General features: G+C 46.5%; 1 protein-coding gene across 1 annotated transcript; it reads right to left on the bottom strand.

The window, feature by feature from the left end:
* Positions 1–4,506: 4,506 nt before the first annotated feature.
* On the bottom strand, positions 4,507–48,508 carry LOC138249030 (pepsin A-like). Its single transcript, XM_069203089.1, has 9 exons — positions 48,434–48,508; positions 40,315–40,471; positions 29,323–29,440; positions 26,391–26,509; positions 20,602–20,798; positions 18,751–18,867; positions 14,259–14,403; positions 5,699–5,797; positions 4,507–4,808 (listed from the first exon to the last, which is right to left on the bottom strand). Exons 1-9 carry the CDS (start codon positions 48,484–48,486, stop codon positions 4,680–4,682), a joined length of 1,134 nt encoding a protein of 377 aa, XP_069059190.1. The 5' UTR covers positions 48,487–48,508; the 3' UTR covers positions 4,507–4,679.
* Positions 48,509–58,343: the final 9,835 nt, after the last annotated feature.

Genomic DNA, 58,343 nt, shown 5'->3' with positions numbered 1-58,343 from the left:
CTAGTTTCAGAGTCAAAGAGCTTGGGAAAGTGTAATATTCTGCTGAAAGGCCATCAGTTCCAGGGATATCCCCAGCGGCCAGCCCAGAAATAACTTCTGTGACATTTTGGACAGTGATAAGCGCATAATCTTCCCCATGTTCCAATGAGTTTAATTTAGCTAGAAGGATGATGTCCAGGAAAGCCTGGATATCAACTTGTGGGATCTCCAGTTGGGGAAGAAACAAGATATTATTTAAGGACATAGAAGCATCCGGGGGGTGAAGTGATAGAACTGGGGCCTATGAGACTCCTTGCTGACCAACCAGGCCAGGTGGTTGCCAGATTTATTACCCCCCGACTGCGCTCAGACAGCATAGGCTGATTAAACTTGGAAAATGTTGTTGTTCCATCAGCCAGGCCACCTCTATGAGTAACTGAGATAAGTAGGGTGGTAATGTTTGGTTACCAACAGTTTGTCTTTCAGTGTCTAAATAGGCCTCTTCTTCCCTGTCTAGCTCCTGGGGTAGGGCCTTCCACTCCTGAATACGTGACTCTCTGATGACCACTTTGAAGGCTTCTATTTCTGTATCTGGGGTAGTGGCAGATCCCTCATTGTGCTAAAAACAAAGTGGAAATATAGTAGACCCATGTGTCCTGAAAGACTGAGTCCTCCAAAACTAAGGGTTGTGGGCGCCAGGTAGGAGATGGGGGTGTGTGGCCTGGGAGACCTACCCCATGACAGATCCATCAGTATGGGGTTGTGGCCCCACAGTTTCCTACCCAGGTAGCCCGGGTAGGAAATTGGGGACATAGCGCATTTGAGCATACCCTCTATCTAACTGGGCATACAAATTGGGGACTGGGGAGTAAAAGGAGTAGAGTTTAACTCAGGGATTATGGTATCTCCAAGCATCTTGTAGGGGCAGTTGATGAAGCCACAAGATGAGGCTGCAGGCATTAAGCATGGGAGAGAACTGGAACGAGGGGTGTGTGAGAGGTCAGAGAGGCATCCATAACACAATTGAAATCACACCCAATAATCCAGTGAATACGCACCCATTTGGCCATGATATGTGATGTAGGAAGTGCGGCTGGTCCAAGTTAGGGGCATATATACTGTCTATGATAAGAGGAGAGCTGTCCAACCGAGTCTCAAGGAAAACAAACTAACCTTCAGGGTTGACCTAATGTGATAGGACACTGAGAGGACTTCTCGTCCTCACCAACATCAAGGTCCAAGTAGCATAATCCCAGTCATTGGTGGTATTACCCTGACCTAAACATGACCTCACCACCTCTTCTAGAGTCTATCTCCTTTAGGCTTCTTGATGTGAAATTCTTTCAGTCCCAATATGAACCTGTTTGAGAACACAGTGGATTTGATAAAGTTTGGATGGTATCTGCATTGCTCTAATATTCCAGACCTCTGGGAGATCCACAACCTCTATTTTGCTGCGTTGGGAAGAACCCTCTACCTCCACTGCTTTTCCCTTTAAGAAACCTAGCGGCTGATTTAAGAGCCCTAGCACCTCCTTGCGCCATATTAGCATCATTTTTTTACACTAATGTGGTCCAACGAGGCCAAGATCGCTTTGCCAAATTTACAAAGTGGAGCAATGCATGCATTGCACCACTTTGTAAGCCTTTGCGCTAAATTATTCCTGCGCCAGGCATAATATATGCAAATGGGGCATTCCCTTCTTAGGTGGGCTGAAAAATGGTGGAAAGAAGTCTAAAAGATTTCCTTAAGTCATTTATTTCAGCACTTTTAACACCTGCTCAGACAGGTGTTAAAAGGAGGCATGCCATTGTTTTCAAAGGGCCTCAAATGGGCTTTGCAGGATTAGCTTAAACATTTTTGACACTAATCATGCAAAGCTCCGAACTACCATCAAAAATCTTGATGCTAGTTCCCCTAACTACTGCCATGGTGCACCATATCTTAGATACGGTGCGCACATGGTGGCATTTGGGGGGCGCTAAGGGGTGCAAGAAAGTGGTTCTGCACTGGGTGCAGAGCCACTTTTCCCAAAGCAGGGCCAGACTCTTTCATTAAGGTCTCCAAGGTGCCTCTAGAGGTCAGCCATTTTGGGTCTAAGCCTCCAAGGTCTTTCCTCAAAGGACGTTTGTACAGGGGATCTTAGAAAGCGAAAGGTCGGGAGACACAAGTCTGGTGTCTCCCTGAGGGCAAAGGCCCATGTAAAACAGGCAGCCAGGAGCCCAGCGGCAGATGCAGTGAGTTCAGGTGAGTTATGGGGGGCGCCGACTATCTCTGCTAGGCTCTCCTGGGGGCCCGAGTAAGGCATGAACACAGGCCACAACTGTGAGCCGAGTGTCAGCCGAGCTGCTATCCAACAGTCACAAACCAGCAACAGTAAGGCAGGGCCATGGGACCATTGCTGTGAGGGAGAGGAGGGCGAGACCCCCGGCTGATATCAGGCGGCAGTATCAGGGAGCAGGACCCCAGGCCAACAGCAGGTCCCACCGCTCACCTATCCAGCTGCCAATGCTGTCCTGGTCTGATCTCAGGCCCACAGTGGCCAGGAAAGTGTCCAGCCTGCATCTGGGCCCACCCACATGGCCTGCAGGCCCTGCTCCTAAGGGAACACTACACAAGCTGGGAGACAGCCCACGCGGAGCAGCCTCCTGCTGTCAAACAACAGTTTTCCCCCTCCACTGAGTGACGATTATGTGACAAGCTCCCAATGCAGGAAGATAGAGGCAGATTTGAGAACAGCAGGCCAGAAGAGCTCAGCTCACACGTCTGCCATTGTGGCTATCCAAGCCATGCCCCACTTTCATTCAGTCTTCCTAACATCAGTGTGATTGGTGCTTACGGATCAGTCCTTAAGTAATGAGGCTTGCAGAGGCTGCTTGCCTGTAGTTCTGTTTAGGAAACTTACTTCTAGTTTTAATGATGCTCACCAGCTGCATTGTCTTGGTCCATTACACCAGACTCTAACACATCTCAGCAGTCACACACAGTGCATTCTTCAGATCCCTAGTACATAGTCAAAAGACTGACAACAGAACTCTGCAGACGCAACAGAAACCACACCCTAAGGAATCCTTTGTTGACCCCACCAACCTGAAAAGTGATAGACCTTCTTCCTGATCCCCTGCCCGGTACAAGTACTAGAGAAAGCCATAAACCATCAGCTTGCCTCATGCCTCAAAATTAAATACCTCCTTGACTCCACACAATCAGGATTTTGGGCCAACCACAGTAAAGAAACCACTCTGATTGCTGCCACGGACGACATCAGGATCCTTCTAGACCAGTGAGAAATAGTACCTCTCACCCTCCTAGACATCTTCACAGCATTCGACACAGTCTTCCACCACACTCTCCTCAACAGACTCCACAAAATAGGCATTCAACAGAACAACCTCAAACAGATCTTCTCATTCCTCACCGCAGAACCTGGAGCACCCGCCTCCTCCCTTTCACCCCTGTACCCAAGAGCACCACCTGCAGCGTACCCCAAGGATCTTCCCTCAGCCTCACCCTCTTTAACATCTACATGACCCCCTTGCGGACATTGTCAGATCCCAGGTACTCAACATAGTCTCCTATGCAGATGACACCCAACTCATCATCCCGCTCTCCAAAGACCCCCACAATGCAACTTCCGCAACGCCATGACCAACATAGCAACATGGATAAAACACAGCTGCCTCAAACTAAACACAGACAATATGGAAGACCTGATCTTTGGGACAAATGCCTCAGTATGGAATCATAGCTGGTGGCCAACTGAACTCGGACCTACTCCTACCTCATCAGACCATGCACGAAACCCCTGCATCAATCTCAACAGTGAACTGGCCATGAACCAACAAGTTAACTAAATCACCTAATCCTGCTTCCACATTCTCAGAATGCTCCACAGAATTTTCAAATGGATTCCTTCTGACACCAGGAAAATCGGCACACACACACACACACTGATCACCAGCCACCTAGTATACTCAAAAGACTCCAAACACTATAGAACACCAGAGCCAATCTAATAGTAAACCTCCCCAAAAGCTCCAGCATCACCACACACCTCAAAAGCCTCCACTGGCTCCCGATCCAGAAAAGAGGCCAGTTTAAGATCCTCTAACTTGCATGCGAAGCCCTCCACAATCTAGGACCATCCTACATCAACCACTGTCTCAGATTCCATGTCCCCTCAAGACTCCTGTGCTCCTGCACTCTCAACCTCACCCTCACCCCCACATCCACTGCACCAGCAGCAGGGGCCGCTCCTTTGCTCTTTTCCCTACGCTGCTGCCAAGTCCTGGAACGCACTGCCCCTTCATCTCCGAAAATATCCGTCCCTGGCAGATTTCAGAAGCAAACTCAAGACACAACTGTTTGACGGAGACACAGCACAAGGCAGCACCCAAATACCTTTAGGAGTGATAGTGTTGTGCTTTACAAATAACATGATTGATTGATTGATTGAACGCTCTTCTCCCACTGGTTATCCTTGGTACAGATGCCTCCCTCCCCACAAATGAAGAGAATGGACAGGTCTGGTTTCACAAAGATTCTTTATTCACCATACATTGCTACATTTACCATGCCCCCTAAGAATGCTGCACAGAGCCCTAAGAAGGTACACCTCAGCATTGGCATATTCCATTTATTTCTAAAAATGTTGCAAAATCATGTGTTGATTAGAGGTAAACATTGTGAACTGGTCATCTTCACGCAATGGGAGCAAGGCCGAGCTGATTGTTTGCTCTGTCGAACACGACGTAATATTCCCGGATGAAGACGTCACCCAGGATCCAGAGACCAGGGGAGGACGCCTGTAGGTTGCTGGTGCAGGAGGCCTAATGAAAGGTAAAAATAAAAGAAGGACTCAGCATGGCTCCAGGTGCATCTTTCACTGACCTTTTATTTACCCATATTTAAAGGCTTTCAAGGTGGACTTTCCCAGAAATCAAATGCCAAGTGTGCAAACCCCAGTGCTGCTCAGGCACGTTTCCCTCATCTCTGTAATATAAGTGAAGATTAGCACTAGGTCAAGAAGGACTGTATTTAGAGTTTGGGAGACTGGTTACTCCTTCTTTACTTGACAGATATCACATCTGCCTTATTACACGTGGATTATATTCTAATCCACTTCTAAAAGGGTGGGTAGAGAATCCACCACCAGGGTGGTAGCTAGCACTGGTGAAGCGGGTGCAGTGGCACAGAGGCTCAGAGCTCTGAGGGGCCCATTGAACCCTGACAATGCTCTATTTTACTGCCCCAACGGTAACCAAAGAGGCAGTTTTCCTTGCTTGTACAAGGGCCCATGGCATCCTGACTATGCTGCTGACATTCACTTTGTGACGGTGTACCTTTCTGCCAAACTATAAATCAGGCGCTCAGATCCTGATTCCCATACCCTCTTGTACAAAACCCTGAGCACTACTTCTGCCCTATGAATGAATTAAACTTGATCTGCAAGTGAGGAGTTGTGTCATACTACAGCTCATCCGAGACCTACACATGAAGCAGTTGGCAATGCCAGAACCTTGAGAGCCTCACAGGTGATTTGCGGTGCTTATCTACCAGAGTAAGGCTGACCGCTTGAGTACAGTGTACCTCCTCATAGGAGATAACTCACAGCAGAAGAATCAGGCCCACTACCCTTTCTGGTTGGCACCCTGGGTCCATCAGCATGGACTGTGGGTGACTCTGTACATACTACTAAAGTGTAGAAGGTATATATCACCTGGGCGATGTAGGCCTTTTCAGAGAGTGGGTACTGCACCCCGTTGATGGTGAAGATGATCTCTGGTAGGGAACCCATCGTTTTACAGTTCACAGCGTACTAGGAGGACAACAAGGGAGGGTTATTAGAGCCGGCAAAAACCTTTGGCAACCAAGAGGCTATCCCAAAGCAGCTATTCAACATTGTGTATCATTTATCATGATATACATTACAAATAATTGTATCTACAAAACTGTATATATGGTCAACAAGTAGCAGGCTCATGCCCTGTGGGAGTGTAGATCTTGAGATCAAGAGAGCAGAATTTACATCAGGGTAACCTAGTTTCTGAAAATAAAATGGATGCAAGGAGGCTGAAGACGAGCAGTATGTAGCACATCTGGAAGTTATGGTTGCCAGTGAGCCAATCAATTTAATAAGAGGTCCTTTTCCTTATCATACAGAAGGATCTGGTATGGTGTAGTCAATCATCCATCACCAAAGTAAGCAGATAGTGGGGACCCCATCTACGTGCTCTGCTAACGGCGACTTACCTCGCTGTCGCACCTCTGCCATGATCCGGCTCCTGTCCATGAAGGCAGATGCTGCTGTGATCCATGGGAAGCTGGGTGAATAGTCACATTCTCCATCTGATGGGTGACATTAGGCAAAGAAGCAGAAACGGCACCTGTCTCACTGCCTAGTGTCGCACATTCAAGTTCAACACAAGTCTGGAGAGCACTGCAGCCTGCTGGCTCACTACAACCCCTTTTCAGCCACCCCTTATGGGAAGGGATTACTAGCTGAGGTTGGGGGTGTGAAGCACATATGGGTCCCTCCTCGTGTAAATGTTACAAGCTGATACCTTGCAATGGCCCTTAGTACCCCACCCTCATCTTCGCACTGTTCCTAAGTGGCTGTTTGTACCTAGGTGTGTTTTTTATCTCTTGAGTCAACCTCCTGATCCTCACTTGCAATGGTGGAAGACACTGGTAAACTGTTTTGTTGGTTTGGCCCCTGGCATGTTGCCTGAACTCTCTGGTGCCCTCTTATGGCAATGCTTGACTGATGTTTGCTTGTTGTGACGCCTGTCCTTTCTGCACTGCTCTTGTAGAAATGTTGTGTCCATAAGTACCCCTCCCAGAGCTCCACTACTGAAGCCTCTGCCACTTCAAACTCTGCTTACCAGTAAACCACCAGACCAATGCTTTGATGCGGCCTACACTGGTCATGTTGTTTCAGGTACCTGACCATGTCAGGTATTGCCATCACTCTCCATCCGCTCCCCTGCAGCAACCTCTCTCATTGCAACCATATATCTTAGCCTGCAGTGGTCCTCTGCACCACACATTATGACTATCAACCCAATGTTCATTATAATTTGTCTGGTGAGTGACAATATATGATCCAAGGGCAGATGTACTAAGCATTTTAATGGTCACAAATGATCTGATTCTGCATTTGCAAACATCAAAACGCTTTTTCTTATTTACTACCCTACAATTAATTTACCAACACCTCAGAGGAGGTGGTAATGTACTGTAAACAGAAGAGAACACATCAGGCCCCCTTTCCCTTTGTGAATGGAAAAAAAGTTCATTCAAGAGTTGTAAATAGTCCTGGTGACCAGTGACAACTCTTAAACTCCAAAGAAAGAACAACACTGCTTCCTTTATGAAAATCTGGCTGCATTAGAAAATAACCTTCTTGTAAAAGAATCACAGACATGGTGCCCTCCTGACCCCTGCAGACCTCAATCGCAGTGATTGTTGCCAATCCGATTGAGTCACAATTTGTAACTTACCTAATGAATTTTAGTTAGGTAGGTCAGATTACGACTCAATCCAATTCAGTTTTTTACAAAAGAACCTAATGTTCCATAGGTCAGTTCATAAAAAAATGCTTACTGGTTGCAAAATACTCAGCATAAATGGTAACCAGTATTTTCTGACAACTAAATATTCATTTTTGGCACCGTCCACAACTTTGTTGCGCACTTAAGTGGGGCAATTCCAACGTCATATGGTGCATATGGAAGATATGCAATATTTGCAAGTCTACTATCAACGGTGGATGGTGAGTGTGATGTGAGAGCGGCACTGGTGAACTTCCAAAAACTCAGAACATTTAGGGTTTGACTTCGAAAGTAGGCACTTTGGAGGTGGGAAAATGGAACATCTCCTCCCACCAGTGGGCAGTGGCATTGCAGCAAAAGAAGTTTCTCCAGAGGGATAATATCCCACCTGCCAATAACCAGATTATTTATCAGAAATCACTGAGGTTTCTCCAATTCTTTGTTCCCTTACTCAGCTTGAAGTGATTTGTCCTCTTAAAAACTTCATGCATCATCAGCCATCCTCTGCAGGCCCCAGGTTTGAGTTCAGCAAGGCAGACTCTGCCTTCATCACTTCGAGGTCAAGAAACAGAGTACCATTAATTTAAGCAATAGTGAGATATATTACTTCCAGTGCCTGGAAAAAGCAGAAGTGTGATATAAAATATAGCATACGAGAACAAATGTTACTGAGCTTCACAGTTACCTAGTTTCTCTTTTGGTCAGGCCTTTGTATGTCTGGGCTCTATATGGCGCGCATGTACTGTCTGGAACTGAGACATGCAGTACCTACTTTGTGGGCTTACAGCACACCCATAGGCTTCCCATTTGCTGACACCATTGCTGCACCATTTTTCATTCTCCTCATTTAACAAGGACATGCATAAGTCATGCCTCTTCTGCTATGTAGCACTCCTCAAGAGTACTTTTGAGCAGGCATTTTAATCCGTTGTTTCTGGACTACTTTTTTCTTTTTCTTAAATGGGTGACTATGGGCCTCATTATGACCCTGGCGGGCGGCGGAGGCCGCCCGCCAGGATGCCGCCCTCCATTATACCGCTCCGCGGTCAGAAGACCGCGGAGGGTATTATGAGTTTTTCCCTGGGCTGGCGGGCGGTCTCCAAAAGACCGCCCGCCAGCCCAGGGAAAAACTCCCTTCCCACGAGGATGCCGGCTCGTAATCGAGCCGGCGGAGTGGGAAGGTGCGACGGGTGCTACTGCACCCGTCGCGTATTTCACTGTCTGCTATGCAGACAGTGAAATACTAGCGGGGCCCTCTTACGGGGGCCCCTGCAGTGCCCATGCCATTGGCATGGGCACTGCAGGGGCCCCCAGGGGCCCCACGACAATCCATACCGCCATCCTGTTCCTGGCGGGCGAGCCGCCAGGAACAGGATGGCGGTAGGGATTGTCAGAATCCCCTCGGCGGCGCAGCGAGCTGCGCCGCCTTGGAGGATTCTTACGGGCAGGGGAAAACCGGCGGGAGACCGCCGGTTTTCCCGTTCTGACCGCGGCCAAAGCGCCGCGGTCAGAATGCCCAAGGGAGCACCGCCGGCCTGTCGGCGGTGCTCCCGCCCCCGTTGGCCCTGGCGGTTCTCTACCGCCAGGGTCAGAATGAGGGCCTATGTGTGCATCTTGAAGCTCGTGCCGTGGACGCAGGACTCGCTAGCTTTATCTTGACTTTAAATATTGAGGTTTATTTGAGTAATGCAGTGACAGGTGAAATGAGCTTATCCTTGCAAACAGTCGTGTTATGGAAGTGTTAATACAGTGCAGCATTGCCACGTATTGGAATTTGTGGTGCTGATTAGTCTTAATTTCAAGCCTCTAACTGTTCATGCGAAGAGTGTGCCCTGTTTGGTATGTGGTGGTATTTGAGGGTCTGATTCATTACTCCCTCGCTCTTGCGCCCAGGGTCAGGGCGTGTGCTAGCTCTAGGAGTTCCACCCCTGGTCCTCCCCTCCTAAGATGGTAGGCCCCATCGTCTCAAGTACCTTTTGCTTCCTTACTTGGTGCAGAAGGACGCGGCCCTGGTGGGGTTTGAGCATTCCTTTCTGGGAGAGAGGGCCCACACAGCTGGGGGTGCTCCTCCTGCACAGGCCTGTTCCCGCCCTTCCTGCCTGTCATTAGCACTGACAATGCCTTTAGCTCTCTGATTGCTAAGACCTATTTGTTTCGCCAATGTTAGTCTTCTACTGTTTTTACAACTGGGAAACTTTTGGGGTGATGGGAATAAAATGGGAGGGAAGAAGGCTGCGCTCCCGCAAGACACAAAGTTGAGACTGATTTCAGATCATGTGACACTTACTCCTACACAGGCTTTTGTGGACAACTTCAATGCCAGGGGAGATGCCTATCCATACACTACCTAAAGCAGTCACATAGAGGGGCAGGTTCACAAAGGTAATCTTAGACCTGTGGAGGATGTTTGACTCTTCCCCCAGAGCATTCTCTTTCTCTGACAGCTGTATTCATGAACTTGTTCCATGTTACGTGAGGCCTTCTTCAGGGCAGTGGTCAGTGCTATACGAGTTATGGTAAAAGAATGTCGCCTCTCACCAGTCAGAACTAACACCTCTTAGTTCACTTGTTAGCTACCCTAAAAAGACTGCATTCTGTGATTAAGGGTTCTTTTAGTTCATGTGTGTCAGTCCAGCACGGCTCTTTATATGTATGACGAATGTTATTGTGTGGTTTTGACTAACAAAACAATAAAGATTGTTTTTAATTTCTAATAGCCCATCTTGGTTTTATCAAAAGCACATTGAGCCTGATGTATCATGGCCAGATCGAAAACTAGGACATGCAAACTGCACACCTGTTGGTTGCCACATGTGACTGATGTGCTAAACTGGATATTCACAGGATGCTGCAGAAGCTGCTGTCTCATGAATTATAGTGAGGCAGTAGGTAATGTTCAAGCAGCAGCACACCTCCAGCCCTGCATGTGTGTTATGTCAATGTGAATCCTTCACACTGAAGGAGAGACATTGGGGGGGCACACATGGGAACACCTTAGATATTATTGATGAATTGTTTTCAACCACCACTGCCATCAAGAACCATTATTAAAACACATTCTGAGTAAAAATAGAAGGGGGTTGCCCCTTTCAGTTGTGATCTGCATTGGTCACAGAACACTTTTACAAACTAGAAGATATTGTTTATTCACAAAATAGCTTTTGTACATCACACAGACTTGTTTGGAAGTAAAATGTCCTCTATTTCCTTCAAATTGCAGGCTTTCGTACAACAAAACACCTTTCTAAATTGGCCCCTTGTTCCTAACTGACAACACATGCATGTAATAGTAACTCAGGCATTGTTTGAACTTAAGGTTCTCCCTTTTCAACCTTCTTGGGGACAGCACTTTATTTCAGAGACCTGTAGTCTTCAAAGATAAAAGTACAACTACCCAACTGTGCCCTCCTCTGCCATGACACAAACAGCACACCTGCATCAGATGTTTGATGGGCTGCGTGGGGAGAAGAAGGTCCAAACTCTCCCGTCCCATCCTGCCAGTGATGACCCATCCAGGTAGACCTAATCCCTCTACTGGATACAGCATACAGTCTCAGCTCCATGCAATTTGACATTCTCTTCTAATGGCAGGCAATGACGATTCTTTATTTGACCCTTTCATGCAGGATCAGTTAGAAGCTACAGATTACATACGAGAAAGATCAAAGAACATGTGGGATGAAATAGCTTCTTCCATATACTATAAAGATATTGTAAGTCTCAGAGGAGTTGTGTGACCATATACAGGAATGTGGCTCAAGGCAGAGGTATTTTAAAAGATTATGACAATCCGAGCCAGTTTGCAATAAGCTTTTAAATATACAGCAGAGGGTATTTTGGGCTTCATGTATAAAGCTATTAGGCGATTGCAAACCGTGCAATTTCCAAAATCTTAAGGTTTATAACCCCATCGCTCTGATACTGACACCTCAAATGGGGTGGTATCTGATTCATAAAGGGGGAGGCGTCCCTTTTCGGAGATCTTTCTCTAAATGGACCACTTCCCCTTTGTCCTGAAAAACTTTCAGAGATGATGACCAACTCTCAGTGAAGCTTCTCAAAAAAATATAACTTTTTTTTTCAATGCAATCCTCTTTTCTTTCAGTTTTCTTTATTAAACACAATCACAGACATGGTGGTCTGCTGAGCCTTGATGCCACCATCCATGTGATTGGGGCCGCAAATCAAAAACATCCATTTTGATATTAGTTAAGCATGCTTCTCTGCAAACCTCCTGCGATCTAGCATTCTGTGACCTGATCTATTTGTGCACAGGCCAATTAGCGAATACTCTTTTTGAAAATGGAATGATAGCACATGAGGCCCTTTATTTCTTAAAATTCTCAGATCATCAAAACTCCACCAACCAATTTAAATCCTAAATTGCTTGCTCCTCATGGGGGAAAATATAGGGCCTGATCACGACTTCGGGGGAGGGGATTACTCCATCCCAAGTGTGACGGATATACCGCCCATTGAATTACGAGTCCATTATATCCTATGGAACTTGTAATGTGGCGGGCGGGATATCCGTCACATTTGGGACGGAGTGATCCCCTCCGTAGAACTCCTAGTCAGGCCCATAATAATAATGTAACTGTGCAGAATGCACGATTTATGTGCAGAGAAGCAACTTGTTGCAATATTATGTAAAACATTGTCATGTTATCTCTTTAAAGACTGTAAATCAGGGTAAGTGGCAACCTGTAAGTAGAAACAAAGCAATAGAAATAAAAGCTCTGCTATAAATCTCTCTGAGTCTACCAAGGTCTACTCACTTTCATGGAGAATCATTCAGAAGAGTCTGAAAACTAGTTTCATTGTGTTAGCAGCAGTTGTTATTCAGCTTTGTGACCTACATTTCACACTGTCACACTAGGATGTCATAAACCAATAGTAATACATTATTACAGTTGAGAAGTTTCTTCATTTCATATTACAGGTGACTAGTGAAACCATATCTGCATGAAAATCAGAAAGGTAGAGATAGGTTTATGTATTTGTACTGCAGATGTAGTTGTATGTCAGAAGATCATTGGTACGAACATAGGCCCTCAGTTTAACCCTGCCTGTCTTTTGACCGCCAGGGTTAATGTGGCAGTATCACCGCCAACAGGCTGACAGTGTATACCACCACATTATGAGTGTGTCGGGTTGGTGTTGCCAACCCGCCACATTACCACTCATACCACCATGGCGGTATGAACCGCTGTGCCAGAGATGTTCAGCTCCGACCTGGCGGCCCAGAGAGTACCGCCAGCGGTATTATGAGCCTGCCTACCACCATGGTTTCTGCGGCAGTAGCAATGCCACGAAAACCATGGTGGTAGGGCCTACCGGTGACAGGGAATTCCTTCCCTGTCACTGGTAGACAGCTCCCCCCCCAGCAAGCACCTAACACCCCCACCTACCCCTTTGCAAACTCACCCTTCCCCGATCAATTCACACCCACTCCCTTCAATCCATCTCACCCCCTCCGATCCATTCACATACCCCCTGACCCATTCTCACACACCCCCATTCACGCAAACACTCGTAGACACGCATACACTCACTCTCATCCATACACGCATTCACTCATACATACTCACATGTATTCAGGCATGCATACACACAGACATCCAAACATGCATACTCACAGGCATACATACGGACATGCAGACACGCACTCACTTCACATTCAGACATGCATTGACACACACATACAACCACGCATAGACCTCAACACTCACATTCAAACACGCACACACACACATTCATACACACACGCAGACACCACACACTCACAAAGAACACCTTCCCACCCCCTCCCCTGTCAGACGATCACTTTACCTGTTCCAGGGAGAAGGTCGTCCAGCAGGGAACGGGAAGTGGCGCTGCTACCGCCAGCAGCGTCCCACCAGCAGGACAATGCCAGGCTGAATTAAAGGTCTTAATACTGCTGGCGGCGTCCTACTGATGGGGCGGTGCAGGTGGTAGCACCGCCAGGACACCACCTCTGCCAGTATGGCTACTGCCAGATTTCCGTCCTAAGTGTGGCAGAAGTCCGGCAGCATCCATAATCCTGCAAACGGATGGCCGCGGTAGTATGTTGGCACCCGTGGCATCCCAATGTCATAATGAGGACCGTTGTGTCCTAAATATTTGGTGTAGATTTTCCATTACTAAGTGCAATGGGGTGGTATATTTAGGACATGATATTTATGCCAGGCGACATCCTGACAATGTTATTCTAGTGCCATACCAATGCAGTAATCTTGATGTGTTTGGGAATATCTTTTCACTGGGGATTATTCATGTACTAACTAAGGTTATGGTGAAAAGCAGTGTCTTCCTGGATGACTATTGTCAATACTTGAGAAGATATTAGTCACATTCTTTGGGTGGGCCTCTTTGACCCTTGTAGTGGGGATTAGATGAGGTTATATGTGGGAAATATTGTATCCTAACTATGGTTTACAAATGTATTACCCCATTGACAGTGCATTTTATATTATTAACTCATACAGGGCAATCTTTTTGTAAACAATATGTGAGATAGAACATTCTATCAGTCATTATTTTGGTACAATGTTCTGGTTAAATCTCTATGGGGGATTATACAGATGAAGTATGAGACAGAGTTAACGAGGCCTCTGTTGAGTCATAGAATATTATTCACAACCTACAGTCACCCACTCTCTGCTGTAATTTACAATATCACACAGAGAAGCTTAAAACACATACCTCTCCATCAGCATTCAGGGTTGCTCCAATATCTTTCTGGATGTTTGCAATGTCCGTGTCGGGTCCAGCAATCAGAGATGTCCCTGTGTCCACTATGGCCTGGCAGCCCCCACTGCAGGCAACAACATTTCCATTCATGGTGATACTGAGGAAGAGAGTGAGAGATAAAGAGAGAGAGGAGGGAGATGTCAGCCTCTACCTTCAGTGATACAAGCATCCTGTAGGACTTGAAATCAAGGCATCTCTTACTGTCACTGATTCAGGCATCCTGTGTGAGCTGTGATGCAAGCATCTCTCAGCTTCAGAGATACAAGCATCATTCAGGACCAGTGATGCAAGCATCTCTCACCTTCAGTAATACAAACATTCTACAGGGCCTACGGGACAAGCATCTCTCAGCTTCAGCGATACAAGCATCCTGTAGAACCTGTGATGCAAGCATCTCTCAGCTTCAGCGATGCAAGCTAGGACCTGACAAGCAATCATCTTTCAGTTTCAACGATACAAGAATCTGGCAGGACCTATGATGCAAGCATCTCTCAACATCAGTGAAACAAGTCGGGACCTGTGATGCAAGCATCTCTCAGCTTCAGTAATACAAACATCCTGCAGGGCCTGCGATATAAGCATCTCTCAGCTTCAGTGATACAAGCCAGGACCTGCGATGCAATTATCTTTCAGCTTCAGTAATACAAACATCCTGCAGGGCCTGCTATGTAAGCATCTCTCAGCTTCAGTGACACTGCCAAGACCTGTGAAACAAGTATTTCTCAACTTCAGTGACAGCCAAGACCTGCGATGCGAGCATCTCTCAGCTTCAGTGATACAAGCATCATGCAGGACCTGCGATGCAAACTTCGCTCAGCTTCAGTAATACAAGCGTTCTACAGGACCTGTGATGCAAGCATCTCTATGCTTCAGTGATACAGGCAAGGACCTGCAATGCAAGTATCTCAAAGCCTCAGTAATACAAGCATCCTATAGGACCTGTGATGCAAGCATCTCTTACCGTCAGAGATAAAAGCATCCTGATGGACCTGTGATGCAATCATCTCTAAACGTCAGTAATACAAGCATCCTACAAGACCTGTGATGCAAGCATCTCTAAAATACAGTAATTCTAGCATCCTGTGGAACCTGTGATGCAAGCATCTCTCAGCTTCAGTGCTACAAGCATCCGCCAGAACCTGTGATTCAAACATCTCTCCGCTTCAACGACACAAGCATCCTGTAGAACCTGTGATGCAAGCATCTCTCAGCTTCAGCGATGCAAGAATACGGCAGGACCTGTGATGTAGGCATCTCTCAACATTTTTCATCTTCAGTGACACCAGCCAGGCCCTGCGATCCAAGCATCTCTAAGCTTCAGTAAAACAAGCATTCTGCAGGACCTGTGATGCAAGCATCTCTCAGCTTTAGTGATACCAGCCAGGACCTGTGATACAAGCATCTCTAAGCTTTAGTAATATAAGTATCCTGCAGGACCTGTGATGCAAGCATCTTTCAGCTTCAGCGATACAAGCCAGGACCTGCGGTGCAAGCATCTCTCAGCTTCTGCAGTAACAGTCAGGACCTGTGATGCACACATCTCTGAGCTTCATCGGCACAGCCAGGATCTGCGATGCAAGCATCTGTCAGCTTCAGTAATACAAGTATCCTGAGAGAACTGTAATGCAAGCATCTCTCAGCTTCTGCTGTAACAGTCAGGACCTGTGATGCATGTATCTCCCAGCTTCAGCGACACAGCCAAGACGTGTGAAACAAGCATCTCTCAACTTCAGTGACAGCCAGGACCTGTGATGTGAGCATCTCTCAGCTTCAGTGATACAAGCATCATGCAGGACCTGTGATGCAAGCATCTCTCAGCTTCAGTGATACAAGCATCATGCAGGACCTGTGATGCAAGCATCTCTCAGCTTCAGCGACACAGCCAGGATCTGCGATGCAAGCATCTGTCAGCTTCAGTAATACAAGTATCCTGAGGGGACTGTAATGCAAGCATCTCTCAGCTCCAGTGACACAGCCAACACCTGAGATGCAGGAATCTCTCAGGTTCAGTGTTACAAGCGTCAGGAACATTTCACAAAGGTGATGAGACTTAGTGGTCTGTATGGAAACACAATATCTGTCCAGGTGTATCTACCAGTATGGGCTGGATGTAAGCACATCACCTGACTAGGCTGCCCTGCCAATATGGGATGGGTGGGAACACAATATCTGGTCTGTCGGTATGAGCTGGATGGAAACACAATACTTGTCCAGGCAGCTTTGTCAGTATGGTCGATAGAAACACAATGCTGTTCTAGGTTGATTTCTCAGTATGGGATGATAAAGACACAATACCTGTTCAGGTTGATTTGTCAGTGTGAGATGATAGAAACCGAGCACTTGTCCAGGTTGTTCTGTTAGTATGGGAATGATAGAAACACAACACCTGCCCAGGTTGATTTGTCAGTGTGGGATGATAGAAACACAATACATGTCTAGGTTGATTTGTCAGTGTGGGATAACAGAAACACACCTGCCCAGGTTGAATTGCCGGTATGGAATGATAGACACACAATTCCTGTCCAGGTTGAATTGCCGGTATGGAATGATAGACACACAATTCCTGTCCAGGTTGATTTTTCAGTGTGGGATGATAGAAACACAATACCTGTCCAGGCAGCTTTGTCAGTATGGTCGACAGAAACACAATGCTGTTATAGGTTGATGTCTCAGTATGGGATGATAAAGACACAATACCTGTTCAGGTTGATTTGTCAGTGTGAGATGACAGAAATCGAGCACTTGTCCAGGTTGTTCTGTTAGTATGGAATGATAGAAACACAACACCTGCCCAGGTTGATTTGTCAGTGTGGGATGATAAAAACACAATACCTGTCCAGGGTGATTGTCATTGTGGGATGATAGAAACACAATACCTGTCTAGGTTGAATTGGCGGTATGGGATGATAGAAATACAACACCTGTCCAGATTAGTTTGTCAGTATGGAATGATAGAAACACAACACCTGTCCAGGTTCATTTGTCACTGAGGAACAATAGAAACATACCACCTGTCCAGGTTCATTTGTCAACATGGAATGATAAAAACCCAACACCTGTCCAGGTTGATTTGTCAGTGAGAAATAATAAAAACACATCACCTGTCTAGGTATATTTATCAGTATGGTACAATAGAAACACAATACCTGTCCTGATTGATCTGTCAGTACCAGCTAGATAGAAACACAACACCTGTCCAAGCTGATTTGTCAGTATGGGGTGATGGAAACACAATAACTGTTCAGGTTGTTCTGTCAGTACTGGCTATATGCAAACACACTACTTGTCCTGAATGGTCAGTCACCAGCGATTCAATAGAAACACCTGTCCAGGTTCATTTGTCAGTGTGGGATGATAGAAACACAATACCTGTCTAGGTTGATTTGTCAGTGTGGGATAACAGAAACACACCTGCCCAGGTTGAATTGCCGGTATGGAATGATAGACACACAATACCTGTCCAGGTTGATTTTTCAGTGTGGGATGCTAGAAACACAATACCTGTCCAGGTTGATTTGTCATTGTGGGATGATAGAAACGCAATACCTGTCCAGGTTGATTTGTCATTGTGGGATGATAGAAACACAATACCTGTCTAGGTTGAATTGGCGGTATGGGATGATAGAAATACAACACCTGTCCAGATTAGTTTGACAGTATGGAATGATAGAAACACAACACCTGTCCAGGTTCATTTGTGACTGAGGAGCAATAGAAACATACCACCTGTCCAGGTTCATTTGTCAACATGGAATGATAAAAACCCAACACCTGTCCAGGTTGATTTGTCAGTGAGAAATAATAAAAACGCATCAACTGTCTAGGTATATTTATCAGTATGGTACAATAGAAACACAATACCTGTCCTGATTGATCTGTCAGTACCAGCTAGATAGAAACACAACACCTGTCCAAGCTGATTTGTCAGTATGGGGTGATAGAAACACAGCACCTGTTCAGGTTGTTCTGTCAGTACTGGCTATGTGCAAACACACTCCTTGTCCTGAATGGTCAGTCACCAGGGATTGGATAGAAACACCTGTCCAGGTTCATTTGTCAGTATAAGATGCATGGAAACACAATACCTGTCCAGGTTGATTTGTTAGTATGGCTGAATAGAAACAAAATACCTGTCCAGGTTGATTCGTCAGTATGGCTGAATGGGAAAACAACACCTGTCCAGGTTGATTTGTCAGTATGGCTGAATGGGACACAATACCTGTCCAGGTCGATTTGTCGGTATAGCTGAATGGGAACACAATAACTGTCCAGGTTGATTTGTTAGTATGGCTGAATGGAAACACAACAACTGTCCAGGTTGATTTGTTAGTATGGCTGAATGGGAACACAACACCTGTCCAGGGTGATTCGTCAGTATGGCTGAATGGGAACACAATACCTGTCCAGGTTGATTTGTCAGTATGGCTGAATGGGAACACAATACCTGTCCAGGTTGATCTGCCAGTATCCTTCGTCAGAGACCGGAACCCAGTTCAGGCTTCCAGAGTAGTATGAAGATTCATATCCTCCAAATGTCACCACACTTCCAACAGCTGAATTCCTGAGTAAGTAAAAGAGGGAGTATTACTTGGGTATCCCAAGCCCAGTGGATAGCCGGGGGTGGACGGACATGCAAAGGGGCAGAAGAAAACAATTGGTTTCCAGGGAGCACTTACTTCTGTGCAGGTCATAGATCGAGTCAATGATTCAGCCAAAGTCATCCAGTTTCTGATTGTGAGCTGACCTTTGAGGGTCAGATATATGACTGTGGTCACCATCTTTTCTGTTCATCTATCCTTAGAATAACACTGTGGAGTATCTCAGTTGGTTATTATCTGGGAACCTCCTGCCACTGCTTACACTGTCACTAGACACTGATTCAGTTTAACTATCTTTTCCAAGGTGACTGTTCAGACTCTGATGCGAGGGGTGTAAGCAGCAGGATAGTGAATATTAGGCTCCCTTCAGAGGTGCCTTACACTAAATTGGGAATTATTTTAACTTACAACCCCAAAATCAGATTTGGAAAAACATTAGTTGAGAATTGAAGTAACGTAACTCTCGGTGGAAGCCAAGAAGGTTCTATATATTTCTCTAATAATTATGATAAACGCTGCAGATGCTGGGGCCTTGCGAAGAACTAGGAGCCTGACTTAGATTTCGGTGGGCAGGTTACTCCATCACCACAGTGATGGATATCTCTTCTGCTGAAATATAAATCCGATAGGAAACAATGGGATTTATATTTCGGTGGTCGGGATATCCATCATTGTTGTGACAGAATAACCCGTCCGCCAAAATCTAAATCAGGCCCTGGGGCTTTGAGATTCATAGTCAGGGCCAGGATCTCTAGAAGGTCCCAGCCTCCTAGAGTGCCAGAGAAAGTAGCCTTCCTTCATGCTCGAGACGTAGAAGGTCTGGCACAATGGCATGAGAGCTTGACCAACACTCTCCAGAACTATATCCACTCTCTAGGCCACCCTGAACTGAATATCGAACCAATCACGTTAGTAAGATGGGCCCACACTATGAGTTACATTAGTGGTGGTCCAAACCTCTGCTAACTGATACATGAGAAGCTAGTGATCGATAGTGGTGAACACTGTCTGCATTTGTCTACTCAATGTAGGAACGAAGCAATCACTGCAAGCCTCCGGAAGAGACAATACAAAACTCAGCTACAAGACTCATCCTTGTGTTCCCCGGATGGACTCTCATCACCCACCACACCTCAAGAAGCTACACTGGCTCCAGATCCAGAGGAGATGCCAGTTCAAGACATTGACACAAGCATACAAAGTCCTACACAAAAAAGGGCCAATCTGCCTTCTTCCTCGCAGACACCTGCTGGACCCACCAATCCAACAGCAGAGGATGCTCCTTCCCTCATCTAGCGGCCAACACCTGTAACAACCTTCTCCTGCACCCCAGGAATGCTGCATCGCTCTGCAAATTCAGGAAAGGACTCAAGACATGACTGTTTGAATGAACAGAGCACAGCGAAGAAGCAAGCAACTCCAGTGCCTTGAGACCCTAATAGGTGATTTGCCATGCTTTATAAATCCTGATTGATTGACAAAAGAAAACAAACTCCTGGAGACTGTAATTTTCACCTGTGGTTTCTGACGTAGCTCTGCCCTCCTGCCTGTGGAACAGGAATCTCAGTTCCATACATTAATTTACAAGTGGTGAGATGTCATTATGGGTACAATGAATCTGTTATCCAACGATCACTTCATTCTCTCTCAATAACATACCAATTTGCTGATATCACAGGAGAATTAAGGTGACTTACGAACTGAGAAAGACAGAGAAGAGGTTCTGGGGGATCAGCTGCTCGTTCCACATGTTGTCAAAGACTGGGGTAACTCCATCTGATGAAATGCTGGGGTACCCCAGACCCAAGATCCCATCAAACTGCATGTAGTAGAAGAAGTCGGCTTCTGTCTCACTGAGGCCGAAGACCTGGTTAGTAACTGTAATGCCCTCAACCTGCAGGAAGGAGAGAGATGAGAAGTGGGCACAGTCCAGGCAATGCCACAGGGCTTGAGTCATGAACAAGGGAACTGGTTCAAATGTGATGTTAACAGGGAGAGAAAGAACAGAGTTTTGAGAAGGGCTTAAAGTTTAATGTTGCCTTTAAGTTGGCTGCAGATGACTGTCTGTGCACGCACAGCACGGGCCGCTTCATAAAGGTAAACTTTAGTTTTGTGTAACCTTACAATTGTTTGCTGTTCACAAAAGCACTTTACTAGAAGTATCTTTATGAGTGTGGAGTCTCTGAACATAAAAATGTAGGACTATCCTATCTTTCTATGTGTGGAGAGTCCGCCCTCATAAAAATACTACTCATAAATCCCTTTGTGAATTTACGAAAAGGCTTACGAAAACTATCTTAATTTTAGCTAAAAGGGTGAGTTTACCTTTGTGAATCAGGTCCTACGAGTGCCACCTTCCCCAACAATCACAGAAATGTGGTTAAATGTGGAGGTAGTAGTAGCAGCTGACTTTAATACAAAAAAATTCTTAAACTAAATATATTATCACAAATTTCTACCAGCATGGAGATCAGTATTCTCTTCAATCAATCCATCAATTTGTAAAGTGCTTATCATCCCGGGGGATATCCAAGTGCTAAGGGATGTCCCTGTGATTAGGTTGCTAAACTCGACGAGGTATAGCTTAAATTTCCACCTGAAGTCGAGGAGGGTGTGCGAGGTGCGTAGGTGGAGAGGGGGGTCATTCCAGATCTTGGCCATGAGGTAGGAAAACGAGCAACCTCTGACACGGCTGCGTCAAATTCTCGCAACTCTGTGCGAGGGAGCGGGTAGTTGAGCAGAGCTCCCTGGTAGGCTGGTGGAAGGTGAGTTTCTGGTTGATTAGATTGGGTCTGATGTTGTTTGGCGCCTTGTATGCAATAGTGAGGGCCTTGAATTTGCACCTCTTGTGCACCGGTGACCAGTGGAGATCTCTGAGATGGGGGATGGTGTGGGACTGTCTTGGGAGCTCTAGGATGAGTCTTGCTGCACCATTCTGAATAATATGGAGGCGGTGTAGTAGCTGAAAGGTGAGTCCGATGTAGAGGGCATTTCCATAGTCAATTCTGCTGGTGATGATGTCTTGGGTGACCGTCTTTCTGGTTTCAATGAGGAACCATCAGAAGATCTTCCGTAGTAGGTGAAGGTTTTGCAAGCAGGAGGAGGCTACCGCATTTATCTGCTGTTTGAAAGTGAGTTTGCTGTCGATGATGATACAGAGATTGCGGGTGTGGTCAACTGGTGTCGGGAGTTGTCTGAGAGTGGAGGGGCCAGGGGGAGGGGTTGACTCCGAAGATGATCACCTCAGTCTTGCCCTTGTTTAGTTTCAAGCAGTTAGATTTCATCCATTCGGCAACGTGTCATGGCACTGCTGAAGTTTTCTCTGGGGGTGGTGTTGTCTTCTGAGAGGAAGAGTATGAGTTGGGTGTTGTCAGCGAATGAGATGATGTTGAGTCCATGGGAATGAATGATCTCTGCCAGCGGTGTAACATAGATGTTGAAAAGGGAGGGGCTGACAGAGGATACCTGGGGGATGCCCCATATGATGCTCTTAGCTTCTGAGGTGAAGAGAGGGAGGTGGATCCTCTAGGTGCGGCCTGTGATGAAGGTGTGGATCCATTTGAGGGCATTGCTTTGAATCCCGATGTGGCGGAGCCTGGAGGTAAGGGTGTATTGGGAGATTGTGTGAAAGGTCATGGAGGATCAAGGCCGCTTTCTTACTGTGGTCGAGAAGGGATCTGATGTCATCATTTTCTGTGATAAGGGCTGTCTCTGTGCTGTGTTTAGCGCAGAAACCACATTTGGAGGAGTCAAGTTGGTTGTCTTTCCAGGTGTTCAAAGAGTTGCTTGTTGATGACATTTTTCAGGACTTTGGCAGGGAATGGGAGTAGAGAGATGGGGTGGTAATTTTTTAGTTGGCTGAGGTTGGCAGAAGGTTTCTTCAGGAGTGGCTTGATCTCTGCTTGTTTCCATGTTTCGGGGTTGGTGGCAGTCGTGATGAAGGTGTTGAGGATGGGAGAGAGGATATTGCTGATTTTCATCTGGCCCAAGTTGAAGATGTGATGTGGGCATGGGTCGTTGGGTGAGCCAGAGTAGGTCGTATTCATGAGGGTGGCTGTTTCCTGGATGGATAGTGGTTTCCAGTCGGTGATGAAGTGGCTGGGGGAGTCCTCAGAAGGAGTCAGTAGGTGCACGCTGCTGGCGGGTTGGGGGTGGAAGTTCCTGTAGATGGCTGTGATTTTGTTGTGGAAGTAGTCAGCTATTTAGTCTCCAAGGCTCTGGGTGGGTTGGAGTCTGGGGGAGGGGGAGTGTTGGACAACTCCGGTTTGCTGGTTATGGTGAAGTGTACCAGGTGCTTCTTTTAGGTCGAGATGGTATTTGTTCAGTGCAACTTTGAAGGTGGTTCGGTCTGCCGGGTTCCTGCTACCTTGCTACTTCCATTTTAGCCTTTTGCATTCTCTCTTGAGTGTGTGTAGTTAGGGGATGAACCACATGCAGGCTTCCTGGCTCTTCTGGGGGCTGAGCTTCTTGCTGGGGCCACTTTGTTGGCACTGTTGATGGTCCACTCAGAGAGGTTGCAGGCGTCTTGCACAAGGTTGCAGGAAAGGATGGGTTTGCTGGCCTGGAGGGCGGTGGTCCATTGGGTTTCTGTGACTTTTCACCAGTCTGCTGGACATTTTCGCTGGCTGTGAAGATGGGGTCCAGGGTGTGGCCCACAGGGTGTGTGGGGCTGGTGACTAGTTGTTGGGTTTATCTAAATGGAAATTCAGGTCTCCTAAGAATAGGTAGTCTGGTGAGTCAATGGCTAGGGGGCGATGAGGTTGGGGATGGCCGTCTTGCGGAACATGGAGCAGGGGGCCAGGGGTCTGTACTGGAAGATTCCTCTAATAGTTGTTTTGGCATCAGTTTGGATTCTGATGTTTAAGTGTTCCAGGAGGTGGGACACCTCTTCTTCGAAGGTGGTGCACAGGAGGTTGTACTAATGCATGATGGCAATGCCTCATCCATGCTTTTGTGGCTGTCTTTGTGGAGCAGTTTGTATCCTTGCAGGGTGGTGCAGGTAATGTCAGGAGCCGAGGCGGGCATGAGCCACGTCTAGGTGATGAACATCCGGTCTGAGTGTGGGTATTGTGTCCCAGATTTCCATGGAGTGTATGCAGAGGGATCATGCATTGAGCAGCAGGCATTGGAGTTGGTGCATAAGCCAGAGAAACCAAAAAGAAAGGCTGCAACTCTTCTGGGGCAGAGAGCAGTAACAGGCAGCAAAAATACCCTGCACCTACTCAGAGGAGTGGACAGAGGCTGGCAGAGGCTACGGGCAGCAGGGGAGCTGGTGCAGGACCTGCTCTGTGAGGTTGCGCAGGGGCTCAGAGGAAGGAGCACAGTGCACAGGCTAGAGAGGCCAAAAAGATAGGCAGCTACTCTTGTGGGGTCACGCTGCTACTGCTGTCAAGTAGGTCCTGAGGTGGGAGAGGGCAGTGGGAGGTGAGCAGGCAGGGAAATCGTTGGGAGAGAAACGGCGGAAAAGGCAGCAGGGGTGGGGGAGCAAGAGAACGGTGCACAGGACAGAGAGGCCAAAAAGAAAGGCAGCAAGTCTTCTGGGGCAGACAGCAGCAACAGGCAGGCAGCAAAAATGCCCTGCAGCATCCCTGCACCTACTCAGAGGAGTGGGCAGAGGCTCTGGGCTGTGGGGGGGAGCTGGCGCAGAACTTGCTCAGTGGGGTCACGCAGGAGCGCAGAGGCAGGACCACAATGCGCAGGCTAGATAGACCAAAAAGAAAGGCAGCTACTCTTCTGGGGCAGAGAGCAGCAACAGGCAGGCAGCAAAAAGGCCCTGCAGCGCCCTGCACCTTCTCAGAAGAGTTGGCAGAGGCTGGCAGAGACTACAGGAAGTGGGGGAATCTGGCGAAGGATCTGCTCAGTGGGGTCACGCTGCTATTGCTATTAAGTAGGTCCTGAGGTGGTAGAGGGCAGTGGGAGGTGAGAGGGCAGGGAAATCACTGTAAGAGGACAAGCAGAAAAGCAGCAGGGGTGGGGGAGCAAGAGCAAGGTGCACAGGCCAGAGAGGCCAAAAAGAAAGGCAGCATGTCTTCTGGGACAGACAGCAGCAACAGGCAAGCAGAAAAAATGCCCTGCAGCATCCCTTCACCTATTCAGAGGAGGGTGGCAGAGGGTGTCAGAGGCTCCGGGCAGCGGGGGAGAGCTGGCAGAGGACCTGCTCAGTGGAGTTGCGCTGCAACCACCATTAAGTAGGTCCTGGGGTGGGATGGGGCAGTGGGAGGTGGGTGGGGGGGTCAGGTGCATGGTGCACAGGCCAGAGGGGCCAAAAAGAAGGGGAGCAGCTCTTCTGGGGAAGAGAGCATCAAGAGACAGGCAACATAAATGCCCTGCACCTACTCAGAAGTGTGGGCAGAGGCTGGCAGAGGCTGTGGGCAGCAAGAGGAGCCCATAGCTGATGTATGATTGATCTCTACGCTACAAATATTTTACTTGTCCAGGAAACAGATCTTTAGAATGGAAGGCACTAATACGTAAACACATCTCTGCTTAGGCTCCTGGAACCAACCAAGCCACATATAAATCCCTGTGTCTGGTCTTTAAGACACAAATACTAAGCACGTCTCTGCTTAGGGCTTCTGGGACCAATGAAGCCACATAAAAATCCCTGTGTCTGTTTTTTTGATACCACAAAGTCATTGGGCAGATTCTTTACACTCCAAACACCAGACATTTGAGATTAGCTTCTCCAGCTCTCTTTCAAATTTGCAGAATCCCCCTTAGCCAACGCAGAGGAGGACCATTCTCCTAACTGATTGCAAATATCTCCCATCCTCCCTACAAAAAGCAATTACTTGAGTGTGCAGGTTTCGTGAAGAGTTTAAAGACCCTGGGGCAGATTTAAGAGCCTTTAACGCCTCCTTGCGCCATATTTGCATCATTTATTTTTACCCTAATGTGGCCCAACAAGGCCAAAATCGACCCAGCAAATTTACAAAGAGACGCGATGCATGCATTGTACCATTTTGAAACCATTTGGGGCTACATTATGCCTGCATCTAAGAGATTTCTTTGCGTCATTGTTTTGGTCACTTTTAAAGCCTACTTGGATCTTTGACCCTAATCCTGCAAAGCTCCAAACTAGCACGAAAAATGTTGATGCTAGTTCCCCTAACTACCAACAGGGTGCCCCCACACTCATGGTGGCGTTAGGGGATGCTAAGGAGCGCAAGAAAAGTGGGCAACTTTTCTTAAATCAGGCCCATTGATTCTCTGCACATAGGCTATCTGTTGTGCTTAATGACTGGCTGTATGTCTAGAGCTAGGAAACTGGTTTTATTTGGTTCCTAGAAAACAATTCAAAAGCATGTGATTTGAAGTGGGATATTGCCAATGCAATCAATATTGAAATAATATATTATGGGTGAGTCAAAACATCCGCCTATTACTAAACCTAGGTCTTCTACAGAGTCTACGTTGGAGGATGTTGGCCCATCTTGAGTTTTCATCAGGCATTGCCCCTCCCTGTGACAGGCTCACACCCTCTTACCTGGACGGTGTCGGAGGCCAGGACCCCAGTCATACTCCCGGTGCCATAGGCAATGGAGAGGCTCTCGTTGATTGACTTGAAGGTGGAAGATGCCGCAGGGTTGAACATGTTGTGATTTGCTGTGGGTACAAGACATATCCCCATGAAGCGGAGCACTAAACAAGTCACATCATTCCATGGTATCCTTAGGGTGAACTGGACCAGACTCATTAGAAAGATGTACACATACAATGTGATGGAACATAGGATGCTTATGTGTCTAGGCTTTTAAAGCAGCACCTTTCTGTAAGATGTGCCAGCAACACCATGAACACTGCGCATGGTTTCCTGCTTGAGTGCTTGGGAGGAGAATATGAGACATGTAATGCTGTGTAAACAGGATTTCTGAAGTGAGCATCCTCTCAAAGTGACATATGATGGCTTATATCTTAGTGTCTTATGCACCCCCTGGGATAAATGCAAACAATTTCTAACGTATTATGAGTAACTGAAATAATCTTTCAACATTTTGAAATGTATAATGTGTTGTCTGCTATAGGCAGTGTTTTTGTTCTTTTTTATTAAACTAATTTTTATTGTAGTTTGTTCCTCAACTGACACCGTTGCTAATAATATTATTTGATTAAATGTTAATTGCACACCTGTCAGGACAAAGCGCTTCACAAGGTGTAGGCAACAGTGCCTCCTGGCCCTTTAGATATGTTTAACTGACCCTGTGTGTGTTGATCTTTGGTCCCAGTATCTTAAATCTCAATGCTGTTGGTGTTGTTTGCCCTGCACATCACTCTGCTGAGGAAGCTCCACAATTACATATGGTCCCCACTTTGCGGAGATTGGTGCTGGTGTCCGCTCATTGGATGCCGGGGCACAGGACTTTTCATTTGCATCCTGATATCCTTGGAAGAGGTGTCTACTAATCATCTTAAATTGTGTAAAAGGTGTTCCGCCCCTCATCACAGAGGTCCCCCATTCGCCAGTGAGTGTCTGGGGTGTGTCTGTATTACATGGAGCATGTATGAGACCTGTGGGGTGTATGTAGGGTCCTCTTTAAGGACCCGCTGCACGTAACACAAGATGAAGGCCATCTGCATGGTGGGTTAAAGCCAGCCTGTCTACCCTGGCGTTTGAGCAAAGACTGTCCTGTGTGGTGTTAACAGTACCAGGTTTCTGGGATGCAATATATGTGCACTTTACACATCTGTTCAGTAAACACAACTGGATAAAAGTGATTTGGTTTACCCCCTCTACAACCTTTATCTACCCAGCAACATTTTCCCCTAATTGGAGAAGTATGACCTGTGATTTGGAAATGCATGTGGCAGTGAATATTACTATCCTCAACTTGAGGTGGGCAGTCTGGGGGGAGGTATGCAAAGCTTCTTTCTTTACTGGTTCTCTGGGTAACACAAATGTCTGATTGGGCCCCAGCTTCCCAGCGGTGCCCACAGTGTGCATGAATATTGGCTGAGAGGAAATGTCTCTTTTTGCCTTATCCCCCCACATTTTCGGATTGATGCTCCTGGTTTTTCAACTCTGTAAGTGCACTGAGTTCTGCCAACCAGGCGTCACTGCCAGTGCTCCGACCCTTTCAAAGTATATGTATGATTAGTCCATGCACAAGTGGCATAAGATAAGCTACTTATATGTCCATAGTATCTGGTACCCGGAGTACTCAGGGTCTGTATTAAAAAGTGTTCCTTGCAGACGGCACCTCTGATTGTGCCCCCACCAGTGTGACAAAGCAAAGCACAACTCCCAGTCCTCCAATGCCGGCTAGCAAAGCAGACTTTGGGGATCATTTAGAGTTTGGCAGAGAGGTTACTCTGTCACAACTGTGGGGGATATCCTGTCCGCTGAAATATAAATCCCATAGCATACAATGGGATTTTTATTTTGAAAGGCAGGATATCCGTCACCGTTGGGATGGAGTAACCCCTCCACCAAACTTTAAATCAGGCTGTTAGCCTTTTAAACCGATGACAAAGACCAAACCTTTCTTTTTAATCTTTATAAGTCACCCCTAAGGTATGCCTTTTGGGCCCTGAAGGCTGTGCTCATTACATTTAAAAGATGGACATGTGTTTTAGAACCTTTACGTGTCCGGGCAGTAAAAGCCCAGCATTGTCATTTTTACTGTGGAAAAGCTAGTAACACCATTGGGGAGTACATAGTTACACACGATCCCCTTAGAAGTGCTGTCTTCTGAATGAGATACTCAGGGACATATTTACACATAAGTGGTGCAGTGTGAGGATGCGCCAAAATTGGCAGCACCGCGCCACTCCAGAAATGCGGGGATGCACCATATTTACACAAATACAGAGCACCCCTGTGTTTCTGCTAGTCGTGACGCTAAAGTTAGCTGTCAGCACCAACGCAGGCATCCTTGCACCATCGTGCAAGGGTGTCTGCGTTGAAGGGAACGATTGTTTATGTGCAGGAAGGTGTCCATTCTCAAACATTAACAATTTACAATGGCAATTCGGCACTTCTATGTGTGCAGCTGAATGCAGCACACATAGCAGTAGCGAATCGTCATTATTGAATGATTGTTTATGTGCAAGAAAGAACACCTTCCTGCACATAAACAATCAATCGTGGTGGTTTGCTCCTTCTAGGTGTGCTGCAGGATCCCCAAGTGAAGAGATTCTGCACCGAGAGTGGACATAAAGATAATACTCCTAACTTACCTTTGTGAATACGGAAAAGTAGTAAAGTAGACTTTTGGTCTAAACTTACACCAAAAGTCTAACTTTATCTTCATAAATTCAGGCCTTACTGTTCAAATTAGGCAGACACGTACTGTCTGTGATTATGGGAGCTTAGGATTAAGAATGTGTCATTCGGCATCCCTTTTATACGGTATTGCTGTTGACACAGTTGTGCAAATACTGATTAATAGAACAGGTGTGATGACTGATAAGGTACTTACAGCAGGAATCGCTGTTGCAGGTGTTTGACGGGACCCACAGGTTGGATGAACCTGTGTCGAAGATGACGTTGAATTGCTGGGCTGGGGTCCCAATAGAAATAGCTCCGTAGTATGATGCCTGTGGATAGGGAAGACAAATGTAGACAAGATATTGTATTGTGGTATAAGGAGATGTCTACATGTGAGCACTCAAAGGATATCCCTATAGCTACTCCCTTATCTAACTGGGATGGAAGTAAGACATCTTTCCAGCTGTAGGTAACACAAGGGTGAAGGGACTAATTCAAACACTGGAACCGAGCAGCTGTGAGGATGTTGTCCTGCTACGGCTCTCAACATCTGATGAGGGAGATCGGCTAGATTTATCAATAAGGATATTTAAAGCAAGGTCCCTGCTTCAATAAATCGATCAGGATTTAGAAAGCGCTGCTAATCGCCCTTGAGGGTATCCAGGTGAAAAGGGTTGTGCCGTTTTGGTGGGTTCAGTTGAACATCCAGGCCTTGTGTTCCTTCCAGAATCCTGGGAGCGAGGTGGAGGTCCGGAGGTGAAAGGGGAGGTCATTCCAGGATTCAGCCAGGAGGTAGGAGAAGGAGTGTCCTCCACTGTTGCTTTGGTATGCGCGAGGGGTGTGCGCGAGGGAGAATGAGGCTTTAGAGCTATATATTGGACAGTCTTGAAAACTATTCTTAGGTTGGGTCCACATCTAATGGGAAGCAGAGGTTTAATTTGCTTATGGTTATAAGTAACGCCAGAGACGGGATCAACTTTCCTAAAAGTAACTTTAAGAGTCTGAGGCAAGAAGATTAGGACGTAAACAACTGACGTTTGTAAGAAAGTACCATCTTGCCTGGCATGTTACCCCCATATTTCACTGTATATATGTTGTTTTAGTCTAAGTGTCACTGGGACCCTGCCAGGCAGGGCCCCAGTGCTCATAAGTATGTGCCCTGTATGTGTTCCCTGTGTGGTGCCTAACTGTCTCACTGGGACTCTGCTAACCAGAACCTCAGTGGTTATGCTCTCTCTGCTTTCCAAATTTGTCACTAACAAGCTAGTGACTAAATTTGCCAATTCACATTGGCATACTTGTACACCCATATAATTGCCTGGTATATGGTACTGAGGTACCTAGGGTATTGGGGTTCCAGGAGTTCCCTATGGGCTGCAGCATTTCTTTTGCCACCCATAGGGAGATCTGACAATTCTTACACAGGACTGCCAGTGCAGCCTGAGTGAAATAATGTCCACGCTATTTCACAGCCATTTACCACTGCACTTAAGTATCTTATAAGTCACCTATATGTCTAACCTTCACCTGGTGAAGGTTGGGTGCAAAGTTACTTAGTGTGTGGGCACCCTGGCACTAGCCAAGGTGCCCCCACATCGTTCAGGGCAAATTCCCCAGACTTTGTGACTGCGGGGACACCATTACACGTGTGCACTATACATAGGTTACTACCTATGTATAGCATCACAATGGTAACCCCGAACATGGCAATGTAACATGTCTAAGATCATGGAATTGTCACCCCAATGCCATTCTGGCCTTGGGGGGACAATTCCATGATCCCCCGGGTCTCTAGCACAGTACCTGGGTACTGCCAAACTGCCTTTCCAGGGTCTCCACTACAGCTGCTGCTGCTGCCAACCCCTCAGACAGGGTTCTGCCCTCCTGGGGTCCAGGCAGCCCTGGCCCAGGAAAGCAGAACAAATGATTTCCTCAGAGAGAGGGTGTCACACCCTCTCCCTTTGGAAATAGGTTTGAAGGCTGGGGAGGAGTAGCCTCCCCATGCCTCTGGAAATGCTTTGATGGGCACAGATGGTGCCCATCTCTGCATAAGCCAGTCTACACCGGTTCAGGGATCCCCCAGCCCTGCTCTGGTGCGAAACTGGAAAAAGGAAAGGGGAGTGACTACTCCCCTGACCTGCACCTCCCAGGGGAGGTGCCCAGAGCTCCTCCAGTGTGTCCCAGACCTCTGCCATCTTGGAAACAGAGGTGTTGGTGACACACTGGACTGCTCTGAGTGGCCAGTGCCAGCAGGTGATGTCAGAGGCTCCTTCTGATAGGCTCTTACCTCTCTTGGTAGCCAATCCTCCTTCCTTGGTAGCAAGACCTCCTTTTCTGGCTATTTAGGGTCTCTGCTTTGGGGAATTCTTTAGATAACGAATGCAAGAGCTCCCCAAAGTTCCTCTGCATCTTCCTCTTCACCTTCTACCAAAGGATCGACCGCTGACTGCTCAGGACGCCTGCAAAACCGCAACAAAGTAGCAAGACGACTACTAGCAACCTTGTATCGCCTCATCCTGTCGGCTTTCTCGACTGTTTCCAGGTGGTGCATGCTCTGGGGGTAGCCTGCCTTCACCCTGCACCAGGAGCTCTGAAGAAATCTCCAGTGGGTCGACAGAATCTTCCCCCTGCTAACGCAGGCACCAAAAGACTGCATCACTGGTCCTCTGGGTCCCCTCTCATCCTGTCGAGCGTGGTCCCTGGAACTCAGCAACTCTGTCCAAGTGACTACCACAGTCCAGTGACTCTTCAGTCCAAGTTTGGTGGAGGTAAGTCCTTGCCTCCCCACGCTAGACTGCATTGCTGGGTACCGCGTGATTTGCAGCTGCTCCGGCTCCTGAGCACTCTTCCAGGATTTCCTTAATGCACAGCCAAGCCTGGGTCCCCGGCACTCCTTCCTGCAGTGCACAACCTTCTGAGTTGTCCTCCCGCGTCGTGGGACTCCCTTTTGTGACTTCGCATGGACTCCGGTTCACTTTCCTTCCAAGTGCCTGTTCAGGTACTTTTGCGGGTGCTGCCTGCTTCTGTGAGGGCTGCCTGAGTTGCTGGGCGCCCCCTCTGTCTCCTCCTCCAACTGGCAACATCCTGGTCCCTCGTGGGCCACAACAGTACCAAAAAACCTTTACCGCGACCCTTGCAGCTAGCAAGGCTTGTTTGTGGTCTTTCTGCGTGGGAATACCTCTGCAAGCTCCATCGCGACGTGGGACATCAGTCCTCCAAAGGAGAAGTCCCAGCTTTCTTTTTTCTTGCAGAACTCCAAGCTTCTTCCATCCGGTGACAGCTTCCTTGCACCCTTAGCTGGCATTTCCTGGGCTCCTGCCCACTCTCAACACTGTTGCAACTATTGGACTTGGTCCCCTTGTCTGTGCTCTCTGGGGGTAGTAGGTGCACTTTACACCTACCTTTCAGGGTCTTGGGGTGGGCTATTTTTCTAAACCTCACTGTTTTCTTACAGTCCCAGCGATCCTCTACAAGCTCACTTAGGTTTGGGGTCTATTTGTGGTTCGCATTCCACTTTTGGAGTATATGGTTTGTGTTGCCCCTATAGCTATGTGCTCCTATTGCAATCTATTGTAATTCTACACTGTTTGCATTACTTTTCTTGCTATTACTTACCTAATTTTGGTTTGTGTACATATAACTTGTGTATATAACTTATCGTCATACTGAGGGTACTCACTCAGATACTTTTGGCATATTGTCATAAAAATAAAGTACCTTTATTTTTAGTAACTCTGTGTATTGTGTTTTCTTATGATATTGTGCATATGACAACAGTGGTATAGTAGGAGCTTTACATGTCTCCTAGTTCAGCCTAAGCTGCTTTGCCATAGCTACCTTCAATCAGCCTGAGCTGCTAGAAACACCTCTGCTACACTAATAAGGGATAACTGGACCTGGCACAAGGTGTAAGTACCTCTGGTACCCACTACAAGCCAGGCCAGCCTCCTACATTGGTTGTGCAGTGGTGGGATAAGTACTTGTAACTACTTATCACTTTGTCATTTTGTACTTTTCATAAGAGAATAATATACAAAACAGTTCAGTGTATGTACACCTAACCAAAAAGTTTTGCTTTTCCCCTCTTAAACTTTTTACAAAGTGCTGAAAAGTATTCTAAAACTTCTAAAAGTTTTCTAAAATTTAGAAAAAGTTTTTTCTCTGTTCTCTAAAAAAGTCCTGAAACTTTTTCTTTCTTCTCACTATTTCTAAACCTTTTACTATCATGTCTGTAGAAGACTCTACTCTTAAAATGGTCAATACTTCTTCTGACAATTTGAATTACAAGAGCCTAAGGAGTCTCTGCTTAGAAAGAGGTTTAGTGATAGGAAAGAACCCTACCAAAGAATTTCTATTTAACATGCTTATTGTAAATGATGAATCCCAAGCAGGCACATCAAATGAGAGGTTAATAGAAGGTTCCCAATCTGACTCAGGCGATCTCCTTGAGGGAGGCAGGGAGGGTTCTGATCAGGATCTGCCCCCTAGCAGGACACCCAGTAATGTTGGTAGTAATGGAGGTTCCCATCACATTAGGGAAGTCTTTATTCCTAGAGGCCAAGTTGCTAGGGTCCAGTCAGTTAGGGACAGATCCCCCTCTGTTGTTTCAAACTTGCCTTCTGTGTCCAAGCATTCCCAACCCACCCACCCTGAGGATAACTTGTTAGAAAGGGAACTCAAAAAGTTGAGGGTTGAAGAGACCAGGCTGAAGCTTAAACAGCAACAGCTGGCCTTAGATAGGGAATCCCTAGACATTGAGAAGGAGAGACAGAGGTTGGGGTTAGGATCCCATGGTGGCAGCAGCAGTATTCCTAATAGTAATCCTGTTAGAGAGCATGATTCCAGGAATCTGCACAAGATAGTCCCCCCTTACAAGGAGGGGGATGACATCAACAAGTGGTTTGCTGCACTTGAGAGGGCCTGTATGGTACAGGGGGTCCCTCAAAGGCAATGGGCTGCTATTTTGTGGTTATCTTTCACTGGAAAGGGTAGGGATAGGCTCCTTACTGTTAGAGAAAGTGATGCTAACAATTTTGCAGTTTTGAAGGATGCACTCTTGGATGGATTTGGATTAACCACTGAACAATACAGGATTAAGTTCAGAGACACCAGAAAAGAGTCCTCACGAGACTGGACAGACTTTGTAGACTGTTCAGTGAAGGCCTTGGAGGGGTGGTTACATGGCAGTAAAGTTTCTGACTATGAAAGCCTGTATAATCTTATTCTGAGAGAGCATATTCTGAATAAATGTATGTCTGACTTGTTACACCAATATCTAGTGGACTCAGATCTGATCTCTCCCCAAGAATTGGGAAAGAAGGCAGACATTTGGGTCAGAACAAGAGTGAACAGAAAAGTTCATACAGGGGGTGACAAGGATGGCAAGAAGAAGGATGGAAAGTCTTCTGATAAGGGTGGGGACAAAAGTAAAACTGAGTCTTCATCAGGCCCACAAAAATCCTCTGGTGGGGTGGTGGGTCCAAATCCTCTTCCAATAATCAACCTAAAAAAGCCTTGGTGTTATTTGTGTAAAGTCAAAGGCCATTGGACAACTGATGCCAGTTGTCCAAAGGAAAACACCAAACCTCCCACTACCACAACCCCTACTGCAAATTCTAGTACCCCTAGTAATAGCAGTGGTGGTGGGAGCAAACCTACAAATAGCCAATCCAAGGGAGTAGCTGGGCTCACTATTAGTAATGTAGTTGGGGTTGGTCTTGTTAGGGAGACCACAGAGGCTGTGTTAGTCTCTGAAGGTGCCATTGATTTGGCCACCTTGGTTGCTTGTCCCCTTAATACGGATAAGTACAAGCAACTTCCCCTAATAAATGGTGTTGAGGTTCAGGCCTACAGGGACACAGGTGCCAGTGTTACCATGGTAATAGAGAAACTGGTCCACCCTGAACAACACCTACTTGGTCAGCAGTACCAAGTGACAGACGCTCAGAACAACAGTCTTAGCCACCCCATGGCTGTTGTGAATCTCAACTGGGGGGGGGGGTTACTGGTCCAAAGAAAGTTGTGGTTGCCTCAGATTTACCTGTAGACTGTCTACTAGGGAACGATTTAGAGACATCAGCATGGGCAGAAGTGGAGTTGGATGCTCATGCAGCAATGCTGGGCATTCCTAGGCATATTTTTGTTCTGACAAGGGCTCAGGCCAAAAAGCAAAAAGGACAGGGTAACTTGGATCCTGGAACAATGGACCAAGTGCTCCCTAAAGCTAGCGGTAGCAAGGGTAAATCCCTACCCACTATCCCTCCCTCTACAGATGATTCTCCTTCTGAGGAAGAAGAATTTCCTCCCTGTGCAGAACCTTCACCAGATGAGCTGGCAGCAGACACTGCTGAGCTTTTGGGTGGAGGGGGGCCTGCCAGGGAAGAGGTGAGTGTGGTACAGCAAACCTGTCCCACATTAGAGGGTCTCAGACAGCAAGCTGTCAAGCAGCAAAATGGGGATGTCAGTGACTCACATAGAGTTTACTGGGAGGACAAACTCTTGTACACCGATGCATTTGTACAGATTTTATGGATATTGATTTCCTAATTGCGATTCTCTGTGAATCACAATTAGGAACTCGCCATCCCTAATGTATGAAACTCTTTGAGTTTCCTCTAGTGACTCATAGTGGTCGCAAATCGACCTACCTCATAAATATTAATGGGTTAGGTTGCAGTTTGCAACCCATTAGGCAGCTCAGCCTTCACAGGGATGGTGGCCTGCAGACCACCATGTCTGTGATTGTTTTTAAAAAGCATTTTTTTTAATACAGCTCGTTTTCCTTGAAGGAAAATGGCATGCTTTGAAAAAATAAAAATGAAACTTTGAAGTTTCATTTTTTAAAAGTAGAACATGGTCTGAAGGACCACTGCCCTCTCTAAAAAAATATTATTATTTGCATTCTCAAAGTAAAAAGGGCCCTTTGGGGGCCCCATGCCATTTGCAACTTGGAGGCCACCTCCTTCAACAAGTCAGTAAAATATTAATGTTTTTAATTCATTCACAAAACATGTATAAATCCCATTCACATTCAGTATTTGGTAGGGACGCCCTAAACACACCCCTTCCGAATAGCGACTCAGAAACATTAATTGCGATTCAGTGACGTGTTACTGAATCACAATTTGTGTTTTGTACATATTTAAAAACATTTTTGCAGTGTTTCTGACCACAGAAATCGTCCACAAATATGGTCCTTTGTTCCAAAAACAAAGAAGTTTTTTCATTGTTCTGTACTTGACACTGCTGTGGCTGCCCTCAGCTAGGATCACACCTTCATTCGTCAGGTTTCGGTTCAGAAGGGGTGAAGCAGAAACCAGCCATGTGGAATCGAAGCCTGCCCCGGTGTACAAATGATGGAGCCCAGAGCGCACGAAAGAGCCAATCACCTTCAGGCAGCACTGCAACTGACCAGAGCGGCCTGGCTCCGGCATGTAGGTACCCCCCATGGTATTCCCTTTGGAGTGAGTGTGACTACAAGGGAAACCCCCTCCCCGGCACTAGCCAGACCAGAGGCAAATCGCCCCCTACCACTTGACCTACCCCACCGTGAACTACCCGTTCAGGTAGGCCATACATTATTCACTTTGAGCACCCCACTTACTGCGTGTGCTCCGACCCTGACGAATGCCCCTGACCTACCAGCACCGAGTGAGGGCAGAAACATGTTGGTCATCCGCTTTTCTTTTTAGACTCCAAGAGACATTACTCTCTAACGAGCCTCTCCCCCTTGTTTTTAGTCTTACCAGCACGCACCTTCATTAAAACTAGCAGTAGCTATTGGTGACATGCTTGGTAATTTTATTATTCACCCCATCTGGATCTATGTAACTATCCAGTCAGTTTAATTTCAGTACTCCCTCTGGTTCTTTTAACCAAGCGGTTGAGTCCGCCCAAGTAGTACCATCTTACTTGGGTGGGGCTAGGTGGTCATATGATGAAGCATGACACTATTATGTGTGTGAGACCACCTAGTCCGTAAGGGAAATTCCCCCTCCGCCTGTAGGACAACAAAGCACCCCCCTGCTTGGACACTGTCCAACCATGACTCCCCTGCCTTAGGATCCAAAGCGACCTAACTGATACTGGACACTGATAAAAGACTGACCTAGTCTTACCTTCAGTTCCTACTGCCCCACACCTTTAGTGATTATACAGCACTGCAACTGGAACCACAGCCGAGCGCACGCTACTGGGGGCGGGCACTGTGGGTCATGTAATGACGTCAGTAGACACATCATGCAGACTGTGTACTGCAGTATCAGGTCCAGCCCGTGGCCACCAATGGCTGCTCCACCTGGACTGTGTTGGAGTGGAGTCCTTGAATTGGAAATCAGCAGTTATCAGCGATGGCTCTCAGCCTTCCAAAGGGTATTGTGGGTATTTGTACAGCCTTATAGCGCATTGCCCAGCGTTATACCTGTTGTTAAAGACCCTTAAATTGAGTGAACTGCCCAAACCTCAGGCGAGGACCTACAAAAAGGGACAGAACCTTTAACAACCGGTATAGCCAGAGACTGACGGGCTATAAAGCCATTATAACAATCCTCCTACTGAGGACTGACTACGTGAAGACAAAAATAAGCCTTTATAAGCCCAAAGCCACTCCATTGTCCCCAGGGGAGCTCTCAACATTTCAGTGTTCTAATACAGGGTAGAGGTGGGCAAGCAAAGAACTTAACAAGGGTCTGTGCACGTTCCAAGAGCCCAAGCACAAGTAGAGACTTGAAAATATTCGGCTTGTAACTCATGCAACTAAAATCACGTAAAAACATGATGAAATCTCTCCAAAATTCAAACTACATTTCTTAAACCTTAGTACTTTAGATTATATCACTCGAGCGTGAGTGATTTGGTAAAAGTGATGGTTTTTAAATGTGAAAGGAAAAACATTAATGTGCCCCTCCTGGCTACTATGCCACTACGGCACAAGCAGGTGCGGTGGGTAAGGTAAAGAATGCCAGCTCACTGTCCTCACCTTTCAAGTGCCAAGAAACTTTAAAATATGAAAAAAAGTTACTATTTAGCACTCTGCAGAACTTGCACTATAATAAGGCAAGTTGTTATCAACTGCTGAGAGAAAGGGAGAACAAAAAAAGTTTAATTCCCTTTGCCTTTGAGACCTCTGAAGAGCAGAGTTCAAAGTAAATGACTTCAACAACAGTAATGGAGTGTAGGAAGGTGGATGATTAGTAGCTGTAGGTAGGCAACTTCAGCTAGTAATAATGCCACAATCACTAATAAGGTCCAGCCAAGTCTCATTCCATCATCCTTGCTCAACCCTTGGTAGCTTGGCAATGAGCAGTCAGACTTAACTCAGGAGACAGGTAATTGTAAAGCATCTAAGATCACCAAAACAGTGAATAAGTAAAAGGCACAACCCAAAAAAAGTCAACACCAATTTAGAAAATAGAGAATACGTTTATTTTAAAAAAGACACCAAAATGACAAAATTCCAATGAATGAAATAGTCGTGCTGGAATGGGACAATGTCAACATTTTCGGCTGACTGCAGTGGGGCCAGGGCGGACAGGGGAAGCGGTAGGTCCCGGTCAAGATTTTACCTGTGCACTTAGTCACTGTTATGAAGCTTTTCCTCTTGTCGTGCAGAGATCAGGTCCTCAGATCTGGATTTCGATTAGACATTTCTCTTCTTTTTATTACAAGGCACCCCACCTTTGGGCCACCTAGGGCAGTTCTTAGAGGAGATACATGTAATAAAAAGGTAGTTTTGGACTTTGGAGGTACTTTTAACTCCAAAATTGAATGTGGACATAGTTTTATTTTTGCCTTCAAAACAATAGACACGACAGCAGTGCAGACTTAAGTGCATTAAGTCCCCTGGGTCTTTAAACCTCCCTGCCCTATTATATACTAGAGACTTACAGTAGAGTGTCTTGGCCAATTGTAATTATACCATATACCTTTAGGCACTGTCACTGGGCCTTGTTAGCAGTCTTGGGCACTTTCAGAGTCAGTAACCACCAGTATCACTCAAACAAATGGGGGGTGAACAGAGCAAAAACGATGACTTTCCTACATGGAGTTTTATCCTTGACACCATGTTGGTGCAGTGCTCCTGCCAAAGACGCGCTGTGTGGGTGTTGCAGAGTGACCGCTCTAGTACAATTACAGGGATTTTAAAAAACGTGCCCTCTATTAGTCCCCAGGGTTTATGTTTACAAAAATACAGCTCTGTAGATGACTTCTCACCTAGGCCCAGGATGCTAGCTTCAGAGGGGCACCCTGGGACTTCTGCTTTTAATTATCTATTTTTACTTCACCACACTGGCACATGTTTGGAATTTCCAGTCGCTGCGTACTTGATCTCGCTGTCCCTTCACTTAATCTTTCCTTCGTTTCCTTTGCCCTATTTCTGTTGCTTCCCTTTGCTGACCATTCACCTCTGATTTAGCACCTGAACAGGTGATTCAGGTGAGTGGGAGAAAGGGACCTGACCTGTGACACAGAATGCCCCACCAAACTTGCAACACTTTAATATTGCCCATGCCGCAATTTGAACACAGGACAGCCCTGCATGTAATCGCCCAGTACTCGGTGTACCATACCAGATGCCACACACTGGCACAGTCCAAAGATAAGTATGAGGGAAGCAACTGCAGCAAGGTGTGCACATGCTGTGGCATTTATTTTATTGCTGGACACCATGCTGCTGTACTAATAAACAATAGGGCAGACAGCACCACCTTTTGGTGGACTCTTGTAAATAACTGCTAAAGTCAGGAAATAACTAATGGAACTGAGCTCCTGCTAACACCGGTACAAATTAAGGACTGTCAGGAAGGCCTCAACTGCCCTGCACTGACCTAAGACCTACAAGTAAGCTTCTGAAGCAAAGACCATTGGGGTAGGGGGCTGAGGCTGCATGTTTGTCTATGGTTCTCTAATCATATATTCAATGTTTGCACAGTTAACCTCTACTGTTTCCATAAGGCCTTTTGGTAGGCCTGCTTTTATTATGCATAAAATAAATAACTAGATTTAACAACTTCTTCAATCAATAGAGCACCATCACCTCCATCTGTTGCCCCTGTGCCAACACCATTAGAAGATAGACACAAAATTGGAGTCACAGGTTATTGTGACCACTTCCAGGAGTTAACTCACACCATTCCCTCAGAGTTGCACACACAGCATTACCCATCATGCACTGTGGTCCTCGTTTCTGCTGGAAGGTACTCACGTCCATGTAGTTTGTCATTGGCTCACTGGACACCTGTGCAGCCAGGATAGCAGAGTACTTGCTAGCTGGATTAATCGTGTGCTTCTTCAGGAAGTCACCCAGCTTGCCTTGTTCCCTGAGGCTCTCCCTCAGAGACTTTTTTTTCTGAAGAGTGACCCTGAAGGAGAGAGTAAAAGAGAAAGGTAAGAGGCAAAGGGAAGGAGGAAAGAGTACAGATAGGAGAATAACAGCACGAAATGGAGGAGGGAAACAGGAGTATGGGGGAGAAAGTCAAAATGTGAGATGGAAAGTGGAACAGAAAGGCAAACTGGGTTACATAGACTGGAACATGCAGACAAATACAAAGAACAAGAAAAAACAGACAAAAATGTTGCATGCGAGAAAGGTGCTGATACTTAGAGAGAGAACTTTTGAATTTGTGTGCAGTAAAGAAGAATATATTGGTGGAGAGACATAGACAAGGAAGACAGAAAGAGAGGGGAGAGCTAGAAACCAGGGAGAGGCAAGCCAAGAAGGAGACAGAGATAGGTGGAAATAATAGGACTCAAGATTGACAAACAGGGAAAACACATACAAAAAGAGAGATGCAGAGAGGAAGAGAGAGCGAGAATGTGTGTGAGAGTCAGACAACATCCAAACATAGAGGCAGAACAAGAGAAAGAGAGAGAGTGAGCGACAGTGATAGGCAGAAAGACTGAAACAAACAGCCACACATAGGGAGGAGAAGAGCGAGAAAAGTAGGGAGTGTGTGATAGACTCAAAGAGAAGCAAAAAGAGACACAGACAAACAAGCAATGGAGAGGGGGCGATGAAGCAAGAGACGTAGAGACAGAAAGAAAACGCTAGAGAAAAAAGAGCAGTAATAATCAGGCCGTGGTGCTGGACCACTTGGAGTGGGGTGCTGCCACCAATGTGGGGTCACTGAAGTCAATCCAAGCATCACACTAAGAACGAGTGTAACACATGAGCCATGCCCATTCTGCAGAAGAGTGGTGAGGGTGTGGTGTATAACAGTTAGGGTGGTGTGGAGCACACAGTCACCCATGTATTACTGAAGTACTGTGTAGTAACACACAATCAGTTTTACCAATATATACTATACATCACACAAACAACAATATCTATCACTGAGTAAACGGTTTTGATTTGCATTGATCCCCCTATACTAAAGAATCACAAAAAAATCCATCATACTAAAGAATTACAAAAAAGTGCCTAACGTGTGCTTGCCTAACCTCTGATATAATTTCAATAATCTGTACAGTTCGTTTACAGGTATTTAATGTGTTAGAAACAAATTGATATCCCACAGCCTTTCCTTTATTGCTCCCTGTACCCCAACATCGTTACATAGTTCACTTTACAACATACTCTCACTTTAGAGTCAGAGAAATTTAACTATCAATTTCCATGTTAAAAAGATAAGCAGCAACTTGACAGAAGACGCTGCCTGACATTCGAACTCTGTCTTTGAACAGACAATAGATGTGACAAGATGAAAACAAAATGTAAAGGCATCTTTATCGCTCATTCACCTCCTGAACTCCAGCATGATTATTTTGGGGTGCTGCAGCATTCCCCACACTGAATTTGAGTGTCTTTCACGGGACTCTGTAGAGCACCTTCTGGGCCCGACCACTACCTGCACTACGAGCCAGGCTTGTACACAGCCGCCACATCAGCATCTCTTCCCCCAGGACATGGATCTTTTAATGTCATGTGACTTGTGAATGACAAAACCATTGTAGTTCCTGATGGACTCGATAGAACTGTGACCTTTGTGTTAGAGTGTGATGAAGTGATTGCAGAATATACTGCGGAGTTCACAGATACACGGAGATGAATAAAGACATGTAATACCCAGCTCCGTGTGTGGTGTTGTCATTGGCCGGTAGGCGGGCTGACAAGCTGCTAGAGACGTCCTACAGGCACTTTACATCTATGGATCATGCAGCATCTCGAGGACCCTGAAGGCAGGTCTAGCCACTTCATGGCACGCAGGGTCCCAAAACAACTTCCATTCGTACTCAACGGTACAATAGCAGGACTCTTGGGGCTCAGTGTATGCGGTGTTGATCCCCCTGAATGTGGATCACAGCAGAGCCCTGGATACCAGATAAAGGAGGTACCTCTACTGAGCTCACACACAAGAGGAAACCCCAAAAAACAGGAAGGGGGGATACATCACGATTGCAGTGGAGACCTTGAAATGGTAGATGAACCAGATACTCTCTGGGGTGATTGGATGCCGGGGGTGGTGCAGGGTGATGGAGACCTAGAATTATGTAATGGCAAACATAAGGGTAAGGATGGCAAAGGTCTGGCCTGACCTCATACAGACCAGCAACATGGGGGTTCATATCTGAAGACAAGTGGGTAGATGGCACACTAGAGGAGAAGGCAAGCTGGAAGATAGCTCACTAGGGGAGAACGCAAGATTGAAGATGGCACACTGGGCGAGAGGGCAGCTGGTATATGGTACACTGGGGGAGTAGGAAAGCTGGAAGATGGCACACTAGGGGAGAAGGCAAGATGGAATATGGCAGACTAGGGGAGAAGGCAACCTGGAACTTGGCACACTAGGGTAGAAGGCAACCTGGAAAAGGGCACACTAGAGGAGAAGGCAAGCTGGAAGATGACACTGGTGGAGAAGGCAAGCTGGAAGATGGCACACTAGGGGATAAGGCAAGCTGAAAAATGGCACCCTAGGGGAGAAGACAGCCTGGAAAATGGCACACTAGGGCAGAAGGCAGTTTGTAAGATGACACACTATGTGAGAAGGGAAGCTGAAAGATGGCTCGCTGGGGGAGAAGGCAGCCTGGAAAATGGCACACTAGTGGAGAAGGCAATCTGGAAGGTGACACACTAGGGGAGAGTGCAAGCTAGAAGATGACACACTATATGAGAAGGGAAGCTGGAAGATGGCTCGCTAGGAAAGAAGATGAAATCAGAGTTTCTCTCTTTGAGGTACTTATAACTGGGTGGTGTGGTCTGCTGAAATCCCTCCTCTTTTCCCACAGTACACTGAGAGGGATTGATTGGAGTGTGAACCTGTGTTTACATTGAAAACAGCTTTAAAATGAACATGCGTGTTACACAAGGGGCTAGTGATTAATTTGTGAAAGAAAGAGTGTCAGTGCTCAAAGGTCTGTGCAGATGTCTGCGGCCGGTGCACATAAACGTTGGCCCTACATATACCAGAGCTGGTTATTTTAAGACCACCTCATACCACTTTAATTCACTAATGAGACATCCCTTGCCCCCTTTTCTCCTTCTTGCAGGTTCCTACTTTCTCTCTTTGTGACGGGTTTCTATCTTTCTCTTCCTCTTCCTGTGTTTTCCCGATCAGTGTGTTTTCCCTCTCTTGATCTCAGTAAATATCTGATGTGGGGAAATAAGTGTCAGTGGCACCAGGGCTTTCAGTGTGCCAGGTCTGTCTGGGACTCAGACCCAGCAGTACTTCCAAATAAACATTGAAGCGGGTCCCTTTGGAGCCCTGCATTCACACCCGTTGCTTCACAGGGAAAAACAATGATCAATTTCTGAGCTATGAATGTAAAAATGGTAAAATAATCCATGGCATTCCTGTTCACATTTCACATCCTTCACTCAATCTTGCATTTCCTAGGCATGTTTACTTTTCTCAGGATGTTGTGAGTGCAGCATATCACTCTTGTGTAGTGCAAAGTGTGAACTGAGCCGCCTCCAGGTGTTTATAAAGGGCCATGATTGAGAGCTCTGGATCTCAGGCAAAAGGTGGTGCAAGTTCTTCTCAGTGCAGTCAGTGGGCCACAATGGTGTTCAGAAAACATGACCATCAATCCCTGACCCTCTGCAGAGTGCACAGATCAATGGTTACATATACCAGTTGCAGTTGTGAGACAAATCTGCCTGAAGGAAGTACACAGGTGGCAAAATACTGGAAAAGCTAAATTTAAATGAAATGCAGGGCGGACCGGTGAGTGTGTGCGTTGTGTGTTTGTAGGTGGTGAAGTGGAGGAGAGGCGAGGAAGTTCATGCAAGACAGAGTAAAAACAGAGTGCTGAAGAGGGAAGAGATGAGATGTGAGATCGGCAGATGAAGGATTTCAGAAAGATGTGGAGAGAAAAAGGGCGTCCACGTCTAACACAGACTGCTGAGGAAGGCGTTGTGAAGGGACCAATAGGGGTGACTGAGACTCTGAAGATCACTACCCATTCCCAAGACCCTAGTAACGTGTAATTCACAGGCTCATCATTTTAGAAATGAAACCATTTCGACATTATTTCATTTACAACAACATCATTGTTGTTACTCCTTCATCCCCAACAGCTAACAACCACTGGCAAAGCCAAAACTCCTGCCTTGTTTTAAGTGGGTGTCATTTAGGTTATACATCTGGATGCAATAACAGAAAGCTCAGAAAGGCATCAAAATACTGGTTGGTGGCACTCCAAGGGAAGCCCTGAATTTTAGTTGACATTTTTATTTACACAAGTCACGCCCCTTCTAGGGATCCCCCCCTTTTAAAAAAAATCCACTTAAAGGCCTAGGTGGCCCCAACCACAACTATCGGCTCAAATTAAGCACTGCCAGGGATTGTTACTAAGCCGCCTGAGTGTGAGCAAACACAGCACTGGGCGGGTTATCAGTTGACACCAGGATCACGTGCAAAAGTCCGGTTTCCAGGCACTAGTTCCTGCAGAGGCTAGTGGCCACGCACTGGCCAGGAGCCATAGACTGGTGTCTTCTAGCCCACGACATGGGACCAGGAAGCCCTGGACTATCTCTGTTCTCATCTGCCACCAGAGAGGCTGGATAACAATCCTGAAGTCTAGAAAATATTTAAAAAGTATTACTTCATTACTCCAGAAAACATTATCTTTTCTGCAGTTTCAGAGAGCTCATCCTTGACCCGAGGGCATTGCAGCTCCAGATTACATTGCACAACGTCAGATTGTGTTTTTTGGTTTTGGAACGGGCAAATTAAGGACCTGATTCAGATCTCGTGGACGGAATACTTCGTTACAAACGTGACAGATATCCCATCCGCTGCATTACAATGTCCATAGGATATAATGGGATCCTAATATCGCTGGCAGGATATCTGTCACGCTTCTGATAGAGTATCCCTTCCGCCAAGATCTAAATCAGGTCCGAAGTGATCTGCCCAGAAAACAAGGAAATTGAAACAACACCAGGACCCAAACTCAAGGCCCCAGTTTCCAAGCCGACAGCTCCTACCAGTAGCCAGGGGTGTGGAGGTACCACGATCCTTCCATATCTCTGGGCGCCACAGACACGGCTCGGAATTTGTGTTTAGGTTTGTTTGTGTGTGAGAGAGACAGAAAGGGAGAGGGAGAGAGGGAAGAGAAGCAGAGAGGAGAGAGAGGCAGCAGGAGAGGGAGACAAAGGAAGAGAGGGCAAAGAAGGGGGGCCATGGTGTTGTGTACACCGTGTGTGAGAGAGAGAGAAAGGGAGAGGGAGAGAGAGAGAGGGAAGAGAAGCAGAGAGGAGAGAGAGGCAGCAGGAGAGGGAGACAAAGGAAGAGAGGGCAAAGAAGGGGGGAACCAGGGTGTTATGTGTGTGAGAGAGACAGAGAAAGTGGGAGAGAGACAGAGAGAGAGTGTAAGAGGGAGAATAGAAAAAGAGAGAGAGAGTGGAAGAGGGAGGAGACAGAATGGGAGAGAGAGGGAGAGAGAGAGGCAGCAGGAGAGGGAGGCAAAGGGAGAGGGAGAAAAGAAGAGGGGGGGGTCATGGCTTTATGTACACCATGTGTGTCAGAGACAGAGAAAGTGGGAGAGAGACACACAAAGAGTGTAAGAGGGACGGAGAGGGGGAAGAGAAACAGAGACAGAGAGGTAGAGAGAGAGTGGAACATGGTGGGAGACAGAGTATGGGGAGAGACAGAGAGGGAAAAGGGAAGAGGGAGAGAGGGCAAAGAAAGCGGGGAGCCAAGTGTTGCGTAAGTGTTGCGTAGACTGTGTGTGAGAGAGAGAGAAAGTGGGAGAGAGAGAGACAGAGAGAGAGGGAGTGGAAGAGGGTGAGAGACAGAGTATGGGGAAGAGGAAGAGAGGGAAAAAGGAAGAGGGAGAGAGACAGAGAGAGAGAGCAAGCGAGAGGGCAGGAAAGAGAGAGAGAGAGAGATGGCAGGAAAGAGAGCGAGAGAGAGGGCAGGAGAGGGAGACAAAGGAAGAGGGAGTAAAGAAGAGAGAGGGGGTCATGGCGTTGTGTACATTGTGTGAGAGAGACAGAGAAAGTGAGAGGGAGAAAGAGGTGCAGAACGAGAGCAGAAGAGGATGAGAGGGGGAAAGGAAGAAGAGAGGGACAGAGACATCAGTAGAGGGAGGCAAAGCAAGAGGAAGACTGAGTGCGACAGTGAGAGAACAGAAGAGGAGGGAGAGAGAAGGGGTTTGTGGTGTTCAGTTTACCATGTGTGAGAGAGACGGAGAACGAGAGAGGGAGAGAGAGGAAATCAAAACATAGAGAGAGAGAAGAGAGGAGAGAGAGGATGGGGAGACAGAGAGAGACAAGAAGGGGGAGGGGGAGAGAGAGAGGAAGGCAGAGACAGAGCGTGAGAGAGGGGGAGTGAGGAGAGTACAAGTGGGCAAGAGAAGGAGAGAGAGGGGAGCATGGCCTTCAGAACCTTGGCCAAGATTTACGAGCCCCCAGCGCCTCCTTGCCCCACTGCAGCGACATTTTTTACGCTAATGTGGCCCAACGAGACTAAAATCTCGGCACCAGATTTACAGAGTTGGTGCAATGCATCCACTTTTTAATCCTTACATCAAAATATACCTGCACCAGGCATAATGTATTCGAGGGGGGGTTACCCTGTTAGGGGGGGCCCAAACAATGGCGCAAACAAATCTAAAAGATTTCTTTGCACCATTTCTTTTAGCATTTCTAATGACTGCTCAAAACAGGTGTTAAAAGGGGGCACGCCATTATTTATAATGAGACCCTATGTCCTGTTCAGAGTTAGCACCAAAATGTTGGCGCTAACCCCGAACAGTACAACAAATGCCCCCCATCCGTCGCCATGCTGCGTCGTCATGGGGGGCGCTAGGGGTGCAAGGAAAGTGGTGCTTCTCACTTTTCCTAAATCTGCCCCACTGTGTGCCAGCCTGTGTGTGACCGTTTGGAAACCATTGCTGTGGCTCGAGGCTGGAAGCGTGCGGGCTGCTTTTGGTACTTGGGGCCGGTTTTATAGCAGCGCAGCAGTTTTAAAAGCACTGCAGAGTTCCTTGTATATCCAGCGGTTTTCAGGCAACAATAACAGTGACAGCATAACTCTGGTGATTATTGTACCTGCTGGAGAGAGATCGGGGTGTTGTCTAGTAGCAGGTTTGGCTCACCTAAGGTAGCAGAAAGGGTTAATACGCCTGCTGCAAAGAACGTGTACTGTGCAGATCACAGAACAGTATTTTATGTGCAATGCCCAGCGGGATGCTGCTTTTGTCACAGAGATCATTGTGTTACTGTGCAGTTCATAAGTTACAATCACAATCTAGCACAGTGAGCTATGAGCTGCCACCAAGGAGCTGCAATAAAACTGCAAGGCACAGGCTACAAAGTTATGTTTTTCGAGTCTTTGATTATCCTAATTTAGAAAGGTTTGTTTGATAGAAATAAATTATTAGTAAACTCAACCCTAACGACTGTGTTAGGTTCTGATCCTGATTTTGTGCTTCCCAAGCTCTCCCTTTCCTAATGTAACATTTTCTATAAACTAATGAACTCACCTACGAGTCATTGTCTCTGTATTTAAAGTGCTCCAAGACCCTACGCTGGTAAGTGAGGCGCTATAAAACAAATGGAATGCACATGAGAGAGGGGCTATGGATAGCTGAGGGGCCCTGCTAGAGGGTGATGTTGAGGGAATCATTGAAGAACCCCAATAAAGATTGCTGTATCCTGGTGCTCTGTAACGTCATCATTTACTATGCCGAATACAATCGAATATATAATGACAAATGCGTGTGGAATGTACCCCATTTGCCATTTTCCCAGATGTTCTTGGATGGGCCCGAGCACGCCACGTGTGCCCCCTGCTCCCCGCAGATGACCTGTCATAGGACATCTGGAGCCGGAAGAGGGAATACCAGGTGTTCAGTCACGAATGATGGTAAATACTCACTTGACCAGGGCCTCGGTCGCCGCCACCAGCGCCAGAAGAAGGAACCACCTCATGTTTCTTGTGCTTGGCTCAAGGTCCAGGAGATGAAGGGAGGTGGTGTCAGGGGCTCCTTATATACCATAGCGCCCTGACGTCTCCTCACAGCGCTTACAAAGCCCCAGAGAAGGCAAACAGGGGAGACACACACCCAGCCCCTTTGTCAGGGCCCGCGCCTAGACGCTTATCAGCTCGAAGTTCGTGTGATGCTGAGAAACGCACACTTACCTCTATAGTCCTAGCTCCACGCTCGTGACCTCTGACCTAGGGTGTGCTTGAGTGCACGAAAGACCTCACCTAGTGCTGTGTGTGCACACAGAGAAACCAAACGTGTCATTGGCTGCGGCGGGAGTGCTTTGTGGCGGGACCTCATTCATTCTCACTTTTAGGTTTAAGTAAATCTAGCTGGGTGTCTTGCTAAATCCAGGGAGGATTATCTCTGCTGGGTTCTTTATAATGTGCATTGCTTTGATGTTCGCATGTTTGTCTCACACAAACTCACGTCACTCTCCGGTGCCCAGCCTGGGGGTTATTCACCCTTATCGGCGGATGTGACCCCTCCAGGCCGAAGCATCTTTGAAAGGCCTTTAATGAACCATCCCATTCTGTGGTCCTTCCATGAGCTTCCAGCTTCAGAGACCAGCCCTTCCCAGCGGGCTCTCTGCCCTCCTTGAGGGACCAGGGTGCCAAGGATGTGTCCTGCCCGAGCCCTCACCACGTGTGGAGACCACTCAGGCAGAGGACCAGAACACGGGCCTCACGGGGCAGCACCAGGCCTTTCACGATCCCAGCTCTTCAAGCCGGCCACGAGGTGACCTGGCGCAGGACAAGATATTCATCTGAATGACACGTGTGCCAATCTATGTTCTCATTGGCTGTGCCCTCTCTTGGGCTCCGAGAGCAGTCTGGTGCTTTCATTGTTATTGCCAATGCAGTGTGGCGTGGTCTTCATCTGCCTTGATTTTAGGTGTGTATGTATGTATGCATGCATGTATGTATCCACACACGTATGTATATATATATGGGTGTATGTATGTATGTAAGTGGTAGTTAGGTTTCACTATCCCGGACATTGGGCACTGGAGCCATCTGTAAGGTCAAAGGCAATGATGACGTCAATGAGGTGCTAAAGGGGTAGTTATGCTCCGAGACTGGGTCCACCTCATCTCTTCAGATCTCGGTTGTGAAACTGCTTCCACTTCATCTCTCCGGTTCTGAGACCGGTTCCACGTCATCTTTCAGATTCTGCGTTCTGTGACTGGTTCCACGTCATCTTTTCAGGTCACAGTTCTGAAACTGGTTCCAGGTCATCTCTTCAGGTGTCGCTTCTGAGACCGGTTCCACGTCATCTTTTCAGGTGTCGCTTCTGAGACCGGTTCCACGTCATCTTTCAGATTCTGCATTCTGAGACTGGTTCCACGTCATCTTTCAGATTCTGCGTTCTGAGACGGGTTCCACGTCATCTTTTCAGGTCTCAGTTCTGAGACTGGTTCCAGGTCATCTCTTCTGGTCTTGAACTTCTGACTGATATCACATCACCTTTCAGGATCTGGGTACTGAGACAGTTCCACGCATCTCACAGTTTCTGGGTTCCAAGCCTGGGTCCATGTCATCTCTTCAGGTCTCAGTTCTGAGACTGGTTCCACATAATCGCACTAAGATTGGTACCACATCGTCGCTCAGGTTCTGGTTCAGAGACTGGTTCAGCATCATCTCTTCAGGTCTCAGTACCCACACTGGTTCCTTGCCAACCCTCCAGGTCAGTACCAAGACTGGTTCCATGTCAGCCCTCCAGGTCTGAGTTCTGAGACTGGTTCCACATCAATCTTCAGCTCTCAGTTCTGAATGGTTCCATGTCATCTCTTCAGGTCTCAGTTCTGAGAGTGGTTCCACGTCATCTCTCAGGTTCTGAGACTGGTTCCACCTCATCTCTCAGGTTCTGAGACTGGTTCCACGTCGCATCTCCATGTCTGAGTTCTGAGACTGGTTCCACATCATCTCTTCAGGTCTAGGTTCTGAGACTGGTTAAACATCACCTCTTCAGGTGTGGGTTCTGAGACTGCTTCCATGTCATCTCTCACGTTCTGGGTTCTGAAACTGGTTCTGAGTCATCTCTCCGGGACTGAGTTCTGAGTCTGTTTCCATGTCTACTCGTGAGGTCTCAGTTCTGAGACTGGTTCCACATGCCATCCCTCCAGCTCTGAGTTCTGAGACTTTCTACATCATCTCTCCGAGTGTGAGTTCTGAAACTGGTTCCACACCAAGTACCTGGTATATGCCCAGCATCTCTGTAGGGCACAGCCATCAGCCATTAACACAATCCTCTGCTGTTTTGGTCCACCTGGAGGTATGTGTATGAATAGTGGTGTGATTTTATCATGGCCAAGAGTGTGGATTATGTAGGGTGGTTGTATCTACAGGGAGTATAGAATTATTAGGCAAGTTGTATTTTTGAGGATTAATTTTATTATTGAACAACAACCATGTTCTCAATGAACCCAAAAAACTCATTAATATCAAAACGGAATATTTTTGGAAGTAGTTTTTAGTTTGTTTTTAGTTTTAGCTATGTTAGGGGGATATCTGTGTGTGCAGGTGACTATCACTGTGCATAATTATTAGGCAACTTAACAAAAAAAAATATATACCCATTTCAATTATTTATCATTACCAGTGAAACCAATATAACATCTCAACATTCACAAATATACATTTCTGACATTCAAAAACAAAACAAAAACAAATCAGTGACCAATATAGCCACCTTTCTTTGCAAGGACACTCAAAAGCCTGCCATCCATGGATTCAGTCAGTGTTTTGATCTGTTCACCATCAACATTGCGTGCAGCAGCAACCACAGCCTCCCAGACACTGTTCAGAGAGGTGTACTGTTTTCCCTCCTTGTAAATCTCACATTTGATGATGGACCACAGGTTCTCAATGGGGTTCAGATCAGGTGAACAAGGAGGCCATGTCATTAGATTTCCTTTTTTATACCCTTTCTTGCCAGCCACGCTGTGGAGTACTTGGACGCGTGTGATGGAGCATTGTCCTGCATGAAAATCATGTTTTTCTTGAAGGATGCAGACTTCTTCCTGTACCACTGCTTGAAGAAGGTGTCTTCCAGGAACTGGCAGTAGGACTGGGAGTTGAGCTTGACTCCATCCTCAACCCGAAAAGGCCCCACAAGCTCATCTTTGATGATACCAGCCCAAACCAGTACTCCACCTCCACCTTGCTGGCGTCTGAGTCGGACTGGAGCTCTCTGCCCTTTACCAATCCAGCCACGGGCCCATCCATCTGACCCATCAAGACTCACTCTCATTTCATCAGTCCATAAAACCTTAGAAAAATCAGTCTTGAGATATTTCTTGGCCCAGTCTTGACGTTTCAGCTTGTGTGTCTTGTTCAGTGGTGGTCGTCTTTCAGCCTGTCTTACCTTGGCCATGTCTCTGAGTATTGCACACCTTGTGCTTTTGGGCACTCCAGTGATGTTGCAGCTCTGAAATATGGCCAAACTGGTGGCAAGTGGCATCGTGGCAGCTGCACGCTTGACTTTTCTCAGTTCATGGGCAGTTATTTTGCGCCTTGGTTTTCCCACACGCTTCTTGCGACCCTGTTGACTATTTTGAATGAAACGCTTGATTGTTCGATGATCACGCTTCAGAAGCTTTGCAATTTTAAGAGTGCTGCATCCCTCTGCAAGATATCTCACTATTTTTGACTTTTCTGAGCCTGTCAAGTCCTTCTTTTGACCCATTTTGCCAAAGGAAAGGAAGTTGCCTAATAATTATGCACACCTGATATAGGGTGTTGATGTCATTAGACCACACCCCTTCTCATTACAGAGATGCACATCACCTAATATGCTTAATTGGTAGTAGGCTTTCGAGCCTATACAGCTTGGAGTAAGACAACATGCATAAAGAGGATGATGTGGTCAAAATACTCATTTGCCTAATAATTCTGCACTCCCTGTAGTGTGATTGGAGTGTCCCTTGTGTGCAGTGTGGTCTTGTAAACAGGTGCCTACTGCATCCTGGTGGTGATCCATACACACGTCACGATTGATGGTTGGTCTGCGATGCTTCATAGTTGACTCAATGAGAGACTTCGTGTTGCCTTCCATGTTTGAGCTTAAGACGTGAACTCATGTGCTTGAGGCTTCTTGGTGTGTGATTGTATAGAGTAGGCTTCTTGCTGATGCATGAGATTAGAGAGGGAGCCTGAGGATCTTCTTATCAGAATACATGTTTCTTGCATCAAGACTTGCTCTTTCTTTTCAGTGTACCGCTTGTAGGCTGTGGAAATTGTTAATACTTTTCTGAAGTCTTGGTGATCACTAGTGGCACAGAAAAGATGTGAACTCGAGTTCCAAATTCTGGAGACCTGAACTAAAAAAAAGATTTTACTGAGGGGTGACTGGATGCCTGTGAATGAATCTGACACGCTAGGTTGGGAAGCAGCTGATAAGTGTAGATTTTATGGGTCCTTGACCTGTATTTGTTCATTGTTCAGAAGGGATTTCGGTGGAGAGTGAGTAAGCACTGTAGAGTGTTTAGTGTGTGGTGGTGATATGGATCCTTCGACTAGGTGTGTAGATGTTATTGTACATGTAGATATAGTAATGTCCCTTGATACAAAAGTCAGTTTTGAATGCACTGAAGTCTTTGTGGGGGGAGGGTACAAGGCCTACCTAGAGATGCTCTTTCTAGTCAAACGGGACCAGGATAGGAAGACAGGTTATAATGTTCTGACATGTCAAGGGCAGCATCAATATATATGCGTCCATGCGTTGGGATGTTGACCTAGCACCATAGGCTGAGGTAAGTCTGAGAGTTTCAAGGCGGTCTTGTCACGCAGCTTCATACAAGTGTTATCCTGTGGTAGTTGGACAATACTTGGGGTGTCAAGAGGTCCGCTATGAGTGGGGGTGGCCTCACAGTGTGTGTGTGAAAGGAGGGCTGCTTGATGATATTGATGACTGTTTTCTTTGGTCAACTCAGTAGTTGGCTTGTCCGGAATAGCAGAATATTGATGAGAACGACAGCATTACGAGAGATACCTGCAATGCTCGGACCCCTACTTATCACTCTTCCTGGGCATTCTCCATCTCCCCGAGACAAATGTCACTCCTTCGTTGTATTTCCTGTCAATTGCTTTCAGCAGCAGGAAGGCTATCTTGAATATTGATATAATTTCTCTTGCGAGGGTTTGTCTGCTTTCGATCTCTATTTTCAAAGTTCCTCTGTTAGAAGAATACATCCCTGAAATGATCTCATGTCCACAAATGCATCACAAACGGGGACATATATATATATCTCGGAAGAGCTGAGGGAGGAATTAATGTCTTCAAAGCCATCCTTGAGAAGAACCTTCTGGTTTGAATCTGACCCGTGGATCCATAGTTGTGAGGCCAGAAGCGAAGAGCAGCTGGTTCAATGTCACCAGTGATGTTGAGTGTGGATAAACGCAGACATGCCCCAGTGACCCCTCGCTCCATCTGCTTTAAGGTAGATATTGACGTGCTTGGCCATAGTGTCCAGATACAGTACTTGGGATCCTTCAGAGGGCCAGGATTGCACCTGTCACAGGTCAGCCACTAGGACTCCTGTTTGTTGCATGTGTTTGATGACTACTGCATGGCCAGTGGTGTCCAGGCTATCTGTGAAACCAGGCACACTTAAACAATAGGCTCATATGTGTACTTTATGTGAAAAGTCTCAATTTTTCACTGCTGAGTAAAAATGCTGCAGTTTCATCAGGACTAAAAACAGCTTTTTCACCAAAACCTAGTGACATTCTCGCTGCTCCTTCAGTGAGTTCTAATGGTTTCTCTAAGACTTTACACAGTCCATCATCAACACCACATGTTTATCCAACCAGTGTAAGGATATTGGTAGATAACATTCTCAAGTGGCTGAAGGAAATGTTGTGGCCCAGACCGGCTTGTACATTTCTCATACAACTACTTGTGCAGTAAAAATCACAAACATCAGACCGGTTCAGGCAACATCTCAAGAGACAGAATCCTACCTGGCGATTTACATTACTGTGGATATTGTTCATGTTTTGCTCACTCACCAGCACTATACCAGAGTAGTCACTGGCCATACTCCGTTTTAATAAAAATCATATCATCTTTTATCGTGCCATTAATATCGGAGGTATGGGCACCAATAGCTACACCAGAATGAGGTATAACAGGTAACATAAATGTCTCTTGGGGCCTGGTCAGCAAGTGACCACAAAGAGGGAGGCATTACACTGCACAGACTAGACTTGCTTAGAGCACTGCACAGATGGACTCTAGCTGCACACAGTGTCTTGGTCTGAAGACAGCCATGTGTGTTGTTCAACCTGTACCAAGGACTGACACACTTGACATCAGTAAACCTGAGACCAGACCCAGTGAAGATCTTGGTAGATCCATAATGCAGAGCAGAGGCTTTATTAGAAGACCTTAGCTGCTGGCTGCAGGCTATGCCCCAGGCTTTGCTGGAGAGAAGGCGTTGAGTTATAGAGATGCCATGTAGACAACTTGTCAGATGACTGCCAAGGGTAGGTATGGACTACTGGACCACAATGGTGGTGGTTGGGGTTGTTTGCTTCTGATGTCCTGGCAGCTGAAGGCCATTCCTCTGCAAACTCTGCCAAGTACACCGTCTGCTGCAGTTGACTATCATGGCATCAAGGACTAGCAAAGACTTAGAACCCGACAATCAAACGACAGAATCAATAAATCACCATCCTGCTTACTGTTTGTCTTCTTTTGTAGAAAAAAAACTGTTTCAATAACACAGAGTTATGATATACTATACAATCACATAGATATCAGATTAACTTTAAAATATTTCTCCCAAAGACCTGTAATAAAATGCTGCACCAGCTCCAGCACCCTCCTACCTACTTGACACTGCCCTCCAGGTCTAAGGCTGTTCTTACTGCAACTCAAATTCAGGGTATTTTTAGGCATAGGTGCAAGTTTCAGAAAGGGGTCACCTGTAGGCAACCAGTAGATCAGTTCATACAGTTCTTTATCAAAAGAGTTTAACTTAGTTACAGTCTCTCAGTACAGTCATGTCTTGCATGTTATCTACTCAGCTAAGGATGCAGCTTGGCAGGTGCTATAGGTGTGCATGCTGGCAAACAACTTTAGAGACCTGTGTGGTGCCACTTCAACAGCAGCATCAGTCCTGCTCCTCTTTCTCCCGGATCACTTCAGGTGTCCTCTGGACAGGCTGCTCCTGTGAGTGCTTGCCTTCATCTGATGTAGCCCCAGGCAGGTCAGCCTGGGCAATTGCATCCCCTGAGCCAGGGCAGTTTTTCTCACTTTGGAAGTAGGGGGGGCCTCTGAATATTTGCAGCACACTGGCAGCAGCAGTCCTATACTACCGGGTGGCACTGGGTTATTAAGATGCGGTTCTTTTTGCAGTTCACCAATAGAACTTCACGGTAAGACTGCAAGGCAACTCACAACACAGGTCTATCCCTTCATCAAAGCCACTGGCTAGTTGGCTTCTTTTGAGTTTTCCACACACTGGGGACACAGCTGTGTTCCTGCACCTGGACAGACACTATTCCTCCTGGGCCAGACACTTTCCTTTTCTTCTGAGGAGACAGGCAGGGTTCTAGGTCCCAGGCAGAACCACAGCTTCTTCCCCATGCTGTTAACGTCAGATGACATCCCCTCACCTCTGAGAGAATGGCTGTCAGACTGTCACCAGCCCTGGCTGCCCAGCAGATCTTTATGTAATATAATGAACACACCCAACAAGGGTGGTTTGGGTCCCACTTTTATATTTGTTTTTCAGACAGGGAGAGTGGATCCATTGTCTATTATCTGAGGACAATGGACAATGGTGGTTACTTTTCAAATGTTATTTTCCGGCTGCAGTGTGGACACAGTCTTTGTGCAAGGTGATGGCTCTCACAGCAGATAGTGAAGATCCAGGCTCCAAGTAGGAGTGTCTAAACATGGGCACAATAAAGTGTGAAAACTCTACAAATGGCTGTTTTCATCCTTCCTGAAGTAGTAATAAGGGGCAGTCAAAAGGGCAGGTCCTTTATAGATTTCCCACCTTTAACAAGAGAATTAGCAGTTAAAACCTGTCGCCCCCACCATCAACAAAATGGCAGTGCTCAGGAGTATCTAATCAACAACAGTCTTCTCAAAGGTTTTTACAGAACTTCTATTAACAGCCCTAACTCCATTGTCCCTCTTTCCCATGTTTGGGTTTGTACATTCTGCCTCAAGGACAGAAGCAATACACCCCCATTGTCTGTGCACATCCTCCATCTTGAGCCATGCAAACCAGACCCAATGCAAAAAGGATCCAACTGGTTCCAGCTACCATATCCACACTGCACACAGTATCACTGCCATGTAAGTGCCACATACTATTGACATGCACCTGATGTACACACAGGATGTCAATGCAAGGGTCTGGGTGCTACACTGAAGTGGACATTTTAACCAGGAGGGGCCAGTAGAACACACAACCACCTGACACACAAAAAGGGTTTTACAAGGACTATTACGTCACAGAACGACACAGAAAACTGCTGCTCCAGCTTCATTTCGACAACTCAAGACATGGAGAGTAGCCCCATTTCTTCAAAAGGTGGACATGCTTGGTGTGTCCCTTCAGATCACAGAAGCATTTCTATACCTTGGCATTACCAGGGGCAGACCTAGTTCTCAGCACATGTCTGGACTTACATGATAACTGAGCCAGAACGAATCAGGATAGCAGATTCATATAATATTGGGTCACTCAGGTCAAGTGCATTGTATACATCTGTATGACCTTGCGGAGAACATTTATATCCCAACAGAGCTATATCAAGATGGTGTTCTATCAAACGATCCAGATTTTTATATCTATTTGCATTCAAGTCAACATCATACTATTGAACACCAACAAAGTGTCAAGCTAAGTAAATATGGAGTTAGAATAGTAAATGCTTACTTCTAAATGTATGCCTACTTGGCTGATATGCTAGAAGTTGAAATTGTAGGGTCACTATAAATGTGCTTCAATAATCAAGCTCAATATTTTGACATATAACCACATGACTAACCAGGGCATTGGAGGATTGAAAGTTATTGACATGCTAAAGGGAAAACAGTTGTTCCGAACAAGCTCTAGTCAGCGCCATATGAGGATGTTTAAAAAGAAAGTGTCTTTGAAGGAGCTCTGTTTGCTGAGGGAGGGCAGAAAGTCTTAAACACCAAATATAACCTGACATGAGTTATAGAGGAATTAGGTCACATTCCTTTAATCTTGGCCAAATGGGAAAAAAGGTGGTTATTCTGTGGGATTTTGCCATGGTAAGGACTGACTCCTCATAAAACAATGAATTCTGCAGGTGTTGTGGGCAGAGATCTTCCCCAAGGCAGCTCCCTGTGAAGGAACCGAAGAGTCCTAGGAACCATCCAATGTGGGCGACTACAAAGCCCCAGCTGTGCATCAGTGCATAGATCTGTGTCTGTTGAGGCTTCAGCCACATAGTCACCGAAGGGTGCCCTGACCTTTATAGCTGCCATTGTGTCGTGTTCAGAGAACAGACTGGGACACAGAAAGAAGTTGATGCAGAGACTATGATACAAGGAAGTCATAACACAATGGGGTACTCAAGAGGTAGCACTCTACAATGTAAACAGCTGCGTGGTAAGGTCAAGACTAGGGGTGAGCAGAGCTCGTGGAGTTTTACTCTTCAGAGTTCCCTGGAGTTACATAAAAACTCTGCAAGATTCTTCTACGAGTGGGTGCAATTTTGCATGTCGAGCTGTTCACACTGAGTTTTAGCACTGGAAGCTTGCTCTGTGCTGTAAAACCAGTGTAAATGGTGCTGAGCGGCGCGCCAGAGG

Source organism: Pleurodeles waltl, chromosome 8 (assembly GCF_031143425.1).
Source record: "Pleurodeles waltl isolate 20211129_DDA chromosome 8, aPleWal1.hap1.20221129, whole genome shotgun sequence".
Lineage (NCBI taxonomy): Eukaryota > Metazoa > Chordata > Amphibia > Caudata > Salamandridae > Pleurodeles > Pleurodeles waltl.
This window is presented reverse-complemented; position numbering and strand designations above follow the sequence as displayed.

Bases quoted from the DNA above. Each gene is read 5' to 3' on its own strand.
- LOC138249030 (XM_069203089.1), bottom strand. From the start codon at position 48,486: ATGAGGTGGTTCCTTCTTCTGGCGCTGGTGGCGGCGACCGAGGCCCTG. The intron at 26,510-29,322 runs GTAAGTACCTTA...TTGTACCCACAG, and splicing joins CTGCAACAGCGATTCCTGCT to CAAATCACAACATGTTCAAC. The intron at 4,809-5,698 runs GTGATATATACC...ACCTTTCATTAG, and splicing joins AAAAGGCCTACATCGCCCAG to GCCTCCTGCACCAGCAACCT.